Here is a 72,089-nt window from a genome sequence, read left to right as displayed (position 1 = left end):
GTTTTAAACACCAAATTCTTAGTTTACTTATGGTATGAGTGATTTTTAATGAGACCCCTATTTCTATATATATATATATATATATATATATATATATATATATATATATATATATATATATATATATATACACGATTCAAGCAATTAATTTTTTTTAATAAGTTTAAATACAATTTAAAATAATACATGTAGAAAATTATTATATCATATTAAAAAAATAATTTCAAATTTAAATAAAATAATCAAAACAATAATTAATTTTTAGTAATGTATTAAGTAATTTATATGGTATAAATTCAATATTTATAATATGAAATTAGAAATTAATATTTTTATCAAAAATTAAAAATAACATTTAACTTATTTATATCTATTTTATCTTTAATTCAACGAATTTAATAAAAATGTTTTAATTAAAATTAACAGTAAAATTAAATTTTATTTACAATTTAAAGGTCTAATGAGATTTTTTTTTTAACACGACACCTCTATGATGACAGATAATGGCGTTGTGCCTGTTTTATAACAAAATTTAAAATTTAACGTATATTATGTAACTTTAGAAAGTTTGATGTCTAAAATGATCATTTTAAAATAGTTTAATGTATTTATATGAATTTTATCCTATAAAATCAATAACGGATATACATGTTTGACATCCATTCTAGAAATTTTATGTGATATAATTAGATTTTGTTAACTTCATCTGTTAATGAGGTAGTAAATTGTGATTGAGTAACCATCTAAAAAATTTATATACTAATAATACATTAAATATAATAAAAAATTAAAAAATATCAAATGACTTCAATAGTAAAAGGGACTGTTGTTCTTCTTAGAGGTCTTGAAATCGAACAGTTGCTTTACAGAGTATATGTGTTGCCAATAGTTAAGAAAAATTATAAACGGATATTATCTTGTAATTATCCTAAATATTCAAAAAATTAAAAATATAATATCATACATATAAGATTACAAGGATTATAATATAATCCAGATCGATTTTATAATATGGAGACAAACTTATCTCAATCAACAATCAAGAATGGAAAGGTGTTTGTTGGTGGTGTCGGCATCAGTCCCCTTACAGCGACTTTGTCAAACAACATTAAGTCTTTATCTTTGGCGTTTGAAGAGCCAATAATTCATAATCTCATCATATTTTAGACGTTGAAGTTTAACGATGATGACAGGGAAACCATGGTATATATTGGAGAATGGAACCACCAACTTCCCTTGAAAATGAATGAAAGTTTATATATATTACATGATATAAAATTTATTAACTTTATAGTATATAGTTATCGAATCAATTTAAATAAACAAACAATAATGTTTTTCCATCATATTAGTTTTTTTTTTGTTGAAAAAAAGACTTCATTGAGAAAATATTTTCTATGACCTATAAGGGAAAAAGAGTACTCACAAAATTTATTAATCATGATCAATGTCATAAGTTACAACACAGACAATAACATCAGGTCAAACCGAATAAAAAAACAATGCATTTCTTGATCTAAAAGATCGAAAAATCAACTTAACTAATCAATTATATGCATTAATAGAAGTGAATCTATAAATTGATTCAACCGACTAAATCAATTTGATTGAATCAATTAAATTTAAAGCTATCAATTAAATCTATTTGATCTAAACTAAATTAAATGTCAACTCAAAAGGGTGTATTTAAGAATATTTGTTACTTCATGTATTTTTTAACACTAAAATTAATTGTTAGACTGATGGAAGAATGTGATTAAAATGGTACTTTAGAATTCAATTGAAATATTCTAATTTAAAATTAATTTAAAATTCTATCTTATAATTTGAGGATATTTTATATAATTAACCCTTTCTTTAACTTTATTTGAGTTACCTATCGGATAGATAACTTCTCTTTCATATTTGCCCTCTTGAACATAACTTTTTTTTGTAGTTCCCTTCTTCAAAATGCATGAAGGTAATAGTGTTTGAAGGCATTAATATTGAGGTTTGAGTTTTAAATTATTTAATTCTAAAAAAAATTATACACGAAGTATCTTATAATGTACACAAAATAATGAAAACTTGAAGATAAAATTATATGAAATATACAATTTATCAACTTTATATAAATTAAATTATTACCATACGAATATATTATGATATAAGTTTAGGTTTTTGATATCCTTATTTTTAAATGAACATAATGACAATTTTATTATTATATTTTATTTTTAAAGAAATCTGAATCGTGTTAGATTAGGTTTGTGGAATTTAAGATATTTTTCTATTAAATGTATATTGGATTTGCGTTCATGAGGTCAAAAAGGAGTGATATAGAAATTTTGGAGTCTAACAGTTGACGGCGACAATCAACAATGATCGATAATGAAAATCGACGATGATAGACGATGGTGATGAGAGGCAGATTACGGTGGAGACTTTAATTGAATTTAAAGGTCAAATTGATATTTTGTCTAAAGTTTAAGAGTTAAACTATTATTTTATCTAAAGTTTAAGGTTGAATTAGTATTCTACTCAAAATTTAATAGCCAAGTTAATTAATTATTTTACAAACGTGTTAAGTCAACAAACTAAAAAGAGTCAATGTATCAAGGACTAAAAAGAGTCAATGGCTAATTTTTTTTGAAAAACAGTGACCAAAATAAGATAGACTAAAAATAAAAGTGATAATTAGTGTAATTTATACATAAAAATAAGTCTAGTTGATTCAATTAATGAGAATTTAGCCTGCCGTATATAATTGCATATACCATAAATGAAAAGCGAGAGAAGTGGACTTCATTAGCTTTCAAGCCACCCGCATTTGCGATATAGAATTTTAAGAATATAAATATAAAATTTTAATATTTATTTCTTAAAAATAATGGGTATACAATTTTTTTATTTTCTTTAACATATTAAATTAAATTTCATATTATTTTTTAAATAATGAGATATACTTAGGGGTTGTTTGTTTACTTCAGAATGATTAAGCGCTGAATGATTCAAATGCTGAATGATTCAGAGGCTCTGTATGAATTAGCTCTGAATGGCACATGTTGTTTGATAATGGCTCTGAATCATTCAGAATATATTTTGATGTTGAATCATTCAACATTATTTTACTGAATCAGTCAGTACTGAATCATTCAGAAGTGCGAAACAAACACGCTAAATGCTGAACGATTCAGCATTCAACGTTGAATGATTCTATTCAGAACCAAACAAACAACCCTTAGTCTCCTATGGATTGATTCATCCGACCCTTCTTATTTCCTTCTTTTCATTGATGCTGCATTTTCTTAGCTCAAGGACCCACTTGTTTGTAGTCATTGGATCTGGAAAAGATATAATTTGATTTAAGATTCATTTCACTTTAATCCAGATTAATTAGCTAATTTAAAATATTACTTGTTTAAATTTAATTAATATCAATATCATAATTAATTTTAAATATTTTATTACATATAAACAATTAAAAGAAAATTTGTTGGGTAGAATCAAATTCAAATTAGACATGAAAATGTTAAAATTGGACCTCAGCCACTAGGTTTAAAAGGAGGGAATCCATTTTTCTTAGATTGGACCAATGTTAATATTCTTGGGCCTATCATATAGGCATGTTTTCTCTAAATTGATTTATAATTAATTGATTTAACGATATGAGATATTAATTTTTTAAATTATAATATACAAAATATCTCTAACATTGATTGAATAGTGATTAATCTTTTCATTTTTTAAAAGCATTTTAGGTCAAAAAGTCCTGCCTTTTAACTAAATAATCATTTTGGTCATTATTCTTTTGTTGAAATATTTTAACTCAACATTTTATTTTAGGGTAAAATGTTTTTATTTTATAACGTTAATCGTTTGTTAACTAACACGAACCAAGCGACTTTCGTGATTAAGGGATGGTTGTTATCCCTAGATGTCTCAGGTTCGAGCACGACATCTACAAGGATGTTTAAATGTTCATTCTCAAAAGGTTGAAAGTATTTTAAATAGATATTACCTTGTAATCATCATAGACTAATAAAAACCCATTTATTGATTAATTTTTTTATTAATAGAGGATACTTTTAACCTAAATTTAGAGATTTGAATTTTGAGTTTGTAATTATAACAAATTGAATTAAAATTGTCATCTTTAAAATAATTGATTAATCATATGCCAAAAAGAAAACATATCTACCTCTTCTGAATTCCAAGAAGAAAATTTAAGCAACAGGTTTGAAGTTGTAACAATTCACAAGGACTAAATCTTGCTCCAATGGGGGAGTAATTCACAAGAATCTGAGTGTTGTTTTCCTTTGATTTAGCTTCATTTCTAGCTTTACCTCGAATCGCTGTCGTCGGAACCCTATCATCTCCTTCGGATGCTACCTTATTAGACCCACAAAAACAGCTGAAAAAGCTTGTTAAGGTAGCCATGGGACTGAAGAATTCTGGGGATTGAACTATTCTTCTTGTTGTTGTTTGTGGTGGTGTTGGTGGCGTCTTGAATGTAAAAGGATATTTGTTGGCAAAGATTTTTTTTTGCAGTTTTAGCGGAATGTTTGTTTTTTTCACTTTCCTTGGAAAGGAAATGGGTGTATTTCACCTTGGTCAACAAGAAAAAAAAGAAGGAAATCTTGATTTTGTTTTTATTTAACACATTTAGGAAAAACAAAAACAAAAAACAAAGAAATTCAGTTATCACCAAGCGTAATCGGACTCTGTGAAAACTGAAAAATTAGCTATTACCCCGAGCGCAAACTTCAATCATCCTCTTCTGATATAAGCTATTTCTAATATTTAAAATCAAGTTTAATTTACGAAATTTATTTTGGATCTTGCGAGAATCCAACCTGGTGACTAATTGACTGACAAAGATATCCATTCTTGACCACTATCGAGTTTCATTGCATGACTTTACACCGCCCAACATCCAACCACTTAATTTAAGAGAGATATTAAGACTTTCGTATTTCATAACTATTCGTATTTAAATCATTGACATAATGCTACATGTAAATTAAAAGTTTAAGAGTCACCTTTGCCCATGTAGTAGACTTAATTTATCATTTTTGTCCCTATCGTATTTTCACATTAATTTAGCCATCAAAGTTGTTTAATTGCATCATTTTATACCTTACCCATAGCTTAAACCCTAAATTCTAAATACTAAGTTAGGGTTTAGAATTTATGATTTATAGTTTAGAGGTTATGTGTAACATCCTTAATACCGGGTTAATGATTAAAGTGTAAGATTTTAAAATTCAATGACCAAATTAGATAAATTGAAAAGTGAAATAATTAATTGAAATGTATTGTGTAGGATGATTTAACAAATGAATGAGAAGGAAAAGGGCAAAAGGTCATTGAACAAAGGAAATAATTAAATAATAATTAGTGGGTATTATAATACCCATGTGGAGCATGTTGGGAAATAATGTTTCCAGATATTTCTCATCTTCTTCATCTTCTTCTATTATCCAACGTGAAGCCACAAGCCAATGTAAGTTTGATTTATTTTGGTTAATCCTTAAAATTGAAGAGTGGGTTTTGATCCTTAGGTGATACTTAAGCTAAAGGAAAGCTTAAGTTGTATTATAATCAAAAGATAAAGAATTTATGAAAGATTAAAGAGAATGAGTTTCAAAGTGAAATTTTGAATAAGTGTGTTTAAATGAATTTGGAGGTTGAATTTGACTTGTCATCTATGAGAATAATAAGTTATAAGTGTTAGAAATAAGTTTGGATAACATGGAAAATTTGGTATGATTTTTAGCCTTAATAATTTGGATGAAATATGGGAGATTATAAAGTGTTGGAATGATAGAAATTAGTTAAAGTTGTTATAGATGAGTTTAGTAGCATAATAAGGGCTGTATACATGAAATTTTGGGTGAAGTGTAGATGATTTTCGGATGAAACTAGTTTATTCTGGACATGTGCATCGATACACTATGAATGGGTACCGATGCACTAAGACAAATTTTGAAGGTGCATCAGTACATTAAGGGGTGCATCGATGCATGAGAATTTCGAACCTAAATTGTGTATCGATACATCCATAATGCATCGGTATACTCCTAAAGAAGAAGTTGAAGTTTGGTTTATTAAATTAGCCTAAGTTATTAATACCAAGTTATAAGGTTTAGGCTTTTGATAATCATCTCGGAAATTATGTTTATGTAGATATTGAGCCTAAACAAGTTCCGGAATAATCAAAGAATTAGGATCGAATCAAAGCAAGGCTAAGGTGAGTGTAATTTAATTTGTACTTATGTGTTGAATAAACATTGGCTTGTGATGAGCTAGTGATGGAGTTACTATGGTAAGAAGTAATTCCTAAAATATTATTTGAATGATGATCGATGTGATGATTTGTGTGATTATGGGAGATGTGTTATAAGACAATGATCTAAGTGACTACATGGAAATGTTACATGAACCATATGATATATGCTATGAGAAATGACCTATGTGACTAAGTGTGAAATGTATGTATGCTTGATTATATGAGTTGATATGTTCTGGTATGTGTTATGTGTTTTATGTGAGTATAAAAGATAAGTCATGTGATAAGATCTATGTGATGTGATACATAAGGTCATATGAAATATTATACGACTATGTGAATTATATGAAAATGAACTACGTGACTGGATGTGATCTTATGAAAATTGATAAAGAGCTATGAGATTATGTGTATATGTGATTATAAGAAGAATAATATGAATATATGAATGTATGGCTTTGAAAAGTCATAATAATAAGATATAAGCAAAGTGACAAGAAATGTGAAATGACATGAAAAGTTGATATAAGCTATGCAAAAGTGATCTACGTGATCATATGTATATGTGGTCCGAGTTATGTGACATAAGCTACGTGATATGTGAAAGTTGACTATGTGTTATGTGAAATGATAAGTATAAAGATAATGCCCATGCTATGTGTCCTGAGAGCTAGAGGTATAGTTGGCATGCCAAAAGTCGAGGGTTACCTATGTCTTTCGGGACATATGGATAGGATTACCTATGTCTTTCGGGACATATGGACAATATTACTTATGTTCTTCGGGACATATGGACAGTTTACCTATGTTCTTCGGGACATATAGATAGATTATTATACGAGCTGTGGTGACAGTATATGTGTGCACAACCTCAATGTACTCGAATACCTTAAGTTCTCAGTAATGTAAATGGGCCTATAAAAGATATCAAAAGTGTTTGCATTATTATATGATGTTATGTGTGTTTCTTTGTGAAATGATATATGATATACCAAAATGATAAGTACAAGATCATATGGTAAATGGGTTAATAATAATGAAAAGATCATGATAATGATGGTATATATGCATATATGTATTCTGTTATATGAAATGTTTTATGGTTTTTATTATATGTTTTATATGCCTCGCTAAGTCTATGACTTAGCGTGTGATTGTTTCATACGTAGGTTCCGAGAAGAGGAAGATTTATAAAAGTTATGCAAGACATGCCAGTTCCTCCTTCCCAAAGATCATATCAGAAAAGAGATGAATAGTTTGTATTTTGTAATACTGATTATGGTTGGCATGTAAATAAAGGTTTGAATCCGATATATTCTAATCGGTTTTGTAAAATCATATGGTCGAGTTTTGTAATGTTTTAAACGTATATACATAAATAGTAACTTGATATTGATGAAAGTTTAAGTGTTTTATGAATTTTATACGTGTCTTGTTGAAGTTACTGTAGCAGTACTGTAGCAGTGCATCAATACACAATTTATATTCGATATTTTTGTGCATCGTTACACTGTAGCAATGCATCGGTACACGGTAGCACTATCCATGGCACTGTTCATACCGTATATTATTGTTCATAAAAACATTTTTGTCTTAAATTTTTATAATGAAACATAATTTAATAGTATATTATTGTATTTTCTAAATATAAGTCTAAATGCTTTGATATTTTGTAAGAATGTTGTTTTAAAAAGTCAATGTAGCATCTCAGACTCATATCCATGTCAGGTACGAGTTGGGGGTGTTATATTATGGAGTTATAATTTGGGGTTTAAAGTTTATAATTTAGGGTTTAAAGTTAGGGGTATGGTATAGAATGATGTAATTGAGCAATTTCGAGGGCTAAATTGATGTGAAAATACGATATGGGCGAAAGTGATAAATTGGGTCTACTACAAGGGTAAAAGTTTTCCTTTTGCCTAAATTAAAATATATATAAATGTTTCTATAACTAGGATTCTAATGAACTCCCTAAACATACAAAAATTTAAATTTGAGAGAATCAAACTATTTTTTAGAAAAACTTAAGTGTAATTCAAATTTCCCTAAACATTGAGATGCCAAGACTCTCATGCTCTTGTTACCATCTGCCTCTCGTTGAATTACATACAAGTATGAGTGTAATTACTAAAATACTAATCAACAATATTTGAAAAGAACATCTATTTGCACAACGACTCATTGCTCAATTCCAAACTTTAATTCCTTTTCTCCTATTAAACGAAAGAATCACACAGTAACTCAGCAACAATATCAATTCCCTCAACTAGACATTCTCCATTAAAACAAGCACTGACCAGATTTTCATATTGTAAGGAATTTGATCCCATTGAGTGATATCATTGGTTAAAGGACGTGTTGTTCTCTTCTGAAGTTCCAAATTCAAGTGACTATGTATGTAAAGTGTGTGTGTTGTAACTTTTAACCCTGCTTAATTTTCGTGTTTTACTATGTCTCATTCGGATACTAACTTATTAGAAGAAGAAAAAAACCTGAAGAAGCTTGTTTTGGTAGCCATGAAAATTTGGGTTTAACTTGAATTTGAAGAAGCACATGATACGAACTTATTTTTATATAAACAATATATGGTGTATTTTGTGATGAGTTGTTTGGGCCAATTTGTAAACTATAAATGAGTATTTAAGTTAGTTTTTAAATCTAAATGAAAATATTATGAAATGAGATTAACCACTAGTAAATTGTAATATACCAAACTTGGGGTTAATGACTAAATTATAAAGTTTCATAATTTGGTGACTAAAGCAGAAGAATTAAATAGTTCAATGATTTATCTGGAAATATTTCCTGAAATTTGCTAGTAATTATTAAAGGAATTAAAGGGCAAAAATGGTCATTTGACAAGGAAAATTTTTATTTCTCTTTATAAGATAAGGGAACCACGTGGGAAGGAAAAATTTCTCCAGAACTTCTTCTTCAATCTTATTCCTCTCATCCCGTATCTCCAAGCTCAAAGGTGAGTTTCTTTGTTTGTGGATTAATTGTTGATTTTAAGGTTGGGTTATGATCATTATATGATAATTAAGCTTAAAGAAAGCTTAAATCATCTTAAAAGCAAAAGATGGTGGAGAGTTAGGAGAGATTAAAGATTAAGAGTTTTTAAATGAAATATTGGAATAGAGTTCATTACTCAAATTGAAAGATAAATTTGACTTGTCATCAACTTAATTAAGAGATATGGAGTGATAGAATTGAATTAAGAACATATTGAAAAATTGGTATGATTATTGATTTCCATAGGGAGAAAGGAATTTTGAGATTTAAAATGGTGATAAAGGAGTAGAAATGAATTTAAGTATGTATATGAGAGATAAGAATATGGTAGAGGATGTAATATTAAGTGTTTAAGTAGAATTGGAGTGATTTTCGGGCTTAAAAATGAATTTTAGGCTATGTGCATTGATGCACATTCAATGTGTACCGATGCATCAAGGGTATTTCCAGAAAATTGTTCAATGTGTATCGATGCACCCATTAAAAATGGAAACATCGACTGTAATTAGTGCATCGATGCATAAGGAGTGCATCGATGCACCCCCCTTAAAATGAAAACATCGAAGGTGATTAGTGTATCGATGCATGGGTAGTGCATCGATGCACATGTTAAAGAATGCATCGATGCACTGTAGAATGTATCGATGCACTTCAAGGGGAAATTGACATAGACATTTCTTTTGGTCTAAGAAATGATAGATTAGAATACATCAATTAGATAATGATATGTATCAATGTATAAATATGTAGATATTGAGTACGAACAAGTTCCGGAACGATTATCAAGTTAAGATTCGATCGAAAGAGAGGAAATCATAAAATTGGATTGGAACGTAGTGAGACCAAGGTGAGTGCATATAATTATAGTATACGATTAGATGGAAATTAGACTTGCAATGAGTCTATTTCAATGTTCTGATTGTATGAATGCATGAAAATAAGTATAGTTGGTAGCCGTTAGTATGTGAATATGTATTGTTATATTCTTTTCTATGAGATATGATTTATGTGATGATGTGATTCTGCGATATAAGTTATATGATCATAAGCTATGTGGTATAGATATAAATGATTATATGAACATGTAATATAAGTTATGTGATGAGGATCTATGTTTTTATATGTCTATGAGAAGTATGTGCTATGTGATGTATATATGAGCTATGTGATCCTATGAGAATATAAAAAAGAGATATGTGAACATGTGAATTACATTAAAAGATGCTATATGTCTACATGTACATGTGAAAGAAGCTATGAGCTTATATGAATATGTGATATGAAAGTGTATATGTGAAATGATATAAGTGAAAATGCCCATGTTATGTGTATCGAGAGCTATAGGTATAGTTGGCATCCAAGAGTCGAGGGTCTACGCGGTTCTTTGGGACATACAGTGATCCTTGGGGATATTTCATAGAGGTCCTTCGGGACAAATCTCATAGCCCCTAGTGGGACCCCATATGAGCTGTGGTGACAGCATAGTGCACAACCTCAATAGACTCACATATCTACAGTTCTCACATGTGTACATGGGCTAATAAGGTCTACGCGGTTCTTTGGGACATACAGTGATCCTTGGGGATATTTCATAGAGGTCGGGGACAATCTCATAGCCCCTAGTGGGACCCCATATGAGCTGTGGTGACAGCATAGTGCACAACCTCAATAGACTCACATATCTACAGTTCTCACATGTGTACATGGGCTAATAAGAGATAATATTGAATATAATGTATGTTTTAGGATATAAGTTATATGACATGATATATGTGTTAGTGATTATTGTATATATTATAAGATATATGATATAAACATAATAAATCATATGAACAAGTGAATGGAAATATGAATGATAATAAAATGATAATGATAGGAATGAAGATAATTATATGCATGTATGTATTTGATGGATGAACGAATATATATTTGGGGTATGCTATGATAGCAGTAATTGTTCATGCATGATTACAAGTTATAGTTTGCATTATATGTTTATTTGTCTCACTAAGTCATAGACTTAGCGTGTAAGTGATTTACACGTAGGTTTCGAGAAGAGTAAAGAGCAATGTGGAGCAAGATAGGTCAGTTCTCCTTACCAAAGATCAGATAGAGAAGGTAATATATGTATTTTAATATATGAAGTTCTAGTTGGCATGTATTCAAAATGATATATTGTATAAGCTCTGAATAGTTCTGAATAATTTATATGGATAAAAATTTTAAATCATTCACTATTTTATACAAGTAAATGTTTTGAAAAGTCAATGTGACACATCGGACTCGGATACGGGTTGGGGGTGTTACATAAATACTAAGATCAGTGAATGATTACTAAGGCCAAGACAGTAGTGAGCTCAAAAATATATATACTTAATAAGATACTATTGCAAGTAAAAGTATTAAGCACAATTTGTCAAGAGACCTTAATATAGAGAAAATTCATAAATGATTTATTGAAAAGTAGTGTCATGAGTATGAAAGTGTAAGTCTAGGATTGATTCTATGAAGGCTTGGTATTTAAGCATGTCTAGTGTGTCACCTATCTTTCTTGGAAACCTATTTGGTGCACTGTTCATTACTATTCTCACTCTTTCAATTTATAAAATAATATGACAAGTTAAGTTGTTTTTAAATGTAATGTAGAAGTTTGAAAGAGTAGAGATTAATTTAGTTGAGTAGAATACCAAATTTAATCATAGTAAATAAAATATATGATGGTCTCTTTATGAGTAATATGTTAAATATTATGAAAGAGAAATCTGAAATTTAATTGCCCGTCCAACTCAGTTGGTAGAGCACAAGGCTCTTAACCTTGTGGTCGTGGGATCGAGTCCGACGGTGGGCAATTCATAATTCTGACTGCCGGGAGGTCTTCCACGGAAGCTGCTCTCAACCTGGCGTTGGGGGCAGCCTACTACCTTACCTCCCCCTCACCCCATTACATATGGGAATAGGGTCAGCTAATTTTTAAAGAGAAAATGATAGACACTAATGCAATTGTAAGTTGATTGAAACTATTAAATCCCTTTGAATTCTTTTTATAGGTATAGGAAAGAGAAAAGATGGTTTATCTCAAGAGTTGTGTTGACATCTCTTGTAATAAACTTGAGATAATTTTCTTTTTTCTAGGAAAAGTTGAAAACTCCTTATAAATAATTGTATTATATTCCTAAACATTTCTTATGAAAAACTCAAAAAAATCATATTCTTTTTTAATAAAAATAAGTCATGAATCGTTTGAGAATTTGCATACTAATTTTAATGATTAGTAATTTTTCAAAATTTTGAGTATATAATCATGTGAAAACAAGATTTGAGTTTATTAAAGTATATTTTTTTATAATTAAAACTTATAACAAACTTTATTCTAGTATGATTGAGTATATGTGTAAGAGAATTTGTTTACACATTGTTTAAGATACTTATGAACTTATTTTTCTTATATAAATGTTAGAAATATGAGGTGTCTTAAAATGATGATTGTAGTCGAAGAGGAACCTTACTGATTCACTTACCAAAAGGTTAAGTCGAAAAATGATTCTTGATTCTTTGAGGGGATTGGTCTAAAGCTCACTGGTTGAGGAATTCATGGTGGATACACAACATGGTTGTCTAAGTTCAATGTGTTCAAATGAAACTATGGAAAGACTCATAGTGTACATTTCTACCTATCTATCCCTATGGCGAATAATGTATTTGTATATGATGAACTTAGTTGCTCTTAATAAATTTATAGCCCAAGTTTTAGGTGGTCTAAGTGAGAAAGATTTGATGAATTTATCGATTTTAGTCGAATATATATTTTTAATAAGTTCATAACCTAGTGTTGAGTGGGTAGTTCTATCACGAAGAATTAAGTGAACTTGCCGCTAAAGAGGTTGAGTTTTCTTAAACTCTTAATGAATTCAATCCTAAGAGTTTGGGTGATCTTATTTGAGAATGACTTACTGAATTCACCAATTAATTAGGTTTAATTTTTATTCTTAATGATTTCTTATCACATAGTTTGAGTGGTTCATTTAATATGAACTTGAAGAAATTCACCTTACATATTATAAGGATGAGATGTTGTAAAAGCTCTTAATTATTTTATAGTCCGGTTTCGCTAGTTTATGTTGAGATAAATCTGATGAAATAACATACGTAAGTGAGAAGGATTAGTCACCTTCTATGAAAAACGTTGGATTATTTCCTAGTACATTTACTAGAATCCTAAGGATATATATATATCCTTAAGCAATTAATATCACTATTTTTGTCTCGTGTTTTAACTTCAATGCTCTCATTTTTACGAAAAAAATATTTCGCATTATTGGGGGAATATGATTAATACTTAAAATGTAACTCATATCATAATGATATTTAATTCCAATTTTAAATTAATTAAATTATGCATTAGAAATTATATTTTTACCTACCATTTAACTTATAAATAGTGGGTAATTTTACTCTTTTGAGATATATCCTATAAGAAAATATCATTTACTTTGAAACACTCTTTGGTTTTCATAAACCTATTGGGAGGGTTGTTTTGAGTTTTGAGAGAAGAGTAGTACCACCAAAATTCACTTCATCTCTCAATTACATGAAATTTGGAGAGTCATGCAAACCTTAAGAGTCAATCATTCATTGTAGAGATTACACACATCCGGGCGAATTTACTTTTAAGGCAATGGTTAATACCATTTTGGATGCGAAAGATTAAAATATCTTCATAATTTGATATCCTCTAGTATGGAGGGACAAAAAATCTTTCAATCCAGTTCCTCGAGTCTAGACTATCCTTAGAATTTGAAATTTTTAAGTACAAGAGGAGTAAAATGTTTTCCTATCCATCTCATTGGATGTGAAGAACTAGAATATCTTTCGAGACATCCTTAAATACTAAATAGTCAAATGTCGTCAAAATCTGCAAAAGAGTGAAATATCTTCAAATTTTAACATCCACGAATATGGAGTAGGTATTCAGTCAACGATTAGGTCATGTTACGTATTTTATAATGAGTGGTATGCCTCGTATAAAGTTAAAAATAACTCTCATATATCATCTTTTAAATAAATTTACGGATGATACTCAAATCACTATACTTATTAAAGTGAAAATAAGTACTCAACCACTTAAATCAAGTTATGTTCACATATATTTTATAGCACGGACGAACTCATGATTTTATGTTAAGAATATAAATTTATAAAACTTTAGAAGATAATAAATTTATAAAATTTTAAGAAATAAATTATTAATAAAATAATAAAAAAATTAAAATATAAGAGAATTTAAAATTTTAAGAAGATGAATACCTCGTCCATCTCCTCGGCCTATCCCCGCATTATGGTTTTAAGGATTCATAAGCGACTAAATCTTGTTCCGACTGGGAAGTAACTCATCATAATTAGAGGGCTTTCTTAGTGCTTTTTCCCTTTGATTTGGCTTTAACTAAACTTGATGTTAGTTGGCGATCGTCTCCTCCGGAGGATACCTTACATTTAATAATAATAATAATAAAACAACCGAAGAAGCTTGTAAATTGATCCATGGAGATTTGGGTCATCTTGCATTGAGGATCGAAATATCTATTTCTTTTTGATAATAATGCTATAATTTAATTTGTAATATGATTTATAAATTTCAATTATTTTATGTGATTTAATCTATAATGTATTTTTTTATTAATTTAAAGTGAATACAAGAAGTAGTATTTGTTGTTTGAAAGATTCTCAATCATTTGACAATAAATATTCATATGTTTTTATAGATGTTATGTTCAAATTTGAAATTTTGAAAGCTAATAAAATTTCTTAATTATTAAAATCATTTAACTTGTGTATGGTATGAATTTTAAATGAGAACAATTGTATTGCTTTTATTTAGTATGGCCTTTATAATTTGTGTTTTTATCCAAAAAATCACCTAAACAATCAATAATTACCTGTCAGACATCGTTTCTCCAAATATTATCGATCTAGCATCCTTTCTGATAGAGTGATAATAAAGTGTGTTTCAGGATACGCGTCTTGCAGACGTGGACGGAAAGGCGCAGATCATGAAGCGCGCCTTCTTGGGGTTCTGTCCGAGCTGGCACCACGGTGGAAAAGTGCGGATTATAATCTGCGCCTTCGCGGGGAATTTGATATGTGGCGGAAGGCGCGGATCCACACCTTCCATAAAATTACCACCTACCCCCTTTAATACTGCCCCTCCCCTCCGCTCCCTCCTATAAATACCCTCCCATACGACACAAATCACACCAAAAAAAAATTATTTTCTTCCTTATCAATTCTTGTAGCAAGATTTAAGTAAGTTTGTTATCGTTTTTAGAAGCTATAATTTTTTTATTATATTTATAATAATTTAATAGTTTATTATTTCATTTTTATTTAATTTACTAATTTTCTTATTACTCTTTTCAGTTATAAAATGGAAGGCGGGTTGTTGTGTTTAGATGAGAATCATATCTCGAGTCATTTTGCCGATATAATAACAATTTTAAATTGTGTTATTTTAATTATTGCGAATGTTTTAATTATTTATTTTTTAGTATTAGTTTATATTTTAATTTGTATATTATTTATTTAATTAGGTGAATGACCGTATATTAGATCCATTTATTCGTAACGCTAAGTTAGAGATACCAAGTCGTGTCTGACCGTATTTAGTTGAGGCTGATTTCGGTTACATAGTGAAATATGAAGGGCACTATAACATTGAATTCAACCTTATTTCTGCACTGATTGAGAGGTGGATAACAGAGACACATACATTTCATCTTCCATGTGGGGAGTGCACTATTACGTTGGATGATGTTTCCATATAGTTGGAGCTTCCGGTAGATGGGGATGTTATTTTTGGTGTGGCGGATGGTAATTGGTATTCCTTGTGCGAAGAGTAACTTGGAGGTATCCCGCCTAATTTCAACGGTGGTTGAATACCGTTATCATGGTTGGCAACAAATTTTTAACATTTAAGTGAAGACTGTTCTGAGGGACATGCTAAAATATTTTCTCGGGCTTGCATATTACAACTCATAGGAGGGATCTTGATGCCCGGTAAATCTCGCAACCAAGTTCATTGTATGTGGTTGCGTCACCTTGAAGATTTTCACGTTGCCGACATACTCAGTTGGGGCTATGCAGTTTTGGCATCTCTGTATAGAGAAATATATCGGGCAACTGATTATCATAAAAATATTATTGGCGGATGTCTCATTCTTTTCCAATCATGGGCGTGGTATCACATGCTTTTTTTTATGTCCGGTCGTGAATAATTGTTTCTAATATGTCTCATTTTGAGAGTTTGAAAGATTGAAAGTCTTATATCTGCAAAAATGAATAATTGTTTCTAATATACGATCATTCTCCTAATTAAATAAATAGTATACGAATTAAAATACAAACTAATACTAAAAAATAAAAAAATATTCACAATAATTTAAATAACATAATTTAATATTGTTACCGTATTAACAAATTGTATCGAGATATGATCCCGCCTTCCATTTTACAACTACATAAAGTAATAAAAAATAATTAGTACAATAAAATTTGGTCAAATAAATTAAATATGAAATAAATATAATATAATAAAAAATAATTTTATCTTATAAAAACAGTAATAAAATCTACTTGATATAAGGAATTTATAGAAGGAAGAATGTGAATATATTTTTGGTGTGGTTTGATATTTGGATTCGAGGGGTATTTATAGGGGGAGGGGTCGTCCAAGATTTAAGACAGTTGCAGTAATAATAGAAGGAGCAATAATTGAGAGAATAATCAAATGCGCGCTTTATGATCTGCGACTCCCTGACATGTTAGAAAACCTTGTAATCCGTTCTTTTTCACTGTGGCGTCAGCTCGAACAAAACACCAGGAAAGCGCGCTTTATGATCCGCGCCTTCCGTCCAGTTTGCAAGGCGCGTATCCTGAAACACGCTTTATTATCACTCTGTCATAATGGGTGTTAGATCGGTAATATTTAGAGAAAGAGTGTCTGATACATAATTATTGATTGTTTGGGTGATTTTTGAAAAAAAATACCTTTATAATTCTAGTTGGAAAATAATAATAATAATAATAAAACAATAATAAGTTAAAAAGAATTATGAGTTAGGGACTACGAAGAAGATTTTGAAGTCTTTATTGTCCAAATGATTGAGCTGACGGGACGTTTTTTCAAACTTGTATACATCTTAAAGCCAAATTAGGAGAGGGCTATACAGATCCTAGGCCACGTGATCTCATTTAAAACATAATACAAAACAACCGTTGGATTTTGGTAGACGGAAAGCAAAGAGATTTAACCAAAAACGGCAATATATCTTATGGATTATCATCAGTGGGACCCACCCGCGATTTGCCATTTAACCCCGTGATTTCATTTCATCCTACCATTCATCGAGTTTTAATAAAATATTAAAAACAATTGAATTGAATTCACTTGGGTCATCCATTTTTGAAATTAAGATATGTTTATTTTGGAATAAAAAATTAATTTTAAAAATATTGAACCAAACATCAATCTAATTCTTATAACAATAGAATAAATAAAAATAAAAAAGTGGAAAAGACAAAGAAAGAAGAGATGTTGGGTCTTAAGACTGAACCTGTCTGTCTGAAGCATCAACAAAAGCCGTGCCCGATTGCGTGTATCTCGTCCCTCTCTTCCTTTCCCTCTACACGCTACCCGATACAATTCAATTTCATTCCCCAAATTCCCATTTTACCATCCTCTCCCTATTCCCCCCTCCAACTATTCGTAGGAATCAATAAAATTGGATTTGATTTAATTTTTTTTAAAGATTTTAATTTAACGTAATGTTCTAAAAATTTAACCTCAAATAATTTAAAATTTTTTGTAGTTATTAAATTAATTTTTAAATTCAAATCGAATTCTTTAATTCTACATGATATATGTATATCATATTAAAAAAATACGAATATATATATATATATATATATATATATATATATATATATATCATATATGATTATAACAAGTATTTTTTTTGGTATGTTAATGTTTAGATTAGGGGTGACTCCCTTAGACTACGCCAGGACATATCTAAGATCCAATTAAGATTTAAATAGAAATTTACAGATTGTCCACTAATAGTGACAATGGTAGGATTCAAATTCGATCTTACAAACTCAAATTATTGAATCTCAACTACTTGTACCAATACTCATAGGTTATTATTGAAAATTATTTAAATTAGAATCAATTAATATTATAACATAATAAATATTTATAATTAAATTTATACAGATATTTTACAATTCAACTAACTCAAATTTAATAAATTGACTTGGATTCAAAATTAATTTAAACAAAGTTTAAGTTATAAAATAGAAAGAATTAATTCTATTAATTCAAATTTTTTTATTTAACTCCAATTGATCTAATAAACAGCCGTAGGCCCTAGCACCAAATACATTTATTCATGAAATTACCCAAGTACCCCTCTCCCTTTTCCGTAGTCCCCCCTTCTTCTGTTATTCGTACATACAGTCCCATTTGATTTTCCCAATTTTCACCTTCGCAATCCAAACGAAGAGCTGAAGAAAAATAAAACGAGAGAATTTTCGATTGAAAAAAATATGTCGAGACCATCGTCGACGATGGCAACGGCGCCATTTTCACCTATCAAACAGGAGGAATACAAGCATAGCCCTGTTCACTACGCCGTCGTTCTGCGCGATCACACCACTTTGACTCGATTAGTTTCCACTCTGCCAAAGCTAGCTGATCCTGCTCAGATCCACACGGAGTGCGACGCACTGAGTCAAGAGCGATTAGCTGAGAAAATCTCCGCCGTTCTCGACCGCCGGGATGTCCCTTTCCGTGAAACTCCTCTCCACCTAGCTGTCCGCTTAAACGACGTCGTTGCTGCCAAAACACTCGTTATTGCTGGTGCTGACGTGTCTCTCCAGAACGCGGCGGGTTGGAATCCTCTCCAGGAAGCGCTCTGTCGCCGGAACTCAGATATTGCGTTGGTTCTATTGAAACTCCACCACCGTTCCGCTTGGTCTAAGTGGCGCCGCCGTTTACCTCGCGTAATCGCCGTCCTCCGCCGAATGCGGGACTTCTACATGGAAATCTCTTTCCACTTCGAAAGCTCTGTAATTCCGTTCGTTGGAAAAATTGCTCCTTCCGATACCTACAAGATCTGGAAACGCGATGGAAACCTTCGAGCAGATACTTCATTAGCTGGCTTCGACGGCTTAAAAATCCAACGCGCCGATCAAAGCTTTCTCTTCCTCGGCGACGGCGATAGCCTCCACAACATCCCTTGCGGTTCATTGCTAGTCCTCAACCGGGACGATCACAAAATCTTCGACGCATTTGAAAATGCCGGGGCTCCGATGAACGAATCCGATGTTGCCGGTTTTTGTTCCCAAACAAGTGTGTACCGACCCGGAATGGACGTAACCAAAGCGGAACTCGTCGGCAGAATGAACTGGAGACGCCAAGAGAAGACAGAGAGCGTCGGTGAATGGAAAGCCAAAGTTTACGAACTACATAACGTGATTTTCAGCTTCCGGTCTCGAAAAGTAGTGGGCTCCGAAAACGACGTCGCTGGAAATGAACAAGTGTTACCCTTAGAGCTCGACGAAGACGATGACGGTTTCTTGGTATGCGAAAACCCGAATTTCGTAATGCCTGATCGGAGAAGGCATAGTAGCTTTGTGAGAGAAGATAGAGAGTGGATTTCGGTTGGGAGGAAGAGTGTCGACGTTTTCCCTTCCGCTGCGGCGGTTCCTCCTAGAAGATCGACGTCTTTCGCCCCGGTGAAAATGGTGATTCCGCCTCCTCAAACGAAGGAAAAAGAGTACGTTCGGAGTTTGCGGCCCTCTGTTTGGTTGACTGAACAATTTCCATTAAAAACAGAAGACTTGTTACCCTTACTTGATATTTTGGCTAACAAAGTGAAAGCTGTTAGAAGAATGCGAGAGCTGTTGACTACCAAATTCCCGCCGGGAACATTTCCGGTTAAGGTAAGACGGCGATTTGTTAATTTATCCCTTAGTCCCTATATTTAGTATGACATAATTTGGTGTTGCTTTAACATGTTACGATTTTGACCGAAATTGTTATTTTGAACATATAAGAGGGACCAATATGAAAATTTGACCAATTTTATGTATAACTGCTTTGGTTGTGGGGTCCGCGTAGATATCTGTCTCCTTGGGAGGGTGTTTCTTTTGGGTCTTTTAATGCGTAGGATGGCCTGACCAATGACAAAATGGAAAGGAAGTGGTGTGTTCTGAGTTTTACACAGCTTTGAATTGATCTCTGATTAGTGGAGTAGCTTTTTTTATGGGGTAAACTCTTGTCCCTTTTGTCGGATTCCCTGACGTGGACTTATCCAAACGGCCCTGTTTTCAGATCCAACGGTGATTCCCTCACATCATCCGAGGTTTCTGTTTCATATATAAATATGCCTAATGTGGGACCAATGCTTAGTATTATTTGTCGCTATATTATATAGGAGGACGTGAAGTCGAAGAGGTTTAATTGTTTGATTTGTGATTTTCAGACCAAGGATGGTCTTTTTAATTGTTCGTTTGGTGGGATTATTCGCAGTTGGCTATTCCGGTCGTGCCGACGGTGAGGGTGGTGATAACGTTTACTAAATTCGTCGAACTCCAATCAACGGAGCAGTTCTTCACCCCACTCTCGAGTCCTAGATATTTTTCCATCGGCGGAGTTGGAAGAGGCCAAACAGAGGAGGATCAGAAGTCAGATAAACATACTTCACTGTTGCCGTCTTTGTCGTGGTCGTCATCGACGACGGCAGGGCTGAGGCGAAACAATAGTCAGTCAGCATCGAGTAGCAAGCAGCAACAGCAGCAGCGGACAGTGCAACAAGAGGATCCTTTTGCTATTCCTAGTGGATATAGTTGGACCAATGTGGATGATAAGTCTGGCAAGATGAAGAAATCCAAGTCCACAAGGAAATCAAAGTAAAATGTGTTCAAAATACATATAATTGGCTTAAATGAATTCCTGTCTTAAAGATTTGATTTGCTTGCAACTTGCAAAAAAAATTTACTGTTGGAAATCAATGGTGCTGATAATTTGGTAACTATATGTGGTTGATTAAATATGTTGTTCAACACAATTTTGTAGTAATTTTGTTTTACTTTTGATATTGCAATATTTTAATGGAAAGAATGTAAAATGGGTGATGAATGTAAATGTAGATGATGGAACTATTTCGAAGCTTTGTTAGAAAATGGTAATAATGCGGGTAATGAGTGATTTTTTTTTTGATATGACAACCAAACAAGCAAACAGCTAGCTTGCAACACTGAGATCCTTCTGCAGCAAAGCTTCGACTTCCACCGACGCCACCATGAATTCCTGGAGCCCGAGGGCAACCCTGCGACTCATCCTTGCCAACCGATCCGCAACCCCGTTCTGCACTCTCCTCACGAAAGTCATCCTCGTAATCCAATTCCGATTGCGAAGATCCTTCAGATCATGCACAAGTGCATTCCCCTCAAGAGCATCTGAACTACCATTGAAAATACAAGAAACCTCGACATTGTCCGTTTCGACTTCCACCCTTCGGAAACCAAGTCTCCAAGCATCCCAAAGGGTATCACGGACAACCCATATTTCATCCATTAACACCGAGCACCTACCTAAACTCCGGGTAAAGTCGAAAATCCACTCTCCATCCTCATTGCGTAAAACTCCACAAACAGCAGCCAAACCATCACTGGTATTGACCACAGCATCAACATTAGCTTTGATCCACCCCTCGGGTGGTCTGCTCCAACCGATTAGATTTAAATAATTATCTTTTGTATTTTTTGAAGATTGTTTTAGCATTTTTAGGGTTTTAGGAAGCTATAAATGTCGAGGTTGCTAACTCACTACCATGTCAGCATTTCATGCTTACTGTTTCAGCCTTGATTCATGAACAAAAAGTGCAATTTTCAGGTCTTTTAAGCACATTTTCCATAAGTCATTGACATGCACAGAAATCATGTAAAAACGCCCAAATAAATAATAATAATGAACGAACTAGGAGTATTTAATCATAAAATATTGTAAAAAAAAAATACTAATCAAATTCCCCCTCACTTGTTCAATGTTTGTCCTCAAGCATTTCTCATTCAACACGCCAAAACTATAAGTTGTCATTCTATAATTCACATCATACTTTAATCTTACAATGAATCAAAATCAAAGCAATTAATTGAAACTAGAAATCAATCAAGCAAGTGACAAAGCTAGAAAATAAGTTAAATCAAAACAAGACATTCTGATAGCTCACTAATCTCATAATGCAAGACTCAATACCCTCACAAAGGATTTACTCATTCCCTTCAAGTGTTTAAGAACAAATAAAAGCTCAAGCCAAAACAAGTCAAAGCATTATCATAAGCTTATAATTGAATACAATCTCCATTACTTAAAAATGAATATGATGCAAAAAGTCAAGAGGACTTCAAATCGGGATGTAACGTGACAAAGGTATGGAAAGGGAAAAAACCAAAGATCAGGCAAAAATTAAAGACAAAATGAACTCATTCCATGGATTTATTCAAAGGAAACTAAAGGAAGAAAGAAACAAAAATCAAACAAACTCTTTTTTTCTTCAAACTTTTTGTTGTTTTTTTCTACTGTATTTTTGTTCGAAGCAGAACAGATTTTTCTACTGTTTTTTCTGCATTGTTTGAATCTGTTTCTGCAATATTGGAAATTTTCTACACTGCATTGTATTCTTCTGCACTATTCGAATAATTTTAAATTTTCTGCTCCATTTTCCTGCACTGTTTGGATCAAACTGTGCTGTTTTTCTATGTTCGAACAGTCCATTTTTTTTTTGGGGAACTTCACTGTTTTTTTTTCGTGAAACAAATCCATCTTCGTCTTGAAAAAGGGTAAAAAAGAGAGTAAAATGAAAAATGGTTCGAGTTAATAATGTGGTAAAACAAAGAAAATGACATAAAGCTCAAAATTGGTTCACTATGGGGGAAAATAAACCAAAGGGTAGGCTATTTTTGGGTAGTGAAAGGGTTAATCCGAAGTGCCTTTATCATACTAAAAACATCAAATTCATGCATGTAGTCTCAACTAGTATTACACCACAAATTTTAGAATGCTAAAAACGAGTTTGGTACACACAAATAAACAAAGAGCAAGAATGAAACATGTATGCTAAATAGGCTCAAAGATCACAAAATTGGCTCAATGTATGAAGTCTAGCATCAATTCAACCAATAAACCATAGAATGTCAAAAATTTCATAAAAAATCACTAGCTATGCTAATTAACTATCATGCATCCAAAGTTCAACTCAAAGAATGATTAAACACTCAACGAAAAAGATTAAAGTAATTAAATAAATACAAGAATAGATAACAAACAATTCAACATGTTAAGATCAAAATATCTTAAGTTCAATTATTCGACAAGCGAGGTGAAATTTAACATGCAATCCCTCCCCTCACTTAAACCATTTTGTTTCAAAACGTAATTCAAAATTAAATTTAAAGAGAAGGAAAATGAATACTCCCCGATCTAGTAACGACTTTGTTTGTTGTGATGAACTTTTTGTAGAACAGAATGTCCAATCGAGAAGCCACTAGAAGGTATATTAATTTTTTTTTTTTTTGCAAAATAAAAATCAAGAAAAGAATAGATTATTCTGATATTTAAAAGGAAGTAGCTTCAAGAAAAGAACTCAATCAAGCTTTATCATTTTCTCTTTTTTTCTTTTTTTTTCTCTCATTGTTCGAACCAAAATTGTACTGCTATTTTTTTACTGTTCGAACAGTTTCACATTTTTTGCACTATTTTTTCTGCTCATTCGAATATGAGCTGTATTTTTTTCTATATTGTTTTGTTTGAATTTTTCTACACAGTTTGAACCAAAACTTTTTTTTTCTGCCCCGTTTTTTGTGGTTGAGGGGCCAGTAGAAAAATATAAATTTATTAAGGGATAAATGTGATTTTAAAATTTAGTTGAGGATGATTAAATATCAGAAGATGCAAATGATCTAAACTTAAATAATATAGACTTATTTAACCTAGAAAATTAGAAGTGATAGAAGTCTAATTTTACTTAAAATTATAGACATAAAATAATATTAAATTAAAAATTTTGAGAGCACCAAAAATAATATTAAATTACGGCTACAACTTAATATGACTGTTCTATCGTAACGTTTTTCAAGATCATTATAATACCATAACAGCATTCACAATACAAAAACATAATTACTTTAAAAAAAGAAAAAGAAATCACGTTATCGAGTTCGTAAAATCCACAATTGCGATAGGCAACCATAAACAACAATTTAGCAAGAGCACTTCCCACTCTCCTATGATATGAGCCAGTAGGCATTAAGTAGAGAGATGTGACTGTTGGTAAAATAGACTGCAAAACTACACCGTTAGCAATGACTGGAAATATAAACAGTAATTAAAAGGAACAGATTCATAAACCGTGTCGTGGTATAATCACTGCCTTAGAAACGAATTCGCCCCGATGTGTGTGTAATCGCTGCAGTAGGCGGACCGTCCCTCAAGGTTAACACGGTCGCTCCGAATTCCGTACACCCGAAATCGAAGTGAATTGTCGGTGGTATTACTCTTCTTATCGGAAAGCACGCAGAGAGATTATTTAAAAAACACTTGGAGAGTGAATTCTGAATGTTGAGAGTGAGTTGAGAAGCTGAATTTAGCTCTCTATTTATAGGCTAGAAGTAAGGGTAAATTCGTCCAACAATAAAATCAAATTAAATTTGATTTTAATTCTGAATTTAAACCCTTTTGTAACTCCTAAAATATCTTTATGAATCCATCTCAAAAAGAGTCCAGGTTCATTGCATAAAAACTCAACAATTATAACTCCTGAAATTAAATCATATAACTCATGATATTAACAGCTTGTCTCTCCTATGAACAAAGCTGGAAATCAGTCCAAATACATCTTAAGTTCTGATTTAATTTAGGAAAATAACTTTAAAATTCTCAGTAGCCTATAAATATCAGATGAATCTTTCATATTTTTTCATTTAATCTTTCAGAGAAAAATTCCTTACGAATTTTCTCTAAAAATATATTATTATTCTTGTGGACGTGTCAAAGACACGTATTACCACGCCTTGTTCTCTATCACTCAACAAGAGAATGAAGAATGTAAACCTTAAATACCATTCCCATTAGTATTTCCAACTCTATGTGGGATTGAGCATTATCAACATTTCCCCACTAATGCGAAAGAATTCTTCTGAAACTCGAAAACAATCTTTCTAGAAGAGCAATAACGAGATTAGTTGCTTAAGCACTAGTGAACGTATCTGGAACTAGTACATAGTGATGATGAGCAATCATTCTCTTAGATAAGTGAAACTAGTCTGGAACTTTCTATGATGGGGGTAAACTCATAACACACAACTAACCCCTTCATCCACCTGAGTCCTCGATGTGTAAGATATATATATATATAAAAGTATATATTTGGCCATCTTACCTCAGGATTTTAGAAAATGTGCTAGAAAAATGGCCCAACATTTTTCATAGAAGACGGCTAACCCTTCTCACTTACATAGGTTATTTCATCAAGTTTATCTCGATATAAACCACCCTTAACAGGGATATGCAATAATTAAGAGCTTTTATAAAAGCTCAACCTCACAAAGAGTATGATGACTTTCTTCAAGTTCATTATAAATGAACCACCCTTAACAGAGATATGCAATAATTAAGAGCTTTTATAAAAGCTCAACCTCATAAAGAGTATGGTGACTTTCTTCAAGTTCATTATAAATGAACCACCCAAACTCTGGGCTAAGAAGCCATTAAGAATAAATATTCAACCTCATTTATCGGTAAATTCAATAAGTCCTTCTCACTAGAACTATCCAAATACTTGGATTTGAATTTATTAAGAGTTTAACAAACTCAACATTTCTGTTCGTAAGTTCATTATTTCCTTCTCACTTAGGAATACCCACTCAAATTGGGTTATGAACTTATTAAGAATAGATATTCAGCCAAAATCGATAAATTCATCAAGTCTTTCTCACTAAGACCACCCAAAGCCTGGGTTATGAATTTATTAAGAGCACTTAAGCTCATCCTGGGCATGCACATTATTCGTCATAGGGATAGGAAGTAGGAATGTACACTATGAGTCTTTCCATGGTTTCGTTTGACCACATGGAACTTAGATAACTAAGTTGGGTATCCACCATGAATTCCTCAACCAATGGGCTTTATACCTATCCCCCTCGACGAATCTAGGACCAACTTCTGACTTAACCCTTTGGTAAGTGGATTTGCTAGGTTCCTTTCCGACTTTACATACTCTAAAGAGAGCACTCCATTCTTTATTAAGTGTCTAACTGATTCATGTCTTATCCAAATGTGTCTTTTCTTACCATTGTAAGCTTGGTTCTGAACCACACATATCGCAGCTTTTGAATCACACAACAATGAAACTAGAGGAGTCGGTCTTCCCCACAACGGAATATTTGCTAACAAGCTTCTAAGCCACTCGGCTTCTTGCCCAGCTAGGTCAAGAGCTATAAACTCTGACTCCATGGTAAAACGAGCAATACAAGTCTGCTTTGATGATTTCCACGAGATTGTTGCTCTACCCAAAGTAAAAACATACCCACTCGTAGAGCTTACCTCATCATTATCAGAAACCCAGTTGGCATCACAATATCCTTTCAGTACCGCAGGATAGCCAACAAACTCAAATTTCCAATCCAAAGTACACTTAAGATACTTCAGTAAGCGTCTAAGAGCAATCCAGTGTTCACCACTCGGATTATGAGTATATCTACTTAGTCTACTCACAGCATAAGCAATATCAGGCCAAGTATAGTTCTTTAAGAACATTAAAATTTCGATTAATTTAGCATATTCTGTTTGGGAAACGCTACTTCCTTTATTCTTAAAGAGATATATGCTAGTGTCACAAGAGTTTGAACAGGGACGATATCAAAACTGTCAAATTTCTTTAACACTTTCTCAAGATAGTGTGCTTGACATAAAGAAAATCTCTTTCCAGTAATTTTGACTCCTAAGATTACATCAACTTCTCCCAGATCCATCATCTCAAATTTAATAGACAAGAAACCGTTTGCTTTGTTAATGAACTCAATGTTATAATTGAAAATAAACATGTCATCAACATACAAAACTTATGATGACGCAATCAGTATCAAACATCCTCGAATACACGCAAGCATCCGAACCATTCACAACAAAACCAAAACTAAGTATAGTTTTATAAAATTTCTTGTACCATTGTTCTCATATAGATCTCCTCATCTAGATCTCCTTTCAAAAATGCAGTCTTAACATCTATTTGATGTACTCACAACTTATGAATGAAGACTAGTGCAAATAATGCACGGATCATTGAGATGTTCATAACGGGAGAGTAAGGATCAAAGTAGTCTAAAACAAACTTTTGAGTGAACCCTTTGACAACTAACCTTACCTTATACCACTGGATCAAACCATCTGGTCTCATTTTCTTCCAGAATATTCATTTGTTACAGATTGGTTTAAATCCTCTAGGCAAGTCAACTAATTCTCAAGTATGATTAGACATTATCGATTCTAGTTCATCATTAATAGCGCTTTTCTAGAACTAATATCGATAGATCTTATAGCCTTTTAGGATCCTCTTATAATATTTAAGCTATATGATCAGAAAGAGAGTCTAAATCATTTATCTCAGAAATAAAGAAAATGATAAAATTTGGTCCAAATAGCCTTTTACTTCTTCTAGTCTCGAAAAGTCACTCTATGGACTTAAGCAGGCTCCTAAACTAGGGCTGGTGGGCGGACTTTTAGTGTTGGTAAAATAGACTACTGCAAAACGAGGCATTAGCATTGTCTGGAAAAATATATGTTGAAAAATATAAATAAAGAACCGATTAACCGTGTCGTGGTATTAACCATTGCCTTGGAAATGAATTCGCCCCGATGTGTGTAATCGCTGCAGTAGGCGGACCGTCCCCTGAGGTTAACAAGGTCGTTCCAGATTTCGTACACCCGAAATCGGAGTGGACTACCTGTGGTATTGCACTTCTGATCGGAAAGCAAACATAGAACAAGTTTAGAAAACACTTGGAGAGTGAATTCAGAATGTTGAGAGTGAGTTGAGAAGCTGAATTTAGCTCTCTATTTATAGGCTAGAAGTAAGGGTAAATTCATCTATAAAATTTCAGAATTAAATCTCTTCTTTGTAACAGCTGAAACGTCTAGATGAACCTGACTCAGAAATAGTCCAGGTTCATTGCATCATTATTCAACTGTTATAACTCCCGAAATTATATCATGTAACCCCTGGAATTAAATCAAATAACTCATGTAACTCCTGATATTAACAGCTTGTCCAATTTGTACAAAGCTGGAAATCAGTCTAGATACATCTTAACGTTTTTTATTTAATTTAGGAAAAGTTATTTAATTTCTGATAACTCTCATAAACCAGCTGTTATCATTTAAATTTAAACAGTCCTAAGCAGCCTATAAATATCAATTGAAATCTTTCACATTTTTCCATTTGTTTCTTTCAAAGAGAAATTCCTCAAGAATTTTCTCTAAAAAGATAATATATGCGCGGACTTGTCGAAGACACGTATTATCACGACCACGAGCCGAGCCGAGCCATGCCGAGACGAGACGGACGGTAGCAGCGGCAGCGGTGCGCGAGAGTCCCCCTTGTTCTCTTTCACTCAACAAGGAAGTGGGAAATCCAAACCATAAATACCCATTCCCAATAGTATTTCTAATACTATGTGGGATTGAGCATTACCAACATTCCCCCACTAATGCGAAAGAATTCTTCTGAAACTCGAAAACAAACTTTCCAGAAGAGCAATAGCGAGATTAGTTGCTTAAGCACTAGTGAATGTATCTGGAACTAGTACATAGTGATAATGAGCAATCCTTCTCTTAGATAAGTGAAACTAGTCTGAAACTTTCTAAGATGGGGGTAAACTCATAACACACAACTAACCCCTTCATCCACCTGAGTCCTCGATGTGTAAGATATATATATATATATACACAAAAGTATATATTTGGCCATCTTACCTCAGGATTCTAGTAAGTGTGCTAGAAAAATGGCCCAACATTTTTCATAGAAGGCGGGTAACCCTTCCTACTTACATAGGTTATTTCATCAAGTTTATCTCAATATAAACCACACTTAACAGGGATATGAAATAATTAAGAGCTTTTATAAAAGCTCAACCTCACAAAGAGTATGGTGACTTTATTCAAGTTCATTATAAATGAACCATCCAAACTCTGGGCTAAGAAGTCATTAAGAATAAATATTCAACCTCATTTATCGGTAAATTCAATAAGTTCTTCTCACTAGAACCATCCAAATACTTGGATTTGAATTTATTAAGAGTTTAACAAACTCAACCTTCCTGTTTGTAAGTTCATTATTTCCTTCTCACTTAGGAATACCCACTCAAATTGGGTTATGAACTTATTAAGAATATATATTCAGCCAAAATCGGTAAATTCATCAAGTTTTTCTCACTAAGACCACCCAAAGCCTGGGCTATAAGAGCATTTAAGCTCATCCTGGGCATGCACATTATTCATTATAGGGATAGGAAGTAGGAATGTGCACTATGAGTCTTTCCATGGTTTCGGTTGACCACATGAAACTTAGATAACTAAGTTGGGTATCCACCATGAATTCCTCAACCAATGGGCTTGAGACCCATCCCCCTCGATAAATCTATGACCAACTTCCGACTTAACCCTTTGGTAAACGGATCTGCTAGGTTCCTTTCCAACTTCACATACTCTAAAGAGAGCACCACATTCTTTATTAAGTGTCTAACTGATTCATGTCTTATGCGAATGTGTCTTTTCTTACTATTGTAAGCTTGGTTCTTAGCCACACATATCGCAGCTTGTGAATCACACAACAATGAAACTGGAGGAGTCGGTCTTCCCCACAACAGAATATCTGCTAACAAGCTTCTGAGCCACTCGGCTTCTTGCCCAGCTAGGTCAAGAGCTATAAACTCTGACTCCATGGTAGAATGAGCAATACAAGTCTGCTTTGATGATTTCCATGAGATTGTTGCTCCACCCAAAGTAAAAACATAGCCGCTCATAGACCTTACCTCATAATTATCAGAAACCCAGTTGGAATCACAATATCCTTCTAATACAGCAGGAAAGCCAACAAACTCAAGTTTCCAATCCAAAGTACCCTTAAGATACTTCAGTAAGCGTTTAAGAGCAATCCAGTGCTCACCACTCGGATTATGAGTATATATACTCAGTCTACTCACAGCATAAACAATATCAGGCTGAGTATAGTTCATTAAGAACATTAAGCCCACAATTAATTTAGCATATTCAATTTGGGAAACGCTACCTCCTTTATTCTTAACTAGATGTATGCTAGGGTCATAAGGAGTTCGAACAAGGACGACATCAAAACTGTCAAATTTCTTTAGCACTTTCTCTATATAATGTGCTTGACATAAAGAAAATCCCTTCTCAGTTTTGGTAACTTTGACTCCTAAGATTACATCTACTTCTCCCAAATCTGTCATCTCAAACTTAGTGGACAAGAAATTTTTAACTTTGTTAATGAACTCATTGTTAGAACTAAAAATCAACATATCATCAACATAAAGACTTATGATAACACATTCAGTGTCAAACATCTTCGAATACACACAAGCATCCGAACCATTCATAACACATTCAATGTCAAACCCTTTGACAACTAACCTTGCCTTGTGCCGCTGAATCGAACCATATGGCCTTAGTTTCTTCCGGAAGACCAATTTGTTGGAGATTGGTTTGAATCCCTTAGGCAAGTCAACTAATTCCCAAGTATGATTAGACATTATCGATTATAGTTCATCATTAACAACGCTTTTCCAAAAACTAGCATCGATAGATCTTATAGCTTCTTCAAAAGTTTTAGGATCCTCATCTAACAGAAAAATTTGAGCTATAGGATCTGAAATGGAGTCTAAATCATTTATTTCAAAAATAAAGGAAGTAATAAAGTCTGGTCCAAAAGAGGTTTCAACTCTTTGCCTTTTACTTCTTCTAGGCTCAAAATCAATTTGTTCAGAAGACCTAGCAGGATTACTAGAAGAAGTTGATAGAATATATTCTATTTGTGTTTCAATATTTATTCTTGGTTCTTTTAAAGGAAAAGTTTTTCAAAGAAAACAACATCCCTTGACTCACAAATAGAATAATCTTGTAAAAGCATGAATCTGTATGCAGCACTATTCGTAGCATACCCTATAAACACTGCATCAACAGTTTTAGGTCCGATGGTGGACTTCTTAAAGTCTGGCAAACCCACTTTAGCCAGACACCCCCACACTTTCAGGTATTGTAAATTAGGAGCGTATCATTTCTACAATTCATATAGGGTAGAATCTAATTTCTTATGAGGAACTCGGTTCAAGATATGAGTTGACGATAGAATGACTTCCCCCCACATGTTATCAGATAACCCTGAACTTATTAGTAAAGAATTCATCATCTCTTTTAAAGTTCTATTTTTCCTTTCGGCTATACCATTCTGTTGAGGAAAATAGGGGGCTGAAGTTTCATGAATTATGCCATTCTTTTCACAAATATCTTTTAAGAAATTAGATCCATATTCACCACCTCTATCAGATCTAACCCGTTTGATTCTCCTATCTAACTGATTTTCAACTTATGCCTTATAAATAAGAAAGAAGTTTTCAGCTTCATCTTTAGACCTTAGGAGATAAACTTTTGTATATCTTGAATAATCATCTACAAAAGTTATGTAGTAGTGTTTTCCTTCTTTACTTTCAGTGTTTTCTAAAATTTGCTAGATCAGTATGAATAAGTTCTAACAACTCAGTCTTTCTATTAAAAACAGTCTTAAAGTGAGGTCTAATATGCTTAGCTTCTACACAAATCTCACATTTGTTAAAGCTAGTTATGTCTCGTTTAGGCAGAACATTCATATTTATTAATTTCTTTAAAGAATGAATATTCACGTTTCCTAATCTAGCATGCCACATATCAATGGATTCAACAATATAAACAGAAGTGGTAGCTTTATTTTCATTAAATTTAGTTTCTATGACAAATAAACCATTGCTTAAAAACCATTTCCCAACATAATCACCATTTCGGGAAAGTACAAGTTTATCTGTCTCAAAAACTAACTTAATGTATGCCTTATTCAAAAGCCCACCACTTATCAAATTTCTATGCAAGGCAGGTACATACAGAACATTATTTAAAGCCAGAGTTTTACCAGATGTCAGCTTGAGTAAAACCTTGCCTTTGCCTAGCACTTCAGAGCTGCTAGAGTTCCCCATGTACACACGTTCACCTACGTTCCCATCCTCAAATTCGGTTAAAAACTCATTCCTTGCGCAGAAATGCTTTGAAGCGCCAGTGTCAACAACCCATTCCGAACTGTTTTCCACCATATTAACTTATGAGACCACCGCAGCAATGATCTCATCATCTTCTTCTACAACGTGCATCTGTGGCTTGTTTTCATTCTGTCGGTCTGAACGGTGTTGGCATTGGTAAGCTTTGTGGCCGGGTAAACCACAGACATAACACTTGAGCGTCTTTCCTTCAGGTTTGGCCTTTCCTGACTTCTTGAAGTTGGTAACCTTCTGATGTTTCGTCTTCTTGTCTTGATTCTCACGTTTCATGATCTTCTTAAATTTAGACTCAACCAAGTTAGCTCTAAAAGATAAATTACTCATAGAATTAGTAAGCTTATCTTTTAAACGGTTGGTTTCTTCAATCTTCATATGGCCCACGAGCTCTTCAAGCGAAATTTCTCTCTTCTTATGCTTAAGAGAGTTGCGGTAGTCAGACCAGGACTTGGGCAGCTTCTCAATGAGAACATTGGCTTGAAGCACCTCGCACATTTGCATCCCTTCGGCGATGATGTCAGCGACTAGGTTCTCATAGTCATGGACTTGATCCATTATCGACTTGTCATCAGTCATCTGGAATTTGAGTCATTTGTCAACAACGTACTTCTTGATGCCAGCATCGTCCGCACCATACTTTTTATCGAGAGTATCCCATATTGCCTTGGCATTCCTTTCTCTAAGGAACATATCAAATAATTTATTTGGCATGTGACTGAGCAGATGTCATCGCACTGTTTTGTTGTCTTTCTCGTAGTTCTCGTAGGTAGCGAGTGCAGCAGCGGCAGTTGCTAGGGTAATATCATTGAGGACTGCATCAGCATCATTACCGGTAGCTGGGGTTGGCGACATGGTAGGTGGTGGCTTGAGCAACACGTAGTCAAGATCAAGTTGCTCGAAGAATATTAGGATTCTTTGGGACCACCTTCTATAATTCTTTCCATCAAGTGCATCGAGCTTGGAAAGATCGAGTATCAGTTTACTCAAAGGTGTTGACATGATTGCAGTATATTTGAATTCTTTACTAATAAGTTAAGGGTTATCACACGAAATCAGAGTGGACTGCCGGTGGTATTGCACTTCTGATCGGAAAGCACACAGAGAACAAGTTTAGAAAACACTTGGAGAGTGAATTCAGAATGTTGAGAGTGAGTTGAGAAGCTAAATTTAGCTCTCTATTTATAGGCTAGAAGTAAGGGTAAATTCATCCATAAAATTTCAGGATTAAATCTCTTCTTTATAACACCTGAAACATATAGATGAACCTGACTCATAAATAGCCCATGTTCATTGCATCACTATTCAGCTGTTATAACTCCCGAAACTATATCATGTAACCCTTGGAATTAAATCAAACAACTCCTGTAACTCCTATCCCCTTTGTACAAAGCTGGAAATCAGTCCAGATACATCTTAACGTTTTTGATTTAATTTAGGAAAAGCTGTTTAATTTCTGATAACTCTCATAAACCAGCTGTTATCATTTAAATTTAAACAGTCATCAGCAGCCTATAAATATCAGTTGAAATCTTTCACATTTTTTCATTTGTTTCTTTCAAATAGAAATTCCTCAAGAATTTTCTCTAAAAAGATAGTATCCGCGCGGACGTGTCGAAGACACGTATTACCACGACCGCGGCGGCGGCGGTGCGCGAGAGTCCCCCTAGTTCTCTTTCACTCAACAAGGAATTGGGAAATTCAAACCATAAATACTCATTCCCAATGGTATTTCTAATACTATGTGGGATTGAGCATTACCAATAGTGACAAGCTGCAGAAAACACAGAAAGAAAGTAGTACAGTGAGAGGCACCGGTCCATTTAATGACCTTGTGCTGGGGGTTTACTGCAAGTGATCTTAGTGCTGTACCAAACATCTTTGCGCGTGCGACAAGTCTTTAATTCTGGTCACGAATCGCATGCAAACAAACGGCAGGCGATGAACGAATGAGGAAGGTGAACGTACGATCAAACTCGAAAGCAAAATAGGTTTTAGCCATGGCCGAGGAGGAACTAGCGTTATTACTGTTGGCAGAAGAAGTATCGGCCTACCCCCGGTTGTGTATTAATTACCTTCATAAATTTGATCTTCAAGTATCACAATTTTTAACTACTTCTGTATTGATTGGTTCTTTTATACTCCTAGTCCTAGTCTTAGTTGAGGAGGAGGAGATCATAACTTTTATATATACTGCAGGGTTTTCACGTGAAAACATTCATTAAATTGGGGCTGTTTTGTTTTTGCTGTAAATGATGGAGAGTTGCAGATGAATGCATTAATTCACATGGTGAGAGAGACAGATCATATATATATATATAGGGGATAGAACTAGGATGTAATTAAGGGGGCGAAGTTGGTTATCTTCGAATCTGCTTGGGTCTTAAGACATTAAACCAAAAAAGGTTAAGGTGTCAAGATTTAATTTTCCTATTTTCAGAACCGATTGGTCCCTAGAGTAAAATAAACTAGGAAATTTAAGGGTAAGACTGAATTTTATTAATTTCTGGTACTGAAGTAATTAAACCAACATAGTTTATAAGCATTTAATTAAACTGATTCCAGAATTATTAGGGATTTAAGATGTAATTGAACCATAAAATTTGACAGCTAGGACTTCCCATGCCATGCATGGATATATTTGAGAATTGTCCAATTCAAAGCCCAAATCCAACACCTTAACAAGGTATTTGACTTCTTAGAGATAATTGAACAAAAGATCCTAAAATATGACCTCATTCTAAATTGGTCTATAAAGTTTAAAACGCTCTATATCATTCCCTAAAATATATATTTTAAATTAGTCAATTAACTTTAAAATGTTATACATCAATCCTCAAACTATTAATATCATTATATTTTGATCCCTCCGTTAAGATATCGTTTACTCCACTAGTTAAAAAAATTAACCTCTAAGGTACTACGAATTGAACTCGTGGATTTCTAAAACAATTCATGACCTCCAAAAACATATTAATTTTTAACCAGTAGAGTTAACAAGACATTAACAAAAAGATCAAAATATAATGATATTAACAGTTTGAAGACTAATATATAATATTATAAAGTTTAGACCAATTTAAAATGAGAGTCGTAGCTTGAGAACTGATATAGAATGTTTTACCTTTTATGATCAATTTAAAACATGGTTCATAATTTGGAGACCTTTTGTACAATTAACTCAACATACTATAATATGCACGCAACTCCTCGAATTTCAATAACCACCACTTCTTTTTAATAGTATAGGGTCGTAACCACCACATCATGCAGACAACTCCTCGAACCAAGATCACTAGAGAATATTATTCTTTTTAACCACTAAAACCACTGTGCTATCACTTGTTTTTATAAGTTAAAATTTTCAATTGTCAATATGAATAGATTTGAATGTGGAATGCTCGTTAACATCTTAGTAAGCTCCAAATTCGAATTTCAATAATAATTCTATTTAGCAAGGGCCACTTTTTGTCTTGTATAACACTTGTGGTATGCCTTGATATCATGTACATATTTGCACTAGTGATGATAGATGGGGATCAAAACGGACTGGATTTGGTAGGATGGATCAATTACTAGTACAATAGAAACAATTTTTATTTTTCCACCACTATTGGGGTTTATTATGGAATTACCTTTGTATTGAATGTTTGTTCTTTTAAAACCGGCCGTGCCTTTATTAGGGGGAACAATGCCTCTCAAGCATGTTCACCGCTGTAGAACATGGGCTGTATCAGTAAAAACTGAGAAAGCACTGCTCAAATCTAACGTAATGGGCTACTTTCATTAACTTTTTAGGGATATGGGCTAACCTTCACTCTTTTTTTTTTCTTATCCATTTCTTTAACGATGCTTTGATTAAGGATGGATGTACGATTTATGTCATGAGATAAATTCATATAATTTTAAGAATGAACTTATTAAATTTTAATAATTTTAAAGAAAAATACATTATCAATAAAATTATATAAAATTTAAAAAAGAGAATCACTCTTGTCGGCCCTTCCTCGATTCCTACTTCAACCATTGAGGGTGGCAGCTTAGAGAGACGACGTTTTTATAGAGAACCAAAGGTTAATGGGGTTGGAGTTGGTGCACCAAGATGCTTCGATATTTAAGGCTTATTGGTGAAATGGTACAATTTTCTTTGAACCCCTTTCAATTGTTAAATATTTTTTAACGGATTCAATTGTTAAATATTCAATTTAGTCTTTCTTGCCATTTAGTTAAATAAAAATAAAATTTCTGCTCCCTCCAAAAAAGTAATAATTCTATTTAAGCTATTTTAACATAACTTTGGCCCTTTCAAATTTTACATTTATATTTAGATTTATGGTCATTCATCCCAACAATATCATCTTTAAAGTTTTTATTTTATTTTACAGAAGTAACTAATTTTATTCAAAATAGAAAATATCCCAAATTACAATAATATTTACAATTACAAACATAAATTACACATAATTAGGAAAATTCCTATTAACATTGAACAAAAATTAGCAACTTAAGATGATATAAAAACCATACAAGGAAAGGTTAATTCAAACAAAAAAAACACGAACAAAGATAGATACAAATAGATATGATCGTATCGACAAATGAACCACAAAAAAGAATCAAACTATTGAAAGATCACCGACAAACTACAAATCAGACTTGAATGACGTGAAAAACTATCCACGAATACAAATCGGATACCCAAATCCAATCCGGATGTCCAAAGTGTTGAAGATCAACAAGATATCAGATAAGCGCCATCTTGATCAGTCGTGGCGATGTCAAATCAACCCTTAAGAAAAAGATAAATGAAAAAATGGTCAAAAAAACCATAAAACATGTCAAAAAGCATAATAATAAAACGTGCCATAAAGGTAGATGAAAACGTACCATACACACAAAATTATTAGAAAAATAAAGATATGAAATTACAATTTTTAAATTTTATCTCAAAGCTTTCAATTCAAATTGGAGCGGTCGGAATAAAATCAAGAATAATAACAAAATATTGTAGCAGATATGTTATGCATGGAAACTCGCCTAATTATTTAACCTAACCACTCATACTTCATATATTTCAACAGCCTATTAATATTGTAGTCTACGTTGTCATGATTTTTGATGTATCAGAATCTACATGAAATTACAAGAGAAAAATCCGTCGAAGATGGAGATTCAAATCTTCATTATGATTTCTTATTTAAAATAATTAAATTTATGGAGAAAACACCAACATCCAAGAATCAATATACTTATTGTTTGCCCCATTAATTGCAAAATATATTAATTATGTCCTTTGAAATATCATTTCTTAAATGCCAAAATCTGGGTTTGGAAATTCAAATGGTATTGCCCTTCCACCTGCAAGGAATTGAAAGCTCAAGGGTTTGTTTCAAGTAAGAGCTTTCCCCCTGTATTGTCAATCCACAGCTTTATATTTAATATACCCACCCCTTTGTTGTTGTTGGGTTGGTGGCAAATTCAATGCTCTACCATCTGTGCTTATATCTCTCTCTCTCTTTTTCATTTGGTGTAACCCTTAATCTTCTCCTCCTCCATTAATGTTTCTTCTTCTTCTTCTTTGTTCTTCATTTTCTGTCATCCATGGAAGTTGGAGGTATATATATATGTGTGTGTGTATGAGTTGTTGGTGTTCATCTTTCGTTTGGAAAAGAATTGAATTAGATAATCTCTTTTCATATGTATTCGTGTGTATTATCTTTCTGTTCTTGTAACTCTTCAATGCAGCATAAGTGCCCGGAAGGAAGATGGTGGGAGCATACGGAAGAATGTTATCGAGATATTGGTACGGTTCAATTCGAGTTCAATTCGAGAACATCGTTCTAAAAGCTTAGAGTTATGTTATCTGATTGAGTTGTGCCAATATCACGTAACCATTACACCTTCGCTTTCAATAAAAAAAAGTACACAAGTTTTAAGGTAAGCTTTTTATTTTCCCTCCTCAACCAACAACGTCTATCTATTTGTACATGTACTAACTATAGGATCTTGAATTTTCAGTTAACCATTTTAGAGGGTTACATGCATGGTGGAAGCTTGAAGAAAACACAGATAAGAAAAAAATAGATTATGCCTTAAAAATTACAAATATAAGAATTTAAATCTTCATCTTTAAAATGTCGAAAAGAATGTTGGTTATATTCGTGTATATACATGTACATGCATATTTATAAATATAGAATTTAAATTTTATACTTATTAAATTTTATATATGTACTAAACAAATTAAACTCGAGTTCAAATCATAAAAGACGTTAGTCGGAATGAATTAATGTAATGAATACTTCACAAAGTGTTGTTCATTTAGACCCACTTAGAAAAAACTATTCATGTTTGGCTCCGAGTGCTAATATCAACATTTTTATTTCAGTCTTAATTAAGTAAAACTGAACTATAAATATATGAAATGTCATGGTGTGGAATAGATCTACCTATCTAGGTCTAATTATGAATTTCATCCCTTTATTTTTTTAAAAAAAAAGAAATTGATCCTACTTTTATTTAATATAATTTGGTCATTGTATTTTTACAAAAATTTCAAAGTCAGTTCAATGGCCAGTTAAACTCGTACGGAGAATTAAAAGTCATTAGTTAAATGAGTGTTGTTCTCTTTAGAGATTTTAAGTTTGAGTAGCGGTATCTATATAATATACGTGCATTCATTGCCAAGAGTTCGAGTAGCAGTATCTATATAATGTATGTGCATTCATTGCCAAGGCTGCAAGGTGTGTTCTTTGCCAATTGGGTAAAATAATTCCAAACAATTATTATCTTATAATCAACTTAAATTAATAAAAAAAGTTATAATATAATTTTATCATCACTTTAACTTATAATGTTTTAAACGATCAAATAATTAAATTAGTGTTTTTTCACTAATTAAAAGTTAAATTCAATTTTTAAAATTAATTATCAAATTTAATTAAAAATCAAGATTAAAAATCACCAAATTTATAAACATTAACAGTCAAAATGATTTGTTTATGATTTTTAATATGTCTAGAATATTATAAAAACCTAGGCGTTTAATCACGTATCAAAGTCTTTTTTCTCTTCTCAAAGCAACATTAATAGACAATTATTTGCAACTCACAGACATGACAAAACCCATTTTTTTAGTTTTTATTTTAAATGGAAACCATGCATGCAGCCATCCATGGCTGCTGAGTTCCATAATATTCACGAGTCTTCTGTTGCAACATTGGTTTCTCCAAGCAGATCTTTACTTAATCTGATGCATGATTTTATATAATTGGACTCTGCGATTTTTTCATACAATGCCTAAACTACTCAACGAACGGAGACCGTAAGAGCAACATGTCTGATATAAACTGCAGATCATAGTCCATAATATATTTAATTTAGGCAGCCAAGTTGCTAGTAAACTTGACTTAGATCCGTAACGGAAAACTTGGGATGTGGTCAGCACTAGTAAAGTTCTGGGCAGTCGAATCCCAATTCTCGAGCCTAATACACACATCATGGAATGAATCTACATGAAAAAAGAAGTCCCCTTTCAGTGGTTCTATAGAATGAAAAGCCTAAATCATCTTGATTCTGATTCAACAAGGCAAAATAGTTCTTGCTGGCAATACATCAGAGCCGACCGAAGCAAGCCAAACTCGTTCTCTGGCAAGTGGGTAATGACATGTAGAGATGGGTAAATGCTCTTATTTTCACTTCCAAGACACATTGCGTATCTCATTGTGCATAGAGTTAATAAGCATTTAAGAATTACAATGCAAAAATGACGCCGGACAGAATAATGATTATCCTGCAGGCGCTCCAACAGATGATCACAAGAGAAAATTCGCCCAAAAAACCAGAGAAAAAAGTCTCTAGGGTTTAATAAAATATTATAAAATCAAACAATCCTAAAATCAGTCCACAAGCCGGACTGTTATAGCCAAAAATCGTCTTTATTCGAATTTTGCCAAAAATAGAAAAATCCCGAAAATCATTCTAAATTGAAATTCGAAATAAAATAAGCAATCTCCAAAAAATCGGGCCTAAATCGGATTTAAATTGACTTCCTATTGACAATCGAAATATTACCATAAATAGTAAAAAAATATCTAAATCTAGTGATTCGGAGGGAAAAACGGCAGAATTTGAGGTTGAAAAAAAGGCCACATGGAGCATAGCTCATGTGGAGAGCGTGCGCGTCGAAAAGAGCTTTCCGGATTGGGGTCTTATGCGCGATTCTTACACCTGTAGCCAAAGTTACGGCCAAAAGACTAAAACATACTCAAAACGACCTCAATGAGGAACATGTCACAATCAATTCCCGTCTTTGCGCTGATCTTCCAATTCATGGTATCTCAGCGCCATCAAGGTGCAATCTGACAGCTCAGCATCATCTGTATCGGATCCCCCTGCATCAGTCACCCCGGGTTGGAAAGAACTCGTCCTCGAGTTCATAGTAGTGTCATCAGAATCCACAAAACAATGACTCAGGTGCTTCACATTAAAGACATCAGAAGTCTTCAAATGGCTGGGAAGGCGTAACCTGTAAGCATTATCATTGGTCTTCTGCACGACCTCACAAGGTCCAATCTTCCGATCCTTAAGCTTATTATACTCACCAACAGGAAAACGATCACGAGTTAATACAGCCCAAACAAAATCACCAACATCAAAAAGTACCTGACGACGATGATTGTCGACCCGAGTCTTGTACTTGGTATTGCTCTCATGAATGGTCTGTTTCACCTGCTCATGGATACCCCGAAGATACTTTGCCATCTCATCTGCTTTAGGACTAAAACGACCTATACGTGGAATAGGGGCTAAGTCCAGCACCCCGGATGGGTTCTGACCATAGACAATCTCAAATGGGCTTAAACTTGTGGTTTTGTTTTTTGATCTTTTGTAGGCAAATTATGCCTGAGGCAATGCCAAATCCCACTGCTTCGGCTTCGTTCCTACCAAACACCTCACAAGGTTTCCCAAACTTCGGTTCACCACCTCGGTCTGGCCATCCGTCTGGGGGTGGTAGGCGCTACTGAAATTCAACTACGTTCCCAGTTTCCCCCACAGGCTCTTCCAGAAATAACTGATGAACTTAGTATCACGATCTGAAGTGATAGATCGAGGAACACCATGTAAACGCACAATCTCCTTGAAATAGAGATGGGCAATCCGGTTAGCATCCATAGTCTTTCTGCAAGCTACAAAATGAGCCATCTTGGAAAACTTGTCAACCACAACAAAGATAGAATCCGAGGCCCTTTGGGTGCGGGGTAAGCCTAGTACAAAATCCATGCTGACATCGAACCAAGGAGCTTCAGGAATAGGTAAGGGAGTTTACAAGCCCGCATTGGTGAGAACTCCCTTAGACCGCTGGCACACATAACAACGGTCCACATAATGGGCTATATCACTAGTCAACTTGGGCCAATAAAAGTCAAAAGAGATAAGGGCCAAGGTCTTATCTCGGCCAAAGTGTCCCTTATTATGGAGTTCACTTATAATTTGCTGCCTCAATGAATAATCTGGAATGCACAACTGTAATCCACGAAATAGATACCCATTATGCAAAACAAAATCATGACGGTGACCCTCAGTTACCTCCTGAAATATCCTTCCAAAGGAATGATCAGCTGCATACATATCTGTGAACGTCTCAAAGCTTGCAACTTTAGTACTCATGGTGGTGAGAAGTAAGGTACGACGGCTCAGGGCATCTGCGACGCGGTTCAAACTCCCTGCTTGGTGCCTCAGCATAAAAGTGAATTCTTGCAAGTATGCCACCCACTTGGCATGACGTCTACTCACCTTGTGTTGGCCATTGATGTACTCCAAGGCCTCATGATCGGTAAACAGAATAAACTCCTTCTGTACTAGGTAGTGACGCGAATGCTTCAGGGACGGAACTATGGCATAGAACTCCAGATCATAAGTGGAATAATTTTTCTTTGATCCCGATAGTTTTTCACTGAAAAAAGCAACCGACGACCTGCATGACTCAGAACACCACCAATGCCAACGCCAGATGCATCACAATTTACCTCGAACACTTTGTCAAAATCTGGAAGTGCCAAAACTGGAGCCTCGTTCATCTTCTGCTTGACCAGTTGAAAACTGGCCTCTGCCTCCTCAGACCACTGGAAATCACGCCCCTTGAGGCACTCTGTGATAGGGGCGATCAGAGTACTGAAATTTCTAATGAATCGGCGGTAATCCATGGAAACTTCGGATGTCATGTAAGGTCCTTGGTCTGAGCCACTCCAAGACTGCATCTACCTTTGACTGATCTGCATGAACACCATCAGTAGACACAACAAAACCAAGAAAAGTCACAAAAGTAGTGAAGAAATAACACTTCTTTTGATTGACAAACAAGCACTCCGTTTTCAGTATCTCAAAAAACAACACGGAGGTGATCGAAGTGTGAAGTCCATGTCGGACTATAAACGAGGATATCATCGAAGTAAACTACAACAAATTTCCCCATAAAAGGCCGCAAGACCTGATGCATAAATCTCATGAACGTACTAGGCGCATTGGATAGCCCGAAAGGCATGACCATCCACTCATACAACCCTTGTGGCGTTTTAAACGCCGTCTTCCACTCATCTCCAGGTATTATTCTGATTTGGTGGTAACCGCTCTTAAGGTCAATTTTTGAGAAGACCTTAGAACCAGATAGATGATCCAACATATCATCTAGACGAGGAATTGGAAACCGGTACTTCACTGTAATTCTGTTGATCGCTCGGCTGTCAACACACATACACCAAGAACCATCTTTCTTTGGCACTAACAGAGCAGGGACTGCACATGGGCTCATACTCTCGGATATAGCCCCTCTCCAACAACTCTTCCACCTGTCGCTGCAACTCTTCAGCCTCCTTGGGACTGAGGCGATATGCTGGTCGATTTGGCTAACTTGACCCAGGAACAAGGTCAATTTGATGTTGAATATCCCTCATAGGTGGTAGCCCAGGAGGAAGATCCTCTAGCATCAAGTTAGAGAATTATGCTAGCAACCGCTGCACCTCTACTGGTAAATCTGCATCCACGTCTACTGCATTGTTCTCGCAAGGTAGTAAGGCATAGACCACGTCGCCATGCTCAATCTCATCTAAAAACCTGGACATAGAAAGCATAGTAATATTATGAGTTACTGGGGTAGGAGTGAGTCCTTCCCGCCGGGGTGCCAACACAATCTTTTTTCCCTTGATGCTAAGGGAATATGTATTCTTCCGTCCATCATGAATGACACTGCGATCATACTGCCAGGGTCGACCCAACAATATATGACACGCATCCATAGATACAACATCACACCAGGCATTATCAAAATATTTTCTACCAATTGAAAAAGACACGAGGCGTCGCCTATCAACTGTTACTTCACTGCCTTTATTTAGCCATGACAGCTTGTATGGCTTAGGATGACGGTCCGTCTTCAACTGCAATTTCTGGACAACCTCCTCGGACACTACATTCTCACAACTGCCGCTGTCAATGATCATTTTGCAGACTTTATCTGCAACTGTGCAGGTCGTGTGGAAAATATTGGTTCTCAACCAATCGTCCCCTGAATCGCCCTTGGGAGTAAGTAGACTCTTGCGAACGACCAGAGTCTCATGACCATCTCAATACAGCACATCATCAGTCTCATCATCGTCATACACGGGTTCACCAATCTCCTCAGTCTCGTCTTCCGCGTTTTCCTCAATCAACAAATTTTTTCCCTTTTGACTAGCAGGCTTCCTGCAATCAGTCGCCCTATGCCCTTGTTCACCACAATGAAAACATCTAATAATAGGGTTAGAATTACCCTATGATGGCTGTTGAGCAGCACGGGAATCCTGAGGATGAATTGGTCGACTGTTGTGATCGTTCCTGATCACTGGTCTCCTGTTTTGCTGTTTTTCAACAGCAAGTGCACGCTGGTAAGCTTCCGAAACACTCCACAATGAATGAAGGCTGAGGACATCTTGTAAGGGCTGGCATAAACCCCCCAAATACTGTGCCACCATTTGCTCCTCCGTCTCAGATAAATCGTTCCGGGTGATCAATTGGTAAAACTCCTCCGTGTAATCATCGAGTGATCGTGTGCCCTGCCTCAACGCATGAAGTCACTGAAACAAGGTTTGTGTGTAGCCGAAGGGAAGGAAGTGACCCTTCATCTTCTTCTTCATCTTCTCCCAATCAGTGATCCTGGCCTTGCCCTGTCTTTCTCGTGAACGTCGTAACTTTTTCCCACCACGCAAATGCTCTGCCCTTAAGTTTGATGGCGATCAGTTTCACTTTCACACGATCGGGGACTTCCTTATATTCAAAAATACGCTCCACTTCATTAATCCAATCCACGAATCCCTCGGCCTGTAACGTACCAGAAAACTCAGGGAGATCGACCCGAAAATCGATGTCTCCATGACGCTCCTCCCGACCACGGTGCTCCCGGAATAGAGCACGATTGTGATATGGGTTTTCGAAAGTGGAATTGGTATCGTGATCAGAAGCCTCACGATTCTCGAAGTCCTGCACCGCCAGGTGTTGGGTTAATTCTGCGACTTGCCTCTGTAAATCCGCAATCATCACATCCTGAACGCTACGATCACGGCGTTGGGCTTCCTCATTCGGAACCTGCTCACGACGATGACGACGACGACCACGACCACGACCTCTAGCCATTGAAACTGGTGAAATTTCCCAGGAATATGTTGAAGCTCTGACACCAACTGACGCCGGACAGAATAATGATTATCCTACAGGCGCTCCAACAGATGATTCACAAGAGAAAATTCGACCAAAAAACCAGAGAAAAAAGTCTCTAGGGTTTAATAAAATATTATAAAATCAAGCAATCCTAAAATCAGTCCACAAGCCGGACTGTTATAGCCAAAAATCGTTTTTATTCAAATTTTGCCAAAAATAGAAAAATCCTGAAAATCACTCTAAATTGAAATTCGAAATAAAATAAGCAATCTCCAAAAAATCCGGCCTAAATCGGATTTAAATTGACTTCCTAATTGACAATCGAAATATTACCATAAATAATAAAAAATATCTAAATCTAGTGATTCGGAGGGGAAAATGGCAGAATTTGAGGTTGAAAAGAGGTCACATGGAGCATAGCTCATGTGAAGAGCATGCCCGTCGAAAAGAGCTTTCCGGATTAGGGTCTTATGCGCGATTCTGACACCTGTAGCCAAAGTTATGGCCAAAAGACTGAAACATACTCAAAACGACCCTAATGAAGAATATGTCACAAAGGTGCAATCTGACAGCTCAACATCATATGTCTTTGGATCTTTCTACATCAAAAAAAAAAAAAAAAGAGGGATCATATCTGCATGATTGTTCGTCAACAAGTATAAAGAAATAAGGAAAATACTCAGAATTTAATGATTCTTTTTAGCACCTACAACGAAACGCGATTGACGGCTGAACAATCATGCGTCCATCAGACCAGAGCATTGGCACCGGCAACGATCTCCAATATCTCTCCAGTGATCTTTGCTTGACGCTGCCGGTTGTAGACGATAGACAAGGTCTTTTTCAGTTCCTGGGCGTTATCGGTAGCATTGCTCATGGCACTCATCCTAGCTGCAAGCTCACTAGCTAATGATTCCTGCAAAGCTCTCAAAACCTGGCTGTTGAGATAAAGAGGCAACAAAGCATCGAGAATCTGGACCGGATCCTGCTCGAACTGCAATATTGGAGAGAAATCGGCAGTCTCGGTCCTCACAACACCTCTCTCCACTGTTAGTTTTCCTTCCTTGGTGGTCAATCTGAAGAACTCATCCTCAGCTGCATCAACACAGACACCATTCACATCACAGATTTCTCCCTTTGGTGACAGTGGAAGCAAAGTATGAATCACCGGATCGGACTTAACCAACGATACGAATTTCGTGTATAGAAGCTCGACTTTATCGACTTCTTCACTAACGAAGAGCGAAAAAACATCATCTGCAATCGCCTGAGCTTCTTTAGCTGTAGGGAGTGAGCTACCATCAAAGAACCGATCCACCGGAATATAAGGCCTGCGGATGAAATACGAATTACCCTTCTTCCCCACACTGATGATCGTATAATCGAGTCCAAGCTGCTTCAATTCCGCAATCCTCGCTTCACCTTTCTTGAGGATAGCATTGTTGAAACCTCCACAAAGACCACGATCACCAGTGACAACAACCAAGGCAACTTTTTTGACAGGCCTGATGCTGGTAAGAGGAACATCAACGTCTTCGGTCAGGAGCTGTTCATTGATGTTGTAAAGGACTTCAACAAGAGATTCGGAGAAAGTTCTGCCATTGACAACAGCTTCTTGTGCTCTCCTGACTTTAGCAGCGGCCACGAGTTTCATTGCTTCGGTGATTTTCTGCGTATTCTTGACCGAATCGATACGGTCTCGAAGCTCACGGAGACCGCAGTGAACCGTGGTCGAAGACGAAGATGACCTTGAAGGTTACAGGTAGTTGGACTCTGGGATGGGAGCTGAAAAGGGTTGACGAATGAACGGCAAGAAAGCGAAGAAGTGTCGGAGAGAGAAGGTTTTGAAGACACCCACATTGTCAGATTTGAGCAAGACATGGTGGAACGATGGAGGAAATCATTGAGAAATGAGTGGAGGGAATAGGAGGAAGTGGATGAGGTTTTGGGATAAGGATTTAGAACAATTTTGATTCATTGATTTTTCATATGGGACCTAGTTGAAGTGGCAAGCTCTGAGTGGTTGTGCTTTGGATCTTAACTTGATAGGGTCCCATTTTGAAAGGCACATACTAGAGCTGGTTATACGGGCTAGAGCCCGTTTAGTTCACGGATTTTGACGGTGCGGGTTTAAACGGAAAAGTTTAAAAAGCCTGTAATCATAAACGATCTTGAATAATAACAATTTTAAATGTTTTAAATGTAATAAAAAAATGTTCTAACTTTTTACATTTTTAAAAATGATCAAACAACTTGAAAAGAAATTTAATAACAAAAGTTTAAATAAGTCTCAAGATAAACAAGTAAATAAATAACATCATAACAATATTAAGTCTCAATAAGTCTAAAATAAATAACACCATTAAGTCTAAAAAAATCTAAAATAAATAACACCATTAAGTCTCAATAAGTCTAAAATAAACAACACCATAACACTATTAAGTCTCAATAAGTCTAAAATAAATAACACCATAACACTAATAAGTCTCAATAAGTTTAAATAAAATCAAAATCAATAATATTCAATGTTTTTTGAATCATTAGATGTAGTTGAATATTCCATTTTTCCAATCATCAGAAACTTGTCCACTTCATCTACAATATAAAAAATTATAATATATTAGTTAGAATAAATTTTGAAATCAAAAGTAAATTTATAAAGATAATCATTTTCAGTTATTTGACAAAGAGTAGAGAATTTATACACCCATAACTACTTACTCTAATGGGATAAACAAATGAATACTCATTTTTAAATAACTATGTAAAGAAATTTCATATATAATTTGATTATGATTAGTTGTACTGTATGCTTTACAATTAAGCTAAGCATATGTTGATAAGTATTTGTCACTGAAAATATCAGGTTTATGCATAACATGTGCTAATATTATATTTTTATAAATATCTCATTAAACTATATAAGTTTACTTTTCGAGTTTAACGTATTTACAAGTTTTTAATACTCGCAGATTAGTCGAAATTGTATTTAAGGTATTGCAAGTTACTTTTGGATCATTCGATGAAAATGTTATTTTGTCTAAACTCCTAGATAGTGATATATGTTTTTTTGTTGTGTAGTTAACCAACTTTTTCTCTTTTCCAACTTTTCTGCTTGGATGCAAACTGGTTAACTAAAGATAAAGCATTGCTGGTAACCTGAGCAACATTGATCACACGACCTTTAATGGACATAAAATGCAAATAAAACATGAATTGGGATAAACGTGAATTTCGTGGGTATACCCATTAAATCCACGAGTTTAACAGTCCGAGCTAATAAGCCTACAATTTAAACGAGCATTATTTTTTGAGATCCGAAGCCCGCATTGGCCGTGGGTTATACGGATAGCCCGCGGGCCTTAGCCCATATACCCGGCTCTACACGTACCCCTCTCCATGGATTTCTGTATTCTTTCATCAATGGCTGCAAATATTTTACCTGATTTACCATGTCTGGGTAAATTTCCAGGATCCAAAGAAAAACTGTAAAAACCGCCATCGTCAGCATTCACCTGATGAGAAAAGTCATAGATTTCAATGCAGCAAAAACAGCTTTTCATCTCTAAAAATAGTAGCAGAAGAGACCACAGAGTTGAGCTTTACAGTTACCGACACCTATGGAGTGCAATGGTAAGGTATTTAATACCCCTTTAATTTAGGGGTCCAACTCGACTTGATTAGATATCGACGGAACCCATGTGCCTACCAAACATGGGGGTCTAAGACAAGAAGGCTTTATAATTTGAGCCTTCATCTATATTTCTAGAGAAAAGAATCAAAAGATTGCATTTTGCTGGTGTACGATGCCCTGAAACAATAGAAGAAGATGTAGTTTCCAAGCCACACAGTATGGACTGATACATTATTGGTTAGAGTTGAGCCGAACACCGACTTCAGTTTAACAGAACGAAACATCTGCATCGGAACCGGAAAAACTCAAATAATTGTTGGAGTGCTTTTAACTTCCGATGCCTACTTGTTCTTTGAAACTATTAGATTTAGAGCTCTTAATAATGAGAAAGGGAAGAACGGGCAGAAAACAAAAACCCGGACTCGAATCGTAAAGTCGAAGAGAGATTCCTATCGATAGGCTAATGCATGAGGTATTATTTCACTTGGTTACTTTCCTATTCGTTCAACAACAATTGGCCCCAATCCGCACAATGTGTGAAACCAAAACCTCCATATATTTCACATAGAGTAAGTTCAGTTCTTCATTGTCGACAATGTGGTATTAATATGAATATATATATATATATATATATATATATAATGACAACTGTTCTAACATGAATAAGAAAATATAAAAAGCTAAACTCTTGTCTGCTCATTTTCTTCCCCAAGAAGGGGGATAACAATAGCCCGGTATGTCGGTCCGTAAGGAACCACTCCTTTAAGCACCATGTAGTCGTGCAATTCAACAACTTCATCTGAACTACAGTTCTTAGCAGAACGTGTAATCAGCATCGTGTATGTTACAAAATCCGGAATCATGCCCTCTAGAACCATTCTCTTCATTAGTTCTTTTGCTTGTTGAAAGCACCCACACTTGCAAAGAAAGTTAATCAATGTGTTGTAAGTTACCGTGTTTACTAGCCTCCCTACCTTTCTCATCTCCAAGAATAGAGCAAATGCCTCCTCGATATCACCGTGGCTACAATAACCGCTAATGAGAGTGTTATATGTTATAGAATCGGATAAACCCATACTCTTTAATGAATCTATCATCCGTCTTGCAACATCCACTGACATCTCTTTGCACAATCCATGAAGAATAGAGTTATATATCACTATGTTGGGTTCTTTTTCCACCTTCACCATTTTGTCGTAGACCTGCACAACACTTTCTAGCTTCCCTACCTTGCAATACCCATCGATTAAAGCACCATATGTGACAGAGTCGGGAACTAAACCATGGACAAACATGCTACCCACAAGTTGCAATGCTCCTGATAAATCATTGCTTTTACAAAGGTAATTGATGAGAATATTGTGCGAAAACGTGTCTTCAATGACATTCTTTTCCAAAACCTGGCTATGAAATCTAAAAGCTTGCATCACATATCCATTTCTGCAAAGCCCCTGTATGACAGTGGAGTAGGTGAATTGATCGGGGAATACATGCTTGTCAACCATGTCGGATAATACCAAAGAAGCTCCCCTGGTATTACCTTCCGAGTAAAGCCAATGGAGAATTGAATTATAAACAACCGTATTAGGTGTCAAGCCCCTTTCAACCATTTCGTCACACAGTCTTAATGCCTCCTCCAAACACCCTTTTCGGGCATAACCATCTATCATTGTCGCATAGGACCTTACATCAGGCTTGGCACCTACCTTAATAATTTCATTAACGACTTCTTCCAAAAATTCCACTTTCCGTAATTTGCAAAACCCATTAATGATGGAATTGTATGTTATGGTTTTGGGCGAAACATAGTACTCGGACATCACTCCCATCTTCTCGACTAGCTTCAAGGCAAGCTCTATGTCACCCATCCTACAAGCTCCGTCTATCATCATGTTGAAAGTAACAATATTTGGCCGAATCCCACTCTTCAACATCCGATAAAATGTCGAAATAGCTTGCAGTAATTCACATTCCTTGCAAAGAGCATATACAACCAAGTTAAAAGTATTCACATTCTCAATATACCCGTATGAAATCATTTCCTTATACATGTTCCAAAACCTAACAAACTCATTCAACTTCAAAAGTTGACTCAAAAAATTGTTCCAAGCATGAATAGTAAGAAGACGACCCTCCATTCTCAGCATCTTAATGACCAAGTAAGCGCCTTCGGTAGCCCCACATCGAGTGCAAGCTCTAACCAACGTATCAAAAACTGCAGGACATGAATCACGGAATTCACAACTATCCAATAAACCATCCAAAACTTCCAATGGGGTCATTCCATTAACAAGGATTAATTTCTCCATTAGAGATAAAGCATCATCGAATCTCCTCGACCTGACCATCACATGAACTAGACCACAACAGGATGCCAATGAGAGTTGGAACCCTTTTTCCTCCCCAACCCAATTGTAGAACTCCAAGGCTAATTGAGGCGAGTTCCGAAACTCGCCTACAACACGACTCACCAATGCATTTGTGAGACTTGGGAACACTTGATCCAGGAATTTCCATCTCCTATGTCTTAAATTAACGCAGATTGCTTTGAATACAATGTCTTCACTACTTGGACAAGAGAATTGCTTACCTACTACAAGCAAACCCCGGCTGAAAAAACTTCTTTTGGACAAAAGAGAGCTCAAAACCATAGAAATATCGATACCCAATTCACAAAAATCACACTTGTTTCTGCAAAAGAAATTAAAACAGAGAAAAAACCCAAATCACTATAGCGAAGTATAAACATAATATCTGCTTAACTTGCGAAGAGACCAAAAAAAAATAAGAAGAAGAAATAGATTACCTAAGCTAAGCAGGTACCTTTTAAGCGGCTTTCAACTGAAAGTGCCTCGAAGAATGGCGACTGAGGAACTAGGATATAAAAGAAGTGTCGTCGCTTTTGAGGTTTCCGGTTGTCACATGCTCCTATGGCGGCAGCAATTCATGTACTCGGTCACCACCTTTGTGGGACCCAAGGTTAATTTGTCCGACATTTTTCTTGCTAGGCTTCAACAGTGTACTATATATGCTATATACAATGGGTAACTAAAACTAGACTTGAAAAATCATTCTTTATAGTTTTAAGATATTCGAGTTAAATTAAATTATTGATTCAATTTTTAAGTTTAAGTCAAGTTATCAACTCGAATAATAGATTCGTTTTAAATTTTGAGTTAAATTGAAATTTAAAAATTTTAAATTCTTAAAAAGATAAAAAAATAAAAAAAATAAAAATTTCATCTAACTATTTTGATAATTTTATGACTTAATCCATGATTTCCTTATTTCTTCATTTCGTCATTCATTTTAGGTCTATTTGTTTATCAAATTTGAACCAAATGCTCTTAAATCATCTTAGAATACATATGTACTTTTAATTCCTCTTTTTAACAACAAATTTTCTATTTTTCAATTTAGACCATTAACTTTTTCAAGATTTCTTTGCTTCTTCAATTCATATTTAATTTTAAGTTAATTTTTTTATCAAATTTTAATCGCATGCTCCTATACCACTATTGAACACCTATGTATCTCCAATTCCTATTTTGTTAACTAAAAATATATTCTCTTTTTTATTTAGTCCCTTAACTTTACATTTTATTCAATTTAGACTTTTGTCTGCAAGTAGAGGTGAGCATTTGATCGAGTCAAGTTGAGTTAAAAAATTCGAGTTATTCGAGTTGAGGAGTCATATTTCACAACTCGAACTTAACTTGAAACATTTTCAAGTCGAGCGAGTTCAAGAAATTTGAGTCTAGTTATTAGGGTTTCTATGTTAATTTTATTATAATTTTTTATAGTATTATGGTAAGGATTGGCTCCAATTTTTTGACTTTATCTAACCATATAAGATATATATTTCATATTCTTTTCACATTATAATTTTATTTAATATATCAAATATAATTTAAAATTATAAAATATATTCATAATATTATATTTTCTTTATTTTGAGAGTAAAATATTGGTGAGAGTATAAAAGAGTTAAGGAATTGATAGAAAGAAAGAATTTGTAAATAATTGTAGTCAAAAGATTAAATTGAGTAAATGCAATGTTAAGTGTCTAAATAAAAAAAGATAGTACATTTTTAGTAAAAAGAAAGTAGAATTGAAGCAATAAGTAAATATGTAAATATGGTATATGAGCATGTGGTTCAAATTTAGTAAAAAAATTACTTAAAATAAAAGATGAATTGAAAAAATAAGTAAATTATGAAAAATTGAGGGACTAAAATTGAAAAATAAAAATTTATTAGAGAGAAGAATTGAATGTAAATATGTATTCTACGATGGTTTAGGAGCATGCAGTTTAAATTTGGTTAAAAATATACTTAAAATGAATGAGGAATTGAAGGAATAATGAAATCATAGATTAAATTGTAAAACTGTCAAAAACATTTTAAAATTTTTGGCTTTTTGAGTAACTCAAAATTTCTAAATTTTGACTCGATTCAAATTGATAATTTGAGTTTACTCAAATAACTTGAGTCGAATAACTCGAAATTGCAAAAAAAAAATCAATTTTTTGAGTCAAGTTAAGTTTTGCTTACCTTAACTGTAATTGTTTACAAATTATTTCTTATCATCAATTCCTTGACTGTTTTATACTCTTATCAATATTTTACCCTTGAAATATCTTATTTAAAATATAATATTATAAATATATTTATAATTTTAGATTTTATTTCATAAATTAAATAACATTATAGTGTGAAATATATATATATATATATATATATATATATTATATGGTTAAAGAAAATAAAAAAAAATTAGAATCAATCCTTACCATAATACTATAACTAATTATAATAAAATTTCTATAGAAACTCGAATACCTCGATTAATTTGAAAATTTTCAAATTCACTTCGAGTCATAAAATGCGGCTCGTCAACTTGAATAATTCAAAATTTTGTGACTTGATTTGATCCGATCGAATGCACACCCTTACCATATACTGTGGGAAGATTTATTGGGTTAACTCCCTCATTAACCACTTTTTTTTGGTTTCCCTCCTGGTTTCAATGCCTCATCTTGACTAATTCGGACCAATTGGCGTCGCACATTTGATTTTGGTGGGTGAGTATTCTTATAGGGATTTTCTGCATAAATGATTGTAAAACCGTTGTTCTTCTATGCTTGGCAAGTAAACTTGACCCTTATCGTGCGAAGGAAGTCCTTAGAGGACTAACCAATTGCAATGTTAACAAAGGTGGGTTTGAAATTCCCCCTTATTAAATGTGATACATGCATAGATTAGGATTCACCTCTTGCCATCTGATTGATGCATATAAGAACATCCCTTTGGATATCAAGTAGCATAGAAGTTATTGTTACGTCTTTGACTACATATTTAAGTTATTTTCTTATGTTGTCGTCTGCTTCAGTTTGCCCTTTTGTTTTCCCCAGTATGAGGCATGTTGCAAACACCTGTGGAAATGGGATAAGTAACCCGACGACTTGTTGTGATGCAATGGGTAACTATGTCTCTCACTTGCAAAAGCAGACCCTTGTCTTACAAGCTTTGCATTGTGCTACCTCCCTAGGGTCGAAGCTACAGAAATACATCACCACCAAAGATGTTTATAGCCTCCGTCACATAATCCTCAAAGATTTCTCCCTTCAAGGATGGTTTTGTTTTTTATTGTACCTGTACCGAGCAAACCAAAGTGATCTTGATGTGACAATTTCGAACTGGTACTAACACTTGATTCTATTTTTGTTGTCATGATCGATTTTGATACCGATTACCACCAACTTGTATGCAACAGTTGGAAGTCAGGGTAAGGTGTTTACACCACTCATTTCTAATGGTTATTTACAATTTCTTTATCATGGCTCTTGAATCTTGTTGACGGCTTGCTTGAAAAGCAATTAGCATTGCTCGTATGCTCTAGATTATTTAACACACACTTGAGCATTTATAATATTAGTGTATAACATGTATTTTTTCAACTGCTTTTAGTATCTGGATGCCTTCTTCCAAGCCTTCCCTCTGATGAGACGTTTGACAAGTTCTCTGGAATCAGTTTCATTTGCGATCTGAACGATAATATTCCAGCTCCATGGCCAAATCCATCACTTCTACCAGCTTCATCATGCAATAAAAGTATGTACTATAAATGGTAGTCCATATTATAAACCGATTTCATATTATCATGATACTTCTTCTCGTCATCTTTTATTTATTTCATCTGAAATTTTGGCATGCAGCTGTAAGAATACCAGCACTACCTGCAGCTACAAAAGCTCAAAGTGGTAAGAAATGGACTGATTTACTCAAATAACTGTAATCACTTTGAGACGAGTGGAATTGTAGATGTTAATCTTTCCATGAACTTGCAGACTCTAATCGTTGAGTTGCCGAGTCATGTTGGTTGAACATAGGGTTGACAGAATAATTTTTTAATGAAGTTAAAACTCAAACTTATTGAACTTTAATTATGGTATTTGGCGCCTCTCTCTCTCTCTCTCTCTCTCTCTCTCTTATCGAGTAGTCATTCTCTCTCTTGCAGGTCTTTACAATGAATACGTTGCAATTTATCTTCTCATCGCTTCTTCGATGACCATGATGATGCTCTTACAGTTCTAGTTTTCAAGGCCGATTCAATCTTTATCCATAACTGCATGATATAAATATCAGTCTTCTTTGACCAAGGACAAATGGATGAAATCTTCTCGAGTTTTACAGTGAGACGAGCACGACCCCCTGTTAATGGAAAGTTCACTCAGGCTCGATGATCAACCAGGTACCCACTCAATACTTGACATTCTTGCATGTTGTCTGTAATAATATTTTGTAAAAAGCAACATGTATCTATATAAGTATTGGATTATACCATGTAAATTTTGATTGGAGATTTTACGAGAATTTACTCCATTGCTTGAGAGCTATGTGTTGGATTAGTTGAACAAGCTTTGTTTAGGTTATCTTTGGTACTTTGATCATAAGACGTTGGCATGAGCTCATAATGTATATAATTACTACATGCATGAAAAGGAAACAAGAGTTAGACATCTGAGGCTCGCTGTCTGTGGTTGCTTTCAGACAGCGTCCGAGGCTAGGCTGCTTCGGTCGTGTCCTTGGATTGTGCCCCGATTGAGGTGTTGTTGCAGAGACTTATAAATGCTGTTGGGCCATTCATCAATGGGTTCATACCTATTTCACTTTGAATGTGCAGTTCACTGTCTGCAGCTGTGGAAGTGTAACCCTTTCACTTTCACATATAGTTGTTTTCAATAATACCAAGTGACACTCATGTGATCCTTTTGATCTGAAGAAAGTATATCCAAAAACTAATATGGTGTTAGATCAAGTGGTAAGGAACTCGATAATCAATAGATTTTATCGACTCGATTTAATCAAGGTGTATGGCCCGGACATTACGGGTCTGTCCTGCTATTGCATTGAAATACGAAATCCGAGGTACACATGGATGAACGTTGAAATGTTGTAATGTGTACAGAATCAAAGTTTACAAAGGAAAAAAAACTCCCAAACAAAATACCATGCTATGCTATACTAAGATGGCTATTAACTGTATTGATCCTATTTATAAGTTTTACTTGTAGTTTAACCCTTGTTAATATTTTGAACCAAGCTTTGTTCTTGCGTGTATTAACTTTAAAATACCCTTAAATTCTTCTCCCTCTATGTAATGATTGATTGTGATTCGGAGATACGTATCAATTCGTCGATAGATTTTGAATGATTCTTTTAATCTTGTTCAAGATGGTGTAAGCTAGAAGAGTAAGACCTGTTTTCTATATAGTTTGAATACATTCAAAAAAATAGAATATTCAGTGATCTATTTCAGAGCTTAAATTAACAATGTATTAAATGTAGTAATGAATTAGGCTTGTTGCGTTGATCATATTCATAGGCCTATTCTCCACAACTAGCACTCAGTCAATAATTAAGTTTATTTTTTCGGTGATCACTTAACTTGTTTAACCTTAAAATGAAATTCTTTTTAAAAATAATTATTCTCTCTGTCTCATTAATTTTGTTCGAAGTTGACTAAACACGTAATTTTAAAAAATTAATTTGACCACAATCAAATCGAATAAAATGAGAGAAAAGATAAAATTATTAAAAAAATGATTGATAGATTTGATTTTAATGATTTGTAAATCGAAATATAATAACATGTAAAAAAATATAAGTGTTATTATTTGTTTATTTCTCTAATAGTGTATTTTGAATGAGATAATTTTTTTATTAATCTAGGATAAGTATAAGACAGTATCTATTCAAAAACTCATGATTATTTGACATTGAACATTCATACCCCTACATGCATAGTGCTTCAAGTTAAAATCTTAAGAAATAACAATAATTTTTTACTATCGAAGTGGCTCGAGACATATAATAATCACCACTATAATACAATAAAACAAATATCAGTTAAAGGACTTAAAATTATCACATATCATCCGACATGACTTGATTTCAAAGTTCTTCAATTTTGCTTAACCTTGATGTTGATATCCCTCTAACTAGTGTTTGAATACTTAAAGTTATTTATATTTAAACGCATTTAACCACGTAACGAAACACTTGTGGCCTAATGGATAAGGCGTCTGACTTCTAATTAGACGATTGTGGATTCGAGTCCCACCAGGAGTGTAACAATGTTTTCTATATCTCAATAAATATAAATATAATAAATGAGAATGTTGTTGTTCTCTCATCCTTTTTTTTTCTTTCTTTAAAAGTTGGCAAGGTCTTACAAGATTCTGAGTTATAGCTTTTGTTTTGTTGGAGCTTTTGATCCAAAACCAATTGCATGTAGTAAGATAAGCTAGGAAGCATAGCAACGTGCCAACATCTGTCAATAGATATATATATCGTCTTCTTAGCTGTCCAAATTATTGGGATGCATCGTTGTAAGATATCAAGACTTGTACATGTAATCCAACGTATATCAATCGGGCTTGTTCTTGGATCTAGCTGTTCCCATACGCAGTCTTTTTGGCATTCTTATCTTAGTTCGTCATCGATAGCCCTTTCATCGAGTAGGTGATATCAGCTGTTCAAATCCAACCCATTTCTAGTATCAAGCACTTATGAAAATTTCAGACACCACTCCAGTTTCTATACGGCACTGACGACATATCGATATCGAACTTTTAGATAAGAAACTGAGTCAACTCCAAGAAAAAACTTGCCTATTGCACAAATAGGCCGTAATATGTTCATAATAGTTCAGAGGGTTTCCTGATATAGTTTGTGGATAGGTGATCCTGCCTCTGTTTGACATGTTCGGTCAGATGATTTACAATTTTACGGTGTCGTTGAAGGATCGTTTGATGTCGGGCATCTTCTTAATGTTAAGATAGGTGAAAGTACCAATGTGCATCTCAGTTGATATTTACGTAGAAGCTGCTAAAGCATCTGAGTCCATGTCTACAAATATTGCTACTAGTTTCTTACCTACTGAACACCAAGCCCTAAGTTCTGATCTTAATCCACATGAATCTGTCCAGGATGATGTGAAAAGCCTTGTTATTGATAACAACGGTGCTCCGGAAATGCTCAACCCGTGAATTCTGATCTTCAAGACCATCTAGTTTCTCAGCTACTTAACACCAAGCCCTGAGTTTGATCTTCAAGACCAAATCTATTTAACATCCGCAAAATCTCTTATAAGGTTTGGGTTTTTGTTGAAGAAGATGCACATCATTTTCCAATTACAAGATGCTCCACTTATTCGACTCCTCCCGAATTACCCAGAACCTCCCACCAATCCCACACAAGATTCGGCCAACGAACCTAAGCTTATGAGTGCTGCTCTTGTTAAGGCTGCTAAACAGGTGAGAATGGGTATTTGATTTATCATAGTTTCGGGAACCAATGTTATTAATTGTTGCTGGTACTTCTTTCCCAGTTTGATGCATTGGTTGCTTCACTTCCACCTTCAGATGGAGGTGAAGAAGCTCAGCTCACAAGGATTGCTGAACTCTACAATAGTTTATTCAATTTAATGACCATTTTATAACTTTTGAAAGTTCAAAGACCAAATGATATACTCAGTAACCGCTGGGGTACTCTACCCTTAAAATTACATGTTAGTATGTTAGTATTTCTTTTTTGATGGTCATCTTTGTTGCCTTCATTTCTCGTCCAGGCTGAAAATGATGCTGTAGGCGAAGAGCTTCAGAAGCAACTGGAGGCTGTTGGTACTTTTTTTTTACTTTCTTTGTTACTCGAACACAATTGCGATCATATCGGATACCATTACGAATCCTGTATGGGTATCATAAAAGTCCTTGAAAGGTCGTATCCCTTTCTTCAGATACTTATCTTCCTTGAGCACTTTAAGAAAAACGAATACTCCTAGCAATACAAGCATCTTCCATTCTCTTAAGGGAAAAATTATTACTGAAATACTAACTAGTAGGCATAGCAGATGACTAAGATCTAGGTTGGGCCGGATTCGACAACTGGACAATAGTTGCTAAGCAGAGGATGATAGCTTTGTGTTGGTTGTTCATACATGTTTCTTTTGAATTTTTAGTTCGTTTTCAACTACTATTATACATGTTTCAACTTATCTTTCTTGGAAGTTAACCAGGATGTTTGAAATGTCGAAAGTCTTGGCTACCCGAATGAAGTTTCGGTGTTTTTGTTTCCAGAGAAGGAATTGAAACAAGTTCATAAGTTATTCAGTCAAGCAGCAGATAATTGTCTGAACTTGAAGAAAACAGATTGAAGTCCTTTATGGCTTTAATCCTCGAGTATTGAAAGGTACTTAACTGTTCCATCCAGGCGTTGGCACTATAATTCAATCACAGTACTCTTTTATGTTTGTAAAAAAGCATATTTGTTGTTAGAGTAAGCAATGGTCGGATAAATTTTCATTTTTCTGCCCTAACCTATACCCAGGATGCCCTACATTCACCTATATCGATAACCACATACCAGTTTCAAGATAAAACGACAGTACACTTGCCTGGTTGCAGCTTTATATACAGAGTGCATCTCTCACAATCCGAACAACCATGCACGTGTCATGCACCCATTTGATGATTAATGGTTTCGATAACCATTTGTTATCAGTTTAAGCAGTTGGACTGCCTCCTTCAATCTTCTATCTGTGCTCTCTTTTAAGGCAACAGTACGAGGATTCCTGTCGGATTAGGAACATAACACAAGTTTTGGGTCATAAATCACTTCACAAATCATATGTTTGTAAGGAAATACGCTCTTTTACTGCCTAAAAATTTAACCTTTTCTCAATGTTTAATTTCCTTGTAAGGTCTTCAGCAAGAATGTGTAGTCTCTTCAAAAGAGCAGGCAACTTGTGTACAGCTTTCACATCTTTTGGATTTGAACATATCTTCTTCAAGATCTCGGAAGCAATAAAGTAACCTTCTTCCTTGTTCCTGGAGATGTAAATTATTACCGAATCAGAAACAAAAAAACGTAAAGATGTATTCAAAATCTCCAACCGGAGAAATAGAAAACCTGAGCATCTCCCATAAAATTGTCTCTACTGATGGAGGACTGTCGATCAACATTTGGGCCAAATGCGGATAACGAGCAAGGTTTCTGAGTGTTGAGAGTGCATGCTTTAGAACCTCCTGATCGGGGATGCTTCGACTGGCTGAGTGAATCTGTTTTAGTAGAATGCCGATTGCATCCGCAGCCACAAGTTCTTCACAGCATTTCAGAGAATGGGCTGTTGCTATGTCTGCAATTTAAGTGTTGTCATAAGTACGTTGATTCAATCGCATTTCATCACTGATCCGACTCCTCGTTTTTGAAGTATCCATGTCCAACACCAGTGTAGAACACATCCTCGGATAAACTAAGTATGAACTTTGTACAATACAGTTTGCTCACTTACCTAAGGTCTCACAGTGGTGAAGAATGCCACTGATACTTTTCATGCTTAGTAGTTCTGAAAGTGCTGATAAAAGCCTGTTAATAATACGTTTGATATCGTCGACATTCTTAGCAGACTTCTGCATTCTCAAGCGCAAATCCTTTAGCAGCACTCTCGATTCTTTCCGAGCAACATAACCTTTCCAATATGACTACCAAATTTCACAATAAAAAATATTAAATAAATTGGTTGATCCATTCAATGCACTATTAAGAACATTAGCAAAAGGAAGAGGGTTGATCCATCCAGCAATTTTAACCAAATGCAACATAGTTTCAATTACAAACCAAGCTGATATATGACAAGAAATCCAACGGTTAAATAATAAAATAAGGAAACACTAGAAGTCTAGAACATAATCAATTATGGAAGAAACAACTTACTTGGATCATAACAATAAGATACTTATATCTCCAAGCTTTTCTCCTCGCTATCCATCCACGTACATAAGATTGAATGATGATAGCTGATCTGTTGGCGTTTTCATATTGTTGAGAAGCCCTCAAACATTTTCGCCGCCGGAAATTACTTTGGATTTTTATTATTGCTTGCTTCTTCTTCATAAAACTTATCCTCAACTGCCAAGCACGGAACCAACTCTGAATTTCGGTTGCAGCTAATGTCTGATTTTGAAGAGATCTACAGGCAAACTCCTTCCTAGCAATCTGAAAGGTCCTATAGCATTTCAGTCGTCGGAAATTGCTTTGGATTTTTATTATTGCTTGCTTCTTCTTCATAAAACTTCTTCTCAACTGCCAAGCACGGAACTGATTCTGAATTTTGGTAGCAGCTGTTTGATTTTGAAGAGATCTACAGGCAAATTCCTTCCTTGCAATCTGAAAGGCCCTGTAGCATTTCAGTCTTCGAATATTACTTTGAATTTTTATTATTGCTTGTTTCTTCTTTTTATAACTTCTTAACAGCCAAGCACAGAAATGACTCTGAATTTTGGTAGCAGCTAATGTCTGATTTTGAAGAGATTTACAGACAAATTCCTTCCTAGCAATCTGAAAGGCCCTCCAACATCTCAGTCGCCTGAAATTACTTTGAATTTTTGTTATTGCTTGCTTCTGCTTCATAAACCTCCTCCTCAGCCTCCAACCCCGAAAACACCTCTGAATTTTAGTTGCAGCAAAAGTTTGTTTGGATTGAGATCTGTGAAGAAATCTCTTCCATGCAATCTGAATCCTGGTTGCAGCTTCTATATCACTATTACATAGACCATTCACTTGGCTCTTAAAAGATGCATTCTCAATATGAGCATGGCCAAGAATGTTGAGTGACCTCACCATCCAACCACGAACATATTTCTGAATTACAATGGCAGCTTTGACTAGGTTTCGATGGGATACATCTCGTTTTTTGGCAATATGAACACTGATCTTCTTAAATTAACAAAACTGTGTCTCTCGGCAACAAACCTTACAACTCTTCTGAGTTCTTCTGGCAAAGCAAAGATAAAAAATTGAAGTGGGAAACCGGAAATGAAAAAAAGCATATAACCAAAATGCTTACAAGAGCAAATACCAGATGGAAATTCCCGAATACTGGCAAACTTGAAATTGTTGAGCTTTGTATTTTTCTTTACAGTCAACCACGCGCGCATAACAGCTTGGACTAAACAGACTGCTTTCATCATCTTGAGAAAATTGCGACGCTCTATCAAGCGCCTATAATGAGACTGTATGATTTTTGCAGCTTTTTCTGAAGCATTACGCAGGAATGGCAAGGTTAGAAGAAGAATATTACTTACTGCTAGATGCTATTCATGATGAATGCAATGAAAGGTCAAAGATACCAAATTAAGTTTGAGCAAGCCATAAAATCAAAACAACCTTAGAGAAACGCATAATTTATCGAGTATAGTTTCAGAATCCAGTGATTTTAACTCGCTGTGAACAGATTTCCCATGAGAATTTGCAATAACAAGAATGTGGCAACAATCAACGAATATCAAAATTAAATAGCCTAAGAAGAAAATTTTAAGCCAATTGATATTTATAACTCATACTTTGTGTTGACAGCAACACTAACCTCTTAAAATGTCAGAGCTTGTGCTCTGAGTTGGTGAACAATTTGAAGCAGAAGCAGCAGGTCTTATAGAATTCTTGTAGTTTTGTTCTGTCATATATCGCCACCAAGCATAATGGCCTTGAACTTTTTGGCAGCATCTGCATGAATTAAATATAATGTAAGAGTAAATATAATGTCAGAGTAAGTAAATGAAGGCTTGAACATTTAGTGTACTGGCAAATGCTAAAACTTCACCTGATAATTTCCTTAAACTAATCATATCAAAAAAGCATACATACACACACCACTCACAGTGTATATTAACAATAAAAAAGGGGCTTCATGATTTGTTAAAGGAAGCAGTAGAGGAAGTTAGGCAGATCATATAAAAAAGGCAATAACACCAGTTGTCTGGACATTTCTCGGATTAATTAGCATCTATTTCTTGGAGAATAAAACCAATATCAAAGACAATGGAATCCATGAATTGCACCAACTATAATAAACTCATAGCTAAAGCACATTTCTTCTGTATGAACAAACTGCAGCCAACTCTAGCTTATTTTCCATTTTTTTTCCCAAGAAGCTAGGTTCAATAAGAATGATTCATACACTCACAGTTTCATGCTTTTTTGTAGGATGTGATTGTGTTTGGTCTTTGATTTGCACAATTCAACCACATTTAGCTGCATATAAAATCAAAACAGATGTATCTGACATGCATACCTTCATTGATATCCATGTCTCTTTCCTTTTGCACAACAGCTTGAGAACTTGCTGACTGTCTTCGAGTCAATGAATGCCTCCGCTCAAGGTTTGGGCAATTGCAACCCAATAGTTTTTGGAAATTCAACTGATCCTGGCAAAGGATAGAAGAGTTCTTGAACTGTTTGCAGCTACGAAAAAATCAAATGGTTTATAAAATGACTTCTGGGATCAAGCATTACCATATTTTTCTTGACAACAAGCTGGGACAACAGGAAAACAAGCAAATTTACCACACTCTGATCACTGACTGCACCATTATGCTCAAGTAAGTCACTTATTTGCAGAACCTGTACAACACAGCAGGCAAAGGCAAAAGGGTAAGCACTATCATTTAACACCGAATCAGCTTTTAAAACATTAGCAGCATCTCCCAAAATCTCACTTAACCTCAGTTTTAATTTTTTTAATTAAATATAAAGTAGATAGTATACAATCAATTAATAACCATTAAAATGAACATTACCTCAGGGAAATTTCCCAGAAGTGCTATCAGTTTCTGTGATAACATAAAATTGTGAACTGCATCTGTGTAATCTGTAGCAGACATTATTGATTCTTCTCCTTTTGGGTAATGAGAATCCTGTTACGCCATAACAATAAGATGATAATACATATCACTGTAGAAAAGAATAAAAACATAGGGCCTGAGAATCTGTACCACCTTGTTATAACAAGAACAGGACAATTCTCTGCGGAAGTAATGATCAAGCAAGCACCATATGGCTTTTCCATTAACCAGTGAAGAAAAGCTTTCAATCTTAAGATCATACTTTTCACAAATTGCCTACAAACATTCATCTATATTGTTATTAACTGCAATGAAAGGAACGAAGATGCAATTTAAGTGAGAAGAAGAAAAAACAATGTTGCTATGAATTACAGAATACCTGGGTCCAGTTTAAAAGCATTCCCAAAAAAGTGGAACATATTACATTCAAGTTATCCTGTAGTGAGCATAGAAATGAAACTGAGATTATGAACATTAGGAAACCCTAATATACAAAAGAAACAAAAATGAACTTAGCCTAGCATTTCTATTACTTGAGCATAAAGCTAGTTGCTATATTTCCTACATGCACTTATTTTTTTTATGTAATGAACAGGAAAACTAAGTCAATTATCCAGCTCTGTTCCCCACACACCCCCAACCCCTCACTTGTCACCCCCCATTTTTTCACAAGAACTAAATGAAAATCTGAAGCATAACATATTAAAGCCACCTATTTTGGATATTTCGCCAGAAATAGTTGTTTTATCAATCAGAAGAGGCAGCTGCAAGTTCAATGAAAACAGAAGTGAGAAATAAAAGATTAACATTTGCAAAATTTCTGAAACCATTAGCATTTATAAATTTCAAACAAAGATAAAATTAGCAGACCTGTAAGTGAACAAATATATTCCACAGCAACGAAAGAGTGAATTCCTTATCTCCACCAGCAACATCATCTCCTGTAATCTTCAATCCATCTTCATCACACAGCATGACACCAGCCTGTTCCAAATATTGCAGGGCAACACCACAATTGGCCAAATTCCTTTTTTGTGTGTCTGAAGGAACTACTATTTTCTGCTCATGAAAAAAGAAGCTAAGTTAAATTACATTCCATGCGTTGCTAAAAGATAACTAATTGATTATGATGTTTTGATTTTATGGGGATACAATATAAATACCAACCATGAGGATAGAGGGGTCATGTCGCAAAAGTTGAATTACTCTACAAAGCCGCACCCCGTCTTGAAAATCCAAGAATAAATCTGATACTTGGAAGTCAAACTCAGCAAGGGCAGACTGCATCAAGGTAAATGTTTGGATGTTAAAAAGAAGAACTGAACTTATAATTCCATACTTCCAAGATGATATATAGAGTTAATGAATAATCATCAGGCATAAAATAACTCAGAATTAAGTTGTGAGGTTATAGATTAGTATTGAACCACACAAGTGTATGCATATGCACCCACAAGCACATTACATATGGATTAAATGTAAACCACATACCTGCTGATGAGAAACTTTGTACCCTACAACCACTAGATGTGTGAGAAGATTACCTTCGCCGTGCATAACATCCGATGATAAAAAATCTAGTTTTATATCATAAATGAAGACAAAGTTAGCCCCAAAAAATAGCACATATAACTTTAAACTAAGCAACAAAAACATTCAAGCTAGGAGCTATAAAATTACCATTAAGAACTTGACGACTTGATTTTATACCAGATGAAACTGTGAATAGAAGAGGAGAACCTCCGTCCACTCCATCAATACCGTACTTAAGAGGAAGAGTAGTCTGAGATTTAGCTCAATCTAATTACAAGCAACAAAATCCTCTTCAATATAACATTCCCCAAATTTTCATAGTATCCCGGCCTGTACAAGCCTTCAACCTTCTTGTTATAAGCATAAGCCTTGGCAAGTCCAGGGTGCGAGAAAAATTGATTTTCTATAACCATCTTCAAAAATGAAATATCTTGCACAGAACTATCATCTCCATCAGATGATAACAAGGAATCACCGCCAAAAATAATATACAAGCCAATTTGGAGCCAAATTGTGTTGTAAGACATAAAAATTTTACATGCATTTTCCTTCATTCCAACGTCAGTAACTATTGGACAGTGTGCCTTCATTTTTAACCTTCCTTCATCTATATTCTGAAATTTAAGTAAGAACAACAATAAGACTCCAATGCTATCACTAAATAATTAAAAATATATTTTTAATATGAGAAAACTATCACTAATTTAAAACTACCATTCCCCCAAAGAAAAGCACAGAGAAAACGAAAAGGATAACAATTAGAGAAGCGAAACCTTAACAACATGAGCCATGGTTTTGAAAATCTCATCGCAACTCCCCAAACTCAAATAAATCTGCATCCTCTGCTTAAAATCATCGAAACTACAACCTTCCTTCAACGAAGACCTCAAAATGGAATAATTCGAGCTCGAAATATTCACGGCTACGTTCTCATCCACTTCATTCCCTCCCCACCACAACTCTCTTATCCGTTTCGGGCTTCTCAAGGCACTATCCACTCGAATAATATTCCTATCATCACGGCCATTGATGGACAGATCACATCCGCAAGACTTAGGGTTCTGGAAGAGGAAATTCAACCAAACGGTAAGAGATTTGGACAATGACTTGAGCGTCTGCTCTTTATTGAGCTGCTCTTTCCTAGCCGACTGAGATTGCTGGAGCTCGAGGGCTTTGAATTTGGCGGCGGCGGAGGAGGAGGCATTGGGTCTGGAGAAGGAAGAAGAAGGGGCAAAGGAAGGTCGAGACCGGTGACGAAATGACGATGATGTCCTCGGGGTCTGTTTGGAAGCAGTGAAGTACTGAGGACATGTTGAGTGGAAAACGGGAGGCTTTGACGGCCGTTTTGGGGTTTTGAAATTGGAGATGTCTTTGAGAAGTAAAGACGAAGAAGACAACGACGACGTAAAAGGATCTTCCTCCATTTTGGGGCTTAAATTTGATCGACGGATTCGATATTCAGTGAAGTAACTGGGAGATTTTTGCAGCGAAGAAATTATTGATTGAGTTGAGTTGAGTTGAGTGAGTGGGAGCGGTGAAGAAGAGAAGAGGAAAAGTGGGGTTTCTTAATTTGAATTTGAAAAGCCGGCCACTGGCGCTTGTAACGTTAAGATGAAGCCGGGTCCTCAGACACGTGTGGGTAGAAGTTTCCACACGTGCTATTTTGTGATAAAGCTTTAGTAACCGTCGCATTCAAAAACGTTTTTGGGCAATTCTTTTTGAATAATGTCATAAAAAGGGTCTTCGGCAAGATTACGACGTTCTAACCTTTCAGATGGGCATGCAATTAAGAAGAAAATATTGTATAGTCTGAGCGTTTTTCAGAAGAAATCATGCCGTTCGATTTTGGGAAAAGAAAATGTTTGAAGTACACTTTTGATTGTTTATAAATTTCTGATGACTTTTCGATGAAATTTTTATAATCTTATTAATAAATGCGTGATAATTGATAACAGTAAAAAAAAACATATGATGGCCATCGTTTATAAAATGAAAATTATATAAAAAATTTAAATTTTAAAATAAACACGTGTACACACTAAATCATTTTGTCATTAAAGTTGAGCTGATAAAGGGAATAAATTTTAAAATTATTATGATCAAATTTTAATAGATTTAAATGATCATACTTTTTTGTTTTATAAAATTACATATCGGAATTCATCAAGCAACCTTGTTATTCTCTTTTGAGGTTTTGAGTTCAAACAATTAAGTTTGTAGGATGTGTACATTTTACCGATGATTAAAAAAATTCTAAACAAATAATACTTTTGTAATTACCTATTTTAAAAATAAGTGTCTAAAGAATTTTTCGAAAAATGTTTTAGTGCTTAAATAATTTTTTCGTTAAAAATAGGTGTATAAATTTTTCTCTGTTATATTTTTAGTTGTCTGTCGTTAAACAAAATCGTTAATTGACGCGAGTCACATTTATATTTTTTAAATAAAATATTATTTAAAAATATTTTTTTAAAATCTAGACGTGGTATGTGTTATTTAACGGTTTTTTTTAACAATAAAAACTTAAAAGTGTAACGAATAAAACTTTAGACAACTTACTTTTATATTAAGCCTTTTAAAAAAATTACATATTATTACTCAATGATATTGTCGAATTTTAGATTATTTTGATAGTAAAAAATGTGTTTTTTTCATTGATATATGCCTATGACCAGTTGAGTTTTGTCTTGAGAGAACCAAATCCCAAGTAGTCTACTTGAAATTAAAACCCAGAAATGATGGACAAATTGTTTAAGTACTTGATTAGAAGAAAAATATAAGTGAAGTATCTGATTTAACTAAAAAATTTGTTCAGGCATCTAATTTAGAAAAGACATAGTTTTAAGGACTGATTGTTGAATTAAGCCTTGAGATTATGTATAGTTATGAAATGACATCTGATTTTTTTTAATTTTGATGGGTTTATTAAATTTCAGTGGGCATAATATTTTTGCATAAATGCTTATCAGTTACTTATTGAGTAGTTTCTACTTTGTACTCTCTTTTTATTTTACAGGTTTGCATTGTATTAGAATGATTTAAATAATAAGATTTTTTAGATCTTTAAGGATTTAAATATTGGCCGTTAATTTTTAATATAGGATGATGTGATCGTTAATAATCTGATAAAATAGTAGATTTATTTATTTATTACATAATTATAAAAAATAACTCTTAATATTTTTATATTTGTTCACTTAATCTGAATTATAAAAAAATAACCCTAATGCATTTTTTCTATCTTTTATTTCATTTCGTAAGTCAACAAGATAACTTCAAACCAATGCTTTAGTGAATATCAATTTGATTCACAGTTATAAAAATTAATCTCAATATTTGAATTTTTTTTCAGTTGGTAGAAAAATCAAGAATAAAAAAAATGGAAAAGACACCAAAATATTTCCATATATTTTGTACTTATATTTTATTGATTTCAAAAAATATTAAGACATTTTTCATAATTATAGATCGAACTGAAATTAGTAAAAGACTTGATTTAGAGTTAATTTAGGGACTTAGAAAAATAATTTATAAAAAATCATATAGTAAATCATTTTTTACATAATACAAAAAGAAATTTTGTGACCAAGAAAATGAATTCCATTCACCAATTTATTTTCTGTCAACCAAGCATTAGAAAATGAAAACAAATGTTTATAATGAAACAAACAAATTCTTAATTTTTATAATATGCTATCAAAAGGGATAAAATCAAATTTGGTTACATATAGCCATCCTTCTAGTAAGAGATTGATCAATGGGAGTTTTATCGTACTACCTAACATAAAATCATATGTTTATTCATGCCTCACATAAAGTCATACATATATCCATCCCTTTAATGGAAGCACTTTCTTAACATAAAATCATATGTTTATTCATGCCTCACATAAAGTCATACATATATCCGTCCCTTTAATGGAATCACTTTCATAACATAAAATCATATTTTTATTCATGCCTCACATAAAGTCATACATATATCCGTCCCTATAATGGAATCACTTTCATTTTTGAATCGAAACTCGGCATGATGCAAATCATCCACATTGAAAACTTGACAAAATCTCTTGAAACAGAGCTTAAACATCAATAACAAAATTTTACAAGTTACAGTTTCAAGTTTACTCTAAAAGTAGACTTTTGCCAAAGCCTGTATTGGTTTCATTGTTTCTGTCGCTTTTATTACAAGACGGTGCAAGCCAATTACAAGCAACCTATGAGCTCCCTTGGGCTCATGACCTATTCCTTTCTTCCCATCTAAGGCTCTATATATGCTCACACATCGACTGCTTCTGGAATTGAAGGAACTCATCACTTGTCTTAGTGTTGCGTTAAGAATTCGACCTAAGGCTTTTTTGACATCAACCCTGGTCTCTTTCTCATGTGTTGTGCTCCGTATGCAATGGTAGAACCTACTGTTGTTGCAGCCACTATCCAACTGTGTCATGAAATCTAAGCCTTTGCAACTAGTGAATTTATCATCTATTTGAAAATTTAAAATTATCATATATTTGAATTTTTATTTATGTATTTTCTATTAAAAATATATTTTTGCCCCCTTGATTTTATAAATTTATCATTTCTTAAAATTTTAAAAATTCATCATCTAACATAAAATTATACGTCTGTTCCTAGGCGTGAGTTAGATTTCTTACACCCTATATAATTTCATTATTAATTTCGACTCATATTCAAACATACATACAAGAATATAAATCTTTGAAGACTTATGATCATATCTCTAGTACTCACATCCAAATTCGGATATGCCTCATATTTGAATAGGTGTATGAAAATACGAATCTCCAAAAATCCTACTATATACTCACTTTTAAATTCAAATAACATAGAACAAACTCGTATTTTAATATAAATATGAAAATATGAACTTCTAAAGATCCTTGGACATACCCGAATTCGAGTGTAGACGAAAAACCCAGATATATGGAAAATCATCTTCTTGGTATGTTACTGAATCCGGGTTTTTTTTCCCGATAGGGGCCTTGAATTCTGATAATGTTATCTGGTTATTCAGATTTAGCTCCTGGTCAGCGGCCATTGGATTGGAAAACAAGGATGAACATTGTTGTTGGAGCAAACAAGGAACTGGAATCCGCCGGTTATTTTTCGTGACTTTTGAACGTCGAACATCTTACTAGATGAGAGCTTTAATCCCAAACTCTCCGATTTCGGACTTGCAAAGTTAGGGCCAACCGAAGGGAAGGAACATGTGTCAACAAGGTTGATGGGGACATATGGTTATTGTGCCCTGGATGGAGGACGTGATGAGAGGGAAGCTAACGACGAAATCCGATGTCTAAGTTTCGATGTAGTGTTGCTGGAGCTAATATTGGGGAGGAGAGCTATCGATCTCGAAAGACTAACAGAAGAACAGAACATGCCTGCTTGGATATGTTCTCAGAACAATTGTGACATTTGCATGCTTTTAGATTCTTAAGCTTTTGAGTCTAATCTATGTTTATTCCATGTCCTGCAAGCAGAGCGTATTTTTTGAAGACAGACAGAAGTTCACATTATTGGCGGAGATCGCGGATGTCGTAACTGCCATCGAGTTTCTAGCCAGGCCGAAAGGCATCATCGATCGCGGATGTTGCAACTACCATCGAGTTTCTGTTAAAGTATATTGGTGATACACGCTGATGGCTTATGTGCATGGTAGTTTGAGCCTCAAGTGTAATTAGTTGTAGCTCCTAAAGATACAACAGTTAATGCTGTTAGGTGGTTTTGGTTTCTGTTTAAGCAATTATAGTCAGTTAGTCAGTTGAGTTCTAGTAGTCTTGTTGTTATATAAGGCGTGTAAAGGTTGATGAATGAATAAGAAAAGTATTATTTTTTCTCAAACTGTTTCTGCAAAATACGAGAGTATACAGCTCTCTCAACATGGTATCATTCGTCATAAGGTGTGCTTTCGCTGCTCATACTGCGATGGATCAAAGCATCTCGTCTAAAGCTACGTCGATGGAGTTCTCGTCAAGAAACACTAAAGTATTCACCAACAAAAGGGTGAATATAGTCCTTGATGAAACTAATTTTCTATTGTGGAAGCAACAAGTACTTCTCACAGTAAGGAGCCATCGCCTTGAAAAAATGATTCATGGTACAATGCTCCCACCTCCTGAAACATTGGTTGGTGAAGATGGAATTGCAACTGTCAATGAAGAACATGAAGAGTTCTTGGCCCAAGACAGTGCATTGGCGTCCTGGTTGCTCTCAACGGTTAGCTCTCATTTACTTCCACAATTCGTTGGTGCAGAGACTTCTGCTCAAGTATGGAACAAAGTTTTGTAGTTCTTTGCCAATCGCTCTGCCACTGC

The 72,089-nt window shown here is 34.4% G+C and overlaps 6 protein-coding genes and 1 pseudogene across 6 annotated transcripts; 3 read left to right on the top strand and 4 right to left on the bottom strand.

The window, feature by feature from the left end:
• The first annotated feature begins 18,858 nt into the window (after nt 1-18,858).
• LOC120189520 (ankyrin repeat domain-containing protein 13C-like) lies at nt 18,859-21,256 on the top strand. The gene is made up of 2 exons (XM_039192792.1): nt 18,859-20,281; nt 20,871-21,256. Exons 1-2 carry the CDS (start codon nt 18,884-18,886, stop codon nt 21,252-21,254), a joined length of 1,782 nt encoding a protein of 593 aa, XP_039048723.1. The 5' UTR covers nt 18,859-18,883; the 3' UTR covers nt 21,255-21,256.
• A 328-nt stretch (nt 21,257-21,584) lies between these two features.
• LOC120190114 lies at nt 21,585-22,250 on the bottom strand. The gene is made up of 2 exons (XM_039193245.1): nt 22,195-22,250; nt 21,585-22,062 (listed from the first exon to the last, which is right to left on the bottom strand). The coding sequence occupies exons 1-2, from the start codon at nt 22,248-22,250 to the stop codon at nt 21,585-21,587; spliced, it is 534 nt and encodes a 177-aa protein (XP_039049176.1).
• Nucleotides 22,251-46,073: 23,823 nt separating this feature from the next.
• LOC120189510 lies at nt 46,074-47,296 on the bottom strand (annotated as a pseudogene).
• A 2,418-nt stretch (nt 47,297-49,714) lies between these two features.
• LOC120189500 (pentatricopeptide repeat-containing protein At1g11710, mitochondrial-like) lies at nt 49,715-51,942 on the bottom strand. The gene is made up of 2 exons (XM_039192775.1): nt 51,858-51,942; nt 49,715-51,725 (listed from the first exon to the last, which is right to left on the bottom strand). The coding sequence occupies exon 2, from the start codon at nt 51,683-51,685 to the stop codon at nt 49,715-49,717; it is 1,971 nt and encodes a 656-aa protein (XP_039048706.1). The 5' UTR covers nt 51,686-51,725; nt 51,858-51,942.
• Nucleotides 51,894-55,902, top strand: LOC120190104 (uncharacterized GPI-anchored protein At1g61900-like). Its single transcript, XM_039193238.1, has 7 exons — nt 51,894-52,053; nt 54,134-54,250; nt 54,426-54,674; nt 55,004-55,147; nt 55,252-55,296; nt 55,554-55,662; nt 55,715-55,902. Exons 1-6 carry the CDS (start codon nt 51,894-51,896, stop codon nt 55,628-55,630), a joined length of 792 nt encoding a protein of 263 aa, XP_039049169.1. The 3' UTR covers nt 55,631-55,662; nt 55,715-55,902.
• Nucleotides 55,903-58,599: 2,697 nt separating this feature from the next.
• Nucleotides 58,600-59,826, top strand: LOC120189491 (mediator of RNA polymerase II transcription subunit 21-like). The gene is made up of 4 exons (XM_039192764.1): nt 58,600-58,854; nt 58,929-59,001; nt 59,164-59,220; nt 59,677-59,826. The coding sequence occupies exons 1-4, from the start codon at nt 58,714-58,716 to the stop codon at nt 59,751-59,753; spliced, it is 348 nt and encodes a 115-aa protein (XP_039048695.1). The 5' UTR covers nt 58,600-58,713; the 3' UTR covers nt 59,754-59,826.
• Nucleotides 59,827-59,882: 56 nt separating this feature from the next.
• On the bottom strand, nt 59,883-67,268 carry LOC120190094 (abnormal spindle-like microcephaly-associated protein homolog). Its single transcript, XM_039193227.1, is given in 19 exon segments — nt 59,883-60,170; nt 60,271-60,426; nt 60,509-60,734; nt 60,891-61,080; nt 61,313-62,311; nt 62,356-62,633; nt 62,964-63,050; nt 63,669-63,801; nt 63,890-63,997; nt 64,174-64,290; nt 64,369-64,494; nt 64,598-64,656; nt 64,922-64,982; nt 65,089-65,277; nt 65,386-65,499; nt 65,710-65,795; nt 65,899-66,023; nt 66,025-66,365; nt 66,525-67,268. Coding segments are annotated over 19 exon segments (4,146 nt in total). The 5' UTR covers nt 67,176-67,268; the 3' UTR covers nt 59,883-60,070.
• Between the last annotated feature and the right edge of the window lie 4,821 nt (nt 67,269-72,089).

This window comes from Hibiscus syriacus, unplaced genomic scaffold (assembly GCF_006381635.1).
Source record: "Hibiscus syriacus cultivar Baekdansim isolate YM2019G1 unplaced genomic scaffold, ASM638163v2 tig00004072_pilon, whole genome shotgun sequence".
Classification (NCBI taxonomy): Eukaryota; Viridiplantae; Streptophyta; class Magnoliopsida; order Malvales; family Malvaceae; genus Hibiscus; species Hibiscus syriacus.
The sequence above is the reverse complement of the archived record's forward strand: the minus strand, read 5'-3'. Positions and strand labels throughout refer to the sequence as shown.

Coding starts and splice junctions, on each gene's coding strand:
- LOC120189520 (XM_039192792.1), top strand. CDS start 18,884: ATGTCGAGACCATCGTCGACGATGGCAACGGCGCCATTTTCACCTATC. Junction 20,282..20,870: donor CGGGAACATTTCCGGTTAAG/GTAAGACGGCGA, acceptor GATTATTCGCAG/TTGGCTATTCCGGTCGTGCC.
- LOC120190114 (XM_039193245.1), bottom strand. CDS start 22,250: ATGTGCTTAAAAGACCTGAAAATTGCACTTTTTGTTCATGAATCAAGG. Junction 22,063..22,194: donor CATGAATCAAGGCTGAAACA/GTAAGCATGAAA, acceptor CGGTTGGAGCAG/ACCACCCGAGGGGTGGATCA.
- LOC120189500 (XM_039192775.1), bottom strand. CDS start 51,685: ATGGTTTTGAGCTCTCTTTTGTCCAAAAGAAGTTTTTTCAGCCGGGGT.
- LOC120190104 (XM_039193238.1), top strand. CDS start 51,894: ATGGCGACTGAGGAACTAGGATATAAAAGAAGTGTCGTCGCTTTTGAG. Junction 54,251..54,425: donor CAATTGCAATGTTAACAAAG/GTGGGTTTGAAA, acceptor CGTCTGCTTCAG/TTTGCCCTTTTGTTTTCCCC. Junction 54,675..55,003: donor CTCCCTTCAAGGATGGTTTT/GTTTTTTATTGT, acceptor AACTGCTTTTAG/TATCTGGATGCCTTCTTCCA.
- LOC120189491 (XM_039192764.1), top strand. CDS start 58,714: ATGCACATCATTTTCCAATTACAAGATGCTCCACTTATTCGACTCCTC. Junction 59,002..59,163: donor GCTCACAAGGATTGCTGAAC/TCTACAATAGTT, acceptor CTTCATTTCTCG/TCCAGGCTGAAAATGATGCT. Junction 59,221..59,676: donor GAAGCAACTGGAGGCTGTTG/GTACTTTTTTTT, acceptor TTTTGTTTCCAG/AGAAGGAATTGAAACAAGTT.